This window comes from Grampus griseus, assembly GCF_964374135.1.
Source record: "Grampus griseus genome assembly, chromosome: 10".
Classification (NCBI taxonomy): domain Eukaryota; kingdom Metazoa; phylum Chordata; class Mammalia; order Artiodactyla; family Delphinidae; genus Grampus; species Grampus griseus.
The window spans coordinates 85453336-85525128 of record NC_139004.1 but is presented as its reverse complement, the minus strand read 5'-3'; the positions used below and the strand labels follow the sequence as shown (position 1 = coordinate 85525128).

General features: G+C 44.2%; 1 protein-coding gene across 3 annotated transcripts; it reads left to right on the top strand.

Annotated features, from left to right (window-relative positions):
- Window positions 1-14723: 14723 nt before the first annotated feature.
- Window positions 14724-56983, top strand: EIF4E3 (eukaryotic translation initiation factor 4E family member 3; the record flags this gene model as incomplete). 3 transcript variants are annotated; one of them, XM_082663475.1, is made up of 7 exons in its annotated part: window positions 14724-14834; window positions 32694-32766; window positions 41948-42042; window positions 43655-43715; window positions 46322-46388; window positions 50113-50268; window positions 54628-56982. In XM_082663475.1, the coding sequence occupies 5 exons, from the start codon at window positions 42017-42019 to the stop codon at window positions 54672-54674; spliced, it is 357 nt and encodes a 118-aa protein (XP_082519601.1). In that variant the 3' UTR covers window positions 54675-56982. The 3 variants fall into 3 exon arrangements, with proteins under 3 accessions (XP_082519601.1, XP_082519599.1, XP_082519600.1); XM_082663473.1 differs by lacking the exon at window positions 14724-14834 and adding an exon at window positions 17884-18062 and having other exon boundaries at window positions 54628-56983; XM_082663474.1 differs by lacking the exon at window positions 14724-14834 and adding an exon at window positions 28119-28160.
- Between the last annotated feature and the right edge of the window lie 14810 nt (window positions 56984-71793).

Here is a 71793-nt window from a genome sequence, read left to right as displayed (position 1 = left end):
CTGAAAGCCTGAATTCTTAATAAGTACACGTACAGGGCTGCGTTGACTAATACATAATTGAGGGGAAAAAAAACCTATCAACATCTTATAAATAAATACTAAACTGAAGGTTGTATTACTTGGTACAGAATTGAGAAAAACCATTATGCTATAGGCGGTATTTTAATTGTTTGAAAATGAACACTTCTAACATTTAGAAGAAACAAAAATATACACTTGTCACCACTTAAAATCTCATTTTTGATATTTTGGTAGTATATTTTTTTCAAAGAGTTATAGCCATGGCTGCAAGTGAGAAAAAAGCCTTTGATGTGGCCCCTCTCTTTTCTATTATATGATGTTTAATAGCCGCTTCAACTCCCTCTAGGGTTAAATCATGTTGTGATCCTAAATTTTGCTTTCGAAAGGTGGAATGCAACTATCAGGACAAGGGTGCTACTGTGAGTGCCAAAGATGATAGGATCAAACCTGTTGCTTAAACGTCCTCTTCCTGTGTGTGGAATCATGATATAATTAGTAGATATCAGAGCTACTACTTCTATAATCCTCTCCTCCCCCTCCTCTCTTATTTACTCAAAAATCAAATCGTGCATTGATTGTTGTTATTTTCTATTCTAGAGAATTATAGAGACTATAATTTTTAAGATACAGATTTTTGGAGTACATCCTTATCTAATGGTCTAAGCTATGGTACTGAGGCCCATAAGACACACCTTTAGGGATGTACCTACTCTTCCTTGATTTTCTGTTTTACCAGTTATCCAATAACTTTCTTGTAATGAAAAATGAATGTTTAACTCTTTAAAATACCCACCCTCTATACACATTCGCATCCACACACATAAATTCTTCCTCCGCCCGCCCCAAGCTTTGCACTGGGTTTTGATTTAGATGAAGTATAGAATCTTTCACTGGCCAGAATTCTTACCACTGTTAGGGAGAGTATCTGCAAAAATAAAAGGGGCTTACCTCGGAGACAAGGCAGACCGATCTTGATGGTGAAACAAGCCACATAAAAATTTGGCACATTTCTCCTTAGACTTCCGTGTGATTTTAGGAAGGTCTGATTTCAGTGTCACAGACATTATGAGTTAACAGCTGCATTTCTCAGAGCCACCCCACCCCCTGCTGCCACCCTTCTGCCACTCTCCTAACAGGCATAGAACTCTAATGAATACAAGTTAGTTAGAGTCAACTTGGCATCAGTGAGCTGTGGAATTGTAAAATTCCATCCTGTGTAGTGTAGTTCACAGCTGAATCATACATGATAACTACATTTTGTGAATTGTACACCTTTTTTGTTTTCCTTAGAGCTAATGATTGTGGTTTTTCCTCCCTGTAAAGTAATGTGTGCCTGTAACCCACTCAATTTTTTTTTTTTTTGCGGTAGGCGGGCCTCTCATTGTTGTGGCCTCTCCTGTTGCAGAGCAACAGGCTCCGGATGCGCAGGCTGAGCGGCCATGGCTCACGGGCGCAGCCGCTCCGCGGCATGTGGGATCTTACCGGACCGGGGCACGAACCCGTGTCCCCTGCATCGGCAGGCGGACTCTCAACCACTGCGCCACCAGGGAAACCCCCACTCAAACTTTTTGACAGAACCATATAGTTTCACTCACTACAGCCAAACTCATCATCCAATCAGGTGGTTGTATTTTTGTCCTTGGAGACATCTCTCCTGGAACCTTCATTCTCTTCAATCTGATCTGAACAGCCGTCTGCACGACTGTTGCCCTGGCACTTCCCTTCAACGTCATGTTTGTCTCTTCACTACCTTCCTATGTCAGAGCTCCTGTTTCCTGTAGCCCACATCTTTTTCTTCTTCTTTCCTTCTCTTTCTTTCTTTTTTCATTTCTTTATTTATAAATTTATTTATTTTTTGGCTGTGTTGCGTCTTTGTTGCTGTGCGAGGGCTTTCTCCAGTTGCGGCGAGCGGGGGCCACTCTTCATCGCGGCGCGCGGGCCTCTCACTGTCGTGGCCTCTCTTGTTGCGGAGCACAGGCTCCAGACGCACAGGCTCAGTAGCTGTGGCTCACGGGCCCAGCTGCTCCGTGGCATGTGGGATCCTCCCAGACCAGGGCTTGAACCCGTGTCCCCCGCATTGGCAGGCAGATTCTCAACCACTGCACCACCAGGGAAGCCCTTTTTTCATTTATTTTTATGTGGTGTATATATCTCAGTAAGATTTTACATATCTGAAACCGCACTTTTTTTACCTTCATACTTGATTGATAGTTTGGCTGGGAATAGAGTTCTCCTAGGTTGGAAATAATGGCTAATGATGTTGAGCATCTTCTCATGTGCTTATCTGCCATCTCTGTATCTTCTTTGCCGATAAATCTGTTCAATTTTTTGCCCTTTTTTCATGATACCATTTGTATATATTTTTATTATTGAGTTTTGAAAGTTTTAAGAATATATTCTGGAGTCAAGTTCTTTTTCAGATATATGATTCACAAATATTTTCTCTTGGTCTGTGGCTTCTCTTTTTATTCTTTTAATAGTGTCTTTTGACAAGCACAAGATTTTGATTTTCACCAAGTCCAGTTTATCATTTCGAATTATTTTATGAATCTGATTTTGCTGTCATATCTAAGACATCTTTGCCGAAGTCAGGGTCACAAAGATTTTCTTCTAGAGGTTTTATTTTCTTAAAATTTTATGTTTCATATTAAGCTAAGTCTTATAAACGGTATGAGGTATGGGAGGTATGGATTGAAGTTCTTTTTTTTTTGCATATGGATAGCCAATTGTTCCATCCCTCTCTTGAAAAACTACTATTGTTCACACAATTGCCTTTGCATTTTTGTCAAAAATCTATTGTTCATATATATGTGTGTTTGTTTCTGGACTCGCTATTCTGTTCAGTTTATCTACATCTATCTTGAGGGCAATACTACACTGTATTGATTTTTGTGGCTTTTCAATAAGCTTTTAAAATCAGGGAGTGTTATTTCTCCAAATTTGTTCTTCTTTTTCAGAATGTTTTGGCTATTCTGAGTTATTAGCATTTATATATAGATCTTAGAATCAGTTTGTCAAATTCTACAAAAAAGCCTGTTGGGATTTTAATTGGGATTGTGTATAGATCAATTTGGGGAGAATTGAAATCTTAACAATACTCCATCTTCCTATACGTGATCAAGGTATATTTCTCCATTTATTTAGGTCTTTAATTTCTTTCAGCAATATTTTGTAGTTATCAGTGTACAGTTTTTACACATCTTTCATCACATTTATCCATAAGTATTTCATATTTTTGATACTATTATAAATGGTATTTTTTAAAACTTCCATTTCTCATTCTTCAATCCTAGTATATAAACATATTATTGAGTTTTGTATTGATCTTGTATCCTGAGATTTTATTAAACTCACTTATTAATTCTAGTAGCTTTTTGGGGTAAATTCCATGAGGTTTTGTACATAGATGATTGTGTTGTCTGTGAATAAGGACAGTTTTACTTTTTCTTTTCCAATGCTTTTTATTTCTTTTTCTTGCCTTATTGCACTGGCAATAAGTACAATGTTAAATAGAAGTGATGAGAATGGACCTCATTAGTCTCTTCCCCCATATTAGAGGAAAAGCATTCAGTTTTTCACCATTAAGCATGATATTAGCTGTGGGTTTTTGTAGATACCTGTAGATGAGGAAGTTCCCTTCTATCTGTACTTCCCTGAGAGTTTTTTTTTTTTAATCAGGAATGAATGTTGGATTGGCAAATGCTTTTTCTGCATCTTTTGAGATGATTTACTATTTCACTTTGTTAAATGACGAATTATATTAATTGACTCCCAAGTGTTAAACTAATGTGCATTCCTGTGAGAACCTCTAGTTAGTCATGATGTATTATCCTTTTTATGTTTTCTTATATTCTACTTGCTAAGATTTTGTTTGAGATTTTTGCATCTATATTCATGAAGGTTATTGGTTTCTAATTTTCTCCTCTTGTACTGGTTTGTCTGTTTTTTGCTTCAGAGTGGGGCTGGCCTAATAGAATGAGTTGGAAAGTATTCTCTCCTTTCCAGTTTTTTTTTGTGTGTGTGTGTTTGTAGTTTGTGTAGAAAAAGAATTTATGTAGTTGGTATTATTTTTTCCTTAAATATTTGGTAGAATTCACGAGTGAAGCCATTTGAGCCTTGAATTTCCTCTGTGGGAAGGTATTTAACTACGTATTACATTTCTTTTATAGATATATGGCTATTCAAGTTAGTATCTATTTCTTGAGTAAACTTTGGTAGTTTGTGTCTTTCAAGGAATTTTTCCATCTCCAGTGTTAATTCATTTTCAGAGACTTATTAATCAGCCCTTTGTTTTCTTTAGAATTCCCTTGCTATCTGTAGAGTCTGCTTGATATCATCTATCTCATTCCTGATTTTGGTAGTTTGTTTCTTCTCAATTTTTTCCTGAACAGTCTAACTAGAGGTTTGTCAATTTTTTTTAATCTCAAAGAACTATATTTTGGTTTCATTAATTTTCTCTGTTGTTTTTCTGTTTTCCACTTTATTGGTTTCTACTCTGATCTTTATTATTTCCTTTCTTTTACTTAATTTGAGTCCAGTTTTCTCTTTCCAGTTTCTTAACATGAAGCTGAGTTCATTGATTTGAGACCACTATTCTAAGTATTCTTATTATAAAATTTTCCCTCAGTACTATTTTAGCAGCCTCCCACAAATTTGATGTATGTGTTTTCATACTTATTCATTTGAAAATACTTTCTAATTTCCCTTTTGATTGCTTTTTTGAACCATGGGTTATATAGACGTGTGTTATTAACCTATATATATTTGGAGATTCCCAGGGATATTGCTGTTATTAATTTTTAATTTAATTCCATTGTATCAGAGAACATACGCATGTGACTTGAATTCTATTAAATTTATTGTGATTTGTTTTATGGCCCAGAATATGGTCTGTCTTACTTAAATGCTCCTTGTGTACTTGAAAAGAATGTGTATTGTGTGGTTGTTAAATAGAATGTTCTATAAATGTCCAGCCAAGTCAGTCGATAATGTTGTTGAAATATTTTATACTCTTAGTGATTTTCCGTCTACTTGTTCTATCAGTTATTGAGAGAGGGGTGTTGAAATCTCAGACTATAATTATGGATTTTCATATTTCTCTTAGCACTTCTAACGGTTTTTTCTTCATGTATTTTAGAGTTCTGTTATCATCAGGAGCAACATGTTTAGAATTGCTGTGTCCTCTTGATGAAGTAACTCCTTTATATTATTAATTGACCTGGTAATATTCTTTGCTCTGAAATTTAATTAGTGTGATAATAATATAGCCACTCCAGTTTTCTTTTGATTAGAAGTGGCACAGTATATCTTTTATCTACTCTTATTTTTTTATTTAAAAAATTATTTCATGGTAGGATATGCTCATAAAATCAAGCTAAGGATCAATGTAATGTCTAATTTTGCTTAACAGGCTATGCCTGGGACTTCAGGATGTCTGCTTGTATGTGTGTGTTTACGTGTGTACATGGGTGTGTGGTTTCGAATGAATTCTTGAAGTTCTTTTATTTTCTTAACAGTTTTTCTCATATAGTCTTGGTTCATGGGAGGTGGTCAGTAAATATTTGTTAAATTGAAAGTTTTTGTGTATTACCTGCAGAAAGAAAAATAGACTTTCTATCCTTTTTACTTTTAACCTGCTTCTGTCCTGTTGCCTTTCTGCTCTTTTATTTGTTGTTGTTAAGGTTTGTTTTATGTCCAGGATGTAATCTATATTAGTGAACATTCTAGAGCATTTGAAAAAAATGTGTATTCTGCTAAAGTGCGGTCTATCTCAGTGAGGTATTGTTGACTGATTTTGTTGTTCATTTCTTCTTTACCCGTGCTGATGTTCTGTCTCATAGTTCTATCAATTGCTGAGAGTGGAGTGTTTAAGTCTTCAACTATAATTGTGGATGGTCTTTCTCCTGTCCGCTCTTTCAGGGTCTGCTTTGTGTATTTTGAGGCTCTTTTGTTTGGTGCACACGTATTTGGAGTCATTATGTCTTCCTGGTGGGTTGATCCTTTCATCCTTAGGTAACGTCGTTTGTCTCTAGTAAACTTTGCTCTGAAATCTATTTTATCTGATATTAGGAGAGCCGCTCTTACTTCTTTGTTTTAGATTCATATTTACATGGTATATCTTTTTCCATCCTTCTCCTTTCCATTTAACCATGTTGTATTTGAAGTGAGTTTTTTGTATATAGGGTATTGTAGGATCACGGGGGTTTTGCTCGTGTCATTGTTTGTTTGTTGGATCCACTCTGCCTGGTGAAGGTAGAAGCCTAAGCTCCCCTCCTGGCCTTGCTGGCTTGGGTAGAGGTAGGGTCACAGTCTTTCCCATGGTGTTTGGTTGGTGTAGAGTAGTTCTTGTCTAAAAGTTTTTATCTTGCTTGGCTACTCCTTTCCGTGTCCTTTGGTTAGGGAGAAAGGCTTTTGTTGGGGCTTTTCTTGTCTGTACCCATCGTCATTTCCAGGTTGTCAGCTTTTCCAGCTCCAAATCTGGGATATACGTGGCCAAAAAAAAAAAAAAAAAAAAAAGAAGAAAAAAAATCCCAAGGAACTCACCATCATGTCATTCCTTGGGTCCCAAGGTCCCTAGCTGGTGTGCCACCCTCTTTAAACCTTCTGTTTGTTTCGTATATAATGTTTAGGAGTTTTCACTGTACTCTGTGAGAAAAACTGAGGAAAGCATTTCTACTCCATCTCGCTGGAAGCATATTTCTTCTCCATTGTCTCTGAAAAGATGTGTTACTGGACACAGAATTCTAAGATGACATTTTTTAAATTTCAGCACTTTGAAGAGATTGCTCCACTATCCTCTTGCTTGTATTATTTCCCATGAAAACTCTTCTCTAATCCTTATTTTTGTTTCTCTGTTCATAGCGTATCTTTTTCCTGGTATCGAACAATTGGATTATGCTCTGCTTTGGTGTGATTTTCTTCATGTTTTTGGTGTTTGGAGTTCATTGAGATTCTTGGATCTGTTGGTTTATATCTCTTAAACAGTCCCTCTCTGGAAGCAGATGGTTCGACCAAATTTACAGCCAGTGCTAAAACAGCTGTTAGTTTGTAGTTGAACTCTGATGTTTACTAGTCCTGTATTGTTTATTTAATAAGCATCTATAGTCTTTGTACACTTTTTCCACAGTGTTCTGTTTTTAGCATTTGGGAGCATAATTCGAATCCTTCCCTAAGTCAAAGGCCGAGCTCATTTTTCATATGACAGAGAGACGTCTTCAGGGAGGGGAAACTTGTCCTCAAGAGAAGAGTTTGTACATGTTAGGAGCACAGGCTTGGAACCAGACTGACTTGGGTTTCAACTCTGTACGTCTTGCTGTGTAATTGTGGGAATGTTCTTTAACCATTTTGAGCCTCCAGTGTGTAAAACGGGGATGATAATTGTATCTGCCTCATAGGGTTGATATGTGGAATAGCTGAGATAAGTAAATGTGGAACATAGTTAAGCAGTCGTGAAATTGTAGCTATTATTGCTGTTGGTATTTTTTTTTAAGTAGTCTGTATTTTTTAGTGCAGCTTTAGGTTGACAGTAAAATTGAGCAGAAGGTACAGAGACTTCCGTTACTCCTATTACCCCTACATATGCACTTCCTCCCCTACTGTCAAAATCCCACCCAGAGAGGTCCATTTGTTACAATCCATGAACCTACATTGACACATCATTGTCATCCAAAGTCTGTCGTTTACATTAGGATTCAGTCTTGGTGCTGTACATTCACTGGGTTTGGGCAAATGTATAAGGACATGTATCTGCGATTAGAGTACCGTACAGAGTAGTTTCACTGCCCTCTTTTCTTTGTCTATTCCTCCCTCCCTCCCCGCTAACTCCTGGCAAATACTGATCCTTTTACCGTCTCCATGTTTTTCCGTTTTCCAGAGTGTCATATAGTCAGAATCATATAGTACGTAGCCTTTTCAGATTGACTTCTGTCACTTAGTAATATGCACTTAAGCTTCCTCATGTCTTTTCATGGCTTGATAGTTCATTTCTTTTTATCCTTGAATAATATTCCAGTTAATCGTTGTGCCATAGTTTATTTATCCATTCACCTGCTGAAGGACATCTTGGGTGCTTCCAGGTTTTGGCAATTATGAATCAAGTTGCTATAAACATTTATCTGCAGATTTTTGTGTGAACATATTTTCAACTACAGTACTTTGGCTAAATATCAAATAATACGATGGCTGGATCGTATGGTAAGAGTATGTTTAGGTTTGTAAGAAATCGCCACTGTCTTCCAAAATGGCTGTACCATTTGCATTACCACCAGCCATGAAAGAGAGTTCCTGTTGCTCCAAGTCTTCATCAGCATTTGGTGTTGTCAGTGTTTTGGATTTTGGCCATTCTAATCAGTGTGTACTCACATCTTGTTGTTTTGATTCGTAATTCCCTAATGACACGTGATGTTGAGCATATTTTCATATGCTCATTTGCCATCTGTATATCTTCTTTGGTAAGTTGTCTGTTCAGGTCTTTGCCCATTTTTAAATCAGGTTGTTCATTTTCTTATTGTTGAGTTTTAAGAGTTCTTTGTATATTTTGGAACTGTTGGCATTTTAATTTGAATGATCATTGTCTTAAGTGCTTGGACAAAGGCTTTGTTGAGACCTCAGCATTGCAGCCTGCAAAACCTGAAAAATCTTTTTTTTCATCTTTTGGAAGGAGGTAGAGAAATTATCTTCACCTGAAAAATATTACAGGATGTTCCCAAAGGAACATCTTGATCAAAAAGAATTTCCAGCTACCTCTTAGATGTATTGTGACTTCATGGGCCTTCCATGCTGTGAATCTTTCCCCACAAAATTAGCTTGTACCATGTGTTTCTTGATGATTGCCTTAGTAAGTAGTGGGAAATGACTGCTCATCACAGCCTTGCCTTTCTTCTGTGTCTTTCTTACATGCATGTCAGTTAACAAGGGCCTGTGCTGTAATCAGCAGCAGTGACAGTACACCTGTTAACAAATCACCCCAACTTCCAGAGAACTGGCCTAGATCATTCTGTAAAACATAGTCACTAATGCTATAGAAGAAAAATATGTCCTATTGTTAATGAAGGTGGTATTATATTGTCTGATTTCCATCCTTCACCCCTTCACTGTGCGTCAGTAGATTTATATCATGGGATTCATTTTCATTTTATGCCTTTTATTTAGGCCCCAGTTCTTTTGCAAGTAGTTTTAATTCTCCCTTTTATGAGAGTGAGGCTCTGTGTCTTTGTAGTTCTATATAAAATAAAGGGAGTGATTGTTTTTAAGGCAGATTTGAAAGAAATATAATGGATTTCAGCTACAACAATTTCTCCCCATTTAGAGGAGATGAACACCTAGTTAGATGAAGAACGTCATTCCTAGTATAATTTGAATACATCCTGTTTCCATGACAACTTGTACTTACCAGCTTGCCTGCAAGAGAAGTGTTTACACTGGGGTTCCATTTCTTTTAATTTCAATAATTTCATTCCAGTTTGGGGCTATTTTTTTTTTTTTTTTTGACATGGGCTGCTTCTGAGGGAAAGAAACCTAAAGACCATTTTGGAGGTAACTTCACCTTCAGAATAAAAGGAGGGGATGCACAGGGCAAATGTTAATGAGCATGGGAAATGAAGATATTTTTGCAGGTCATACTCATTTTCTCCTATCTTCCAGTTAAATTAAATCAACAGAGATGATGCAACAACTTATTAAGATGCTATTTGATTGGACAGAGAATGATTCAGTTATTCATTTCCATCTGGACATTATACTCATTAGGCTTGTTTCCTTACTGCTAATATATGTCTTGCCTTTATGGACGGTTTGTGCCCTCTTACTGCTAAATTTCGATTCTTGCGAAGAGTATGGTCTAATTAATGGTTTTCCCTCAGAATGAAAGATAGGAGATTATTTGCATCATTGACTATGCTTTTGCAACATATGAAAGAAATGATACTGTATTTTCTTGACAAGATTATGTTTCATACAATATAAAAGATGACCCTTGGGTATTTAGGAATGATAGAGCATCAACTCAAAGTTAGGATAATTCAGAGTTTAGTTCTGAGGGATCTAGAAGGTTTTGAAAGGACAAAAATGATTCTTAATTATCTCCAAGATCATTGTCAACATAGTAAATATTTATGACACATGCAAGGTGATCTGTGGGCTACCATGTTGCTCATAACTCCCACTAGGGACCACATTTTGTAACACACTTTGTGTAAGTAATATGTGCATATCCTTCACTTGCCAGAAAAAGACACCATCTTACCATAAAAACCAAGAAACTGTTAAAGAAATACCGTAACGTGCAAATTAACATTATCTACAGAATATGTAACAAATGAAAATCAACAGGAAAGAAGTAAAAAACTGACAATATCTTTCTTTATTGGGAGCATGCAGTTCCTGCTGATGGTAAGAGATTGACCGTGTAAGGTTTCATTGGCCTAAAATGCTGTTTGAAAGCATCTTCGTGATTCCTAATGTAGCACTTTGCACACAGCAGTTATTGTTCTAAGAATTTTATGTGATTACAGGTTTTTGGGGTTTTTTAGAAAACAAGTAATGTGGTTTCATTTCAAAAATTGCTTATTTTCCTTTTCTAATCACCCATCAGTTGATAATAGCTTCTCAAATTTTAGACTACTCAGCTCTTAAGAAATACATGACTTATAAAACATTTCATGAATGTTTTAATCACACAGGGATTCATCATCCCGATATTTATTGAGTATACGCTACACGAGCCATCTGTTCTGTGGAGACCACAAAGGTAGGCTTCCCACCCTCAAGGAACTTAGGCTAATATGGAAAATAAGGTACAGGTGGTCATTGCGTAACATGGCTCATCACTTCCTAATAGTTTGCTGAGGAAGTTGATATTTTCTATATCAGGATTTCTTAAGCCATAGAATGATGTGATTATTTAAGTTTAAACATAAAGCTATAGAAAGCACGATGCCCTTCCTCAGAATACTGGCTTGCAGAATGCTCCCCTTAGTGATATCTGAGCCATAATTGACAGCTCAAAACGAAATCTTATCCGTAAAGCAGTGAGCTTCTTAGCCATGAAGAAGTGACCAGCTGGTTGCTGGTCACTCTACCAGCAATACACTCCCACTATGCCAGCAATTTTCAGCCGCTCTGGGGACTGGAGGCCTCCATGATGGACGTGGCAAGCCACGTGCAACAGCCCGTGCTCCGTGGACGTGCCCCTAGCAAGACCAACCGCCCCGGTTTGCCGAGGACCAAGGAGGGGTTTTCCAGGACTTTCCGTGCCCCAGTCCCAGGCAAACCAGGACAGTCGGTTGCTCTACACATTCTTCTCTAACTCTCCAGAGTGCAAAGGAGAACACCTGTGTTCAAACAAGCACAGGAAGTGTGCGGCTCTCCCCGCCAGGAACGGGCATCAGGAAACAGTGCCCAGCACTCGCGGGGCACTTTAAGGGCTCACGCAGACCCTCGCCTCCAGGCAGCACCGCGAGGCAGGGACTAGCGGGGCACTCACTGTTCAAGTGAGAAAAAAGGAGATGCAGAGAGCTTGACTCAGTTTTCCAAAATTACCCAGCTGTTAAGTGTGGGCAGCTCACCTTGCCTCTCTACTGTGCATCTTTTCCTCTCCTTTAAAAACTTCCAAAGACCATGTGGAAGCCTGCTGGCCTTCCTCTTCAGGTCCCGTTTCTCATCTGAGTCATCCTCACCTCTCTGGCTGATTGATGGGCCTGGGGGAGCATTAATGACTAGTCTTCGATAAGGAGTCCGTGGTTTGCAGAGTATATTTATTGCAGGGAGGAGAGGGCACATAGTGGACACAAACCTTGGTAACAAATTAAATGCCCAACAGTAGGAGTTGCTTTTTAGGAAAACTAATGTGCTATCCCCAGAGAGGATACACTGACCGGGGAGAAAGTCTAGAAACTGGGAGATGAATGCACAGACTGTTCCTTTCAAGCAGTAGCTGTTGTATACCCAGTTCATTTACTGAACAGCTCCTGGCGATGTGTCATATATATGGCCGGCCGTGGGCACACAGCAGAGCAGAACAGGGGCCTGGCCCTCTGGGACCGGATGTTCTGGTGTGGGATGTGCTAGGTCAGTGCGGCTGGGACACATGCTGGGAAGGAAAGGATCAGGGGTGGAGGCGACTTGCTGTAGAGGGGGAGGCTGGGGAAGAGGCTGCCCGGGAGGCCTGCATGGGAGAAGGGACAGCTGTGCAGAACGGAGGGGCTGGAGGTTCAGGAGAGGAACCAACAGGGGCCGATGCCTCAACGCTGCCACGGACTTGGAAAGGCAGGAAGGATCCAGAAGGTGGTGAGCCCTGGTGCCCACCGGAAGGAGTCTGAGCTTTCTCCCAAGAGCTGTAAGAAGCCAGTGGAAAACTTCAGACATGCTCAAACGGGCGTTTGGGGACAATTGCTCAGGCTGCTGTCCCACAGCGGGTGGGAGGGAGGCTGGTGCCGGAAGCAGGGAGACTAATGTGCTTGGCTGGACCTCAGCAGGTGAGGCCCGGGGGCGGGTGCCACCCCTGGGAATAAAGAGGAAGAGCAGTGCAAGGGCAGGAAGACAGGACAAGGACTCTGGGGCTGATGGGTGGGCAGGGAGGTGGAAGGTGGGACAACCGAACCTCAGTGCCACAATTTCCAAGCCCAGTGACTGGGAGGACCGCCGTCTCCTCATCACAAGGGCTTTAATAAGTGCTCTTTCCCTTAGCCCTCTCTCTTCCACTTGCAACCCTGAACCAGACCTTCAGGGGTCTTTTAGATTCTGTAACATTGCTTGAGCTTTTTCGATGTACAGCTTGCAGGGTGCCTTAGACATGTTTTCTCATGCATGCCTCAAAGCAGCAACAAGAGGGAGCTCTTGTTATTACCTCTTTGTTCCACAGGAGAAATCTGGAGCTCAGCAAGGTGAATAAAACTTCCCCGGGTCACACAGCTTACCTGGGGCAAGGTCTTGGTGAAGGCAGGATTCAGTCTCACTAAAGCAATCACTCTCACACCACAGTACAGTCTCCCCTTACACCCCCAGTGTCCCAGAGGCGTTTCTAGTCTCCCCCACTCCTCCTAGCCTTGCCCTGGGACGGACCAACCGCAGCCCTTGCCTTTGCTGGAAGTGTCTGTCACAGTCTGTGCCCCTGGCCTGTGCCTCCAGGCCCAGTATCTGGGGAGACAGGTCTGCCATCTAGTGGCCACTGCCTTCCTTTTTCCTCCGAGCTTTTAAAAGAAAGGAAAACGTCGAGAGTTTCCACATACAAGACAGGCCTGCATATTTATAGCATCACACCCTGTAAACAGGAAACTTTTCAGTCTTAGAGAAGGAGCCCAGTAACATAAACATAGCATATTGCCAATGAGTTTCTCCACCCATTCAACAAACAAATAGATATATGTATTGTGTGTGTGTGTGTGTGTATATCAAATATTCATTCCACTGCAAAGTGTGCTTCCTGAAATAGGGATTTCTTTTGTCTGTATTGCTCGCTAATGAATCTCAAGACCCTAGAACAGTGGCATTTACATAGCAGACATGCCACAAATATTTACTGAAAGTGGAATAAATGACTGCTTAATATTTACTGCATCTTTACTGTATACCAGGCGCTTGATGTGTACGTTTTCTCATTTAATCCTAATGACATCTCGAGAGGTAGGGACTATCAGGATACCCATTTCTTAGATGTGGAGACAGAGGTGCAGAGGGATAAGAAGCTTTCCAGGTTTGGGGAGAACTGGCTTTTGACTCAGATGTTCTGACTTTAGAGACCCTGTGTTTCATACTGTGCGGAGTGCCCCTTGTGTGCCAGGCCTCGTGTGCAGAATTGCCACCGTTTAGACGAGCAGTAGAAATACCTCCTGGGGACCACTTGCCATTCCCCTGCCACGTTTTGTCTTTACTGAGTGAAGCTTCCCTTTCCACAGTGCTGTGACAGCAGTAAACAGAGTGAATTCAGGAAAGGCTGGCTATCCAACGAGTCCCTGTCACTAGCTAGCTCTGTGGCTGTGTCACCTTGTACAGTGGCCCTGAACCTCAGTCAAAGGAGGAGACTGAGTTCGGATCCCTGCCTTCCCTTCCAGCTCCAACATTCAACTGTTCCTGTGACTCCCAGGGAGCCAGATGTGAGTGGAAGACAGAGGACCACTTGTTACTAGGCAACCAGTACCCACCTCACCCATGTTGCCATGGTGATGATGAAAGTCTGGCCGATGGGATTACCAGCTCCTGTTAATTGCATATGAAAGCTGAAGGTCTCCGTCTCTTTCTTGCTTGCTCTCTCCATCTTACTTTCTTGTTCTAGGAACTGTGGAGAGATCTCCTCTCCTCCATCTGCAATGTCCCTGAGGCAGCCATAGTGCAATGGAAAGCAACTAGAAATGGAGACTGGCTGTGCCTCTGAGTAGCTGTGTGACCTTGGGCAGGTTACTCGGCTTCTCTGGGCCTCTATTTACCCATTTGGAAAATGAAGGTGTTGGAGTAGTGGTCCCTGTCTAAGGCTCTTTCCGGCTCTCAAATCCTTTTTGATGCCTAGGGAGCATGTCAGGGGAGCAGACCACACTGTTACTAGGCAACCAGCAGGCACCCTGCCCAAGTTGCCTTGGTGACTGGATGCTGGAAGGGAGGGGAGTAGCTGCTGCAGCTCACTGCTTAATTATTTATGAGTGCCTCAAGTCTTTTTTGTTGCTTTCATTGCTAGGGGCTGTGGGGTCACCTTCTCTTCCTCCCTCCTGCCGCCCCAAGCTGTCTGAGTTGCGTGTTACGCAGTGGGAGAGCACATTGGCCTGGATCTCAAGCTACCCACGTTCTAGTCCTGCCTGTGTTATTTCCTAGAGCTGTGGCCTCGGGTAAGTCACCTCACCTCTCTGGGCCTCAGTTTCTCCATTTGTAATATGATGGGTGTGCGTAGGTAATCTCCAAGTTCCCTTTCTACCCTGAAATTATTGGAATTCCTGCTGCCCAGTTGCAAAGTGGGAAAGATGAGGGGAATTTTCCTCATTTATTATCTTCTAAGGGTGATTCTGAAGAGTGATAACAAGAGTTAAGTCTCTTACACATTTCAGACAGGAAGGGAACGAAAGTAATGCCCATTGTTCCCTCCTTGCTTCTCACCGTAGTCATGTTGCCTGACTTCTTTTATTAATCTTAAGGTGATTTAAATTTTATATTTTTTGTATATCACCTGCTTCCAAAATAGATTTGAGGGGTTCACGGTATAAGATGCACACGTGCAACTGGATCATTAACATAAAATAGGAATATATTAACATAAAAATAGGGATGCTTTTTCATTGGTTAATATTGATGTTGTGATGGAACAGCAGCTGTAATTTCGAGCATCCTGGAAGCCAAAGCAAAAAGAGAGGGAGGTACATAATTGATATTCAATGAAGACAAATTGCGTGACTGTTCCTAGTTCTAAATTCTGAAAGTAATTTATCAGGTGGTGCATACTGTCTTTTAGAAACTGCAGATAAAACTTTTAAAATATTCCTTTCTTGCTGAGAGTATTGTCACAGAACATAAGGGAGAAGCTAAACTTGACAGTTTGACTAGTTCTAATCAATAGAAAGCAAAAACTCCCTTTCTACCAATGCCTTAGAATTTTATATAAAGATTAAAGATGTCACTAAGTAAATATAAAATTTCAGAATCAGCCATTATTTATAAATCAATTATATATAAATGCATGTAACCATTTGCATGGTAATTTAGCAATGTAATTTAGCAATTTTAGACACAGGCAAAAATTCTTCTTCTCCAAACTTATTCTGAAATAAACTTGTGCAGTTGAGGAAAGACATTAAATATAAAAATGCTTATGGTAGCATTATTTATCAAAGAAAATGACTGCAAACCAAATAAATCTTGAGCGCTAGTGAATTAAATTACATTACTTCTTTAGAATGGATTACTTTGCAGTCCTTAAAAAGAAGTAGATTTATATGTTTTGATATGAAAGTCTTCAAATGTATAATGTCAGTTAAGATAAGGAGGTGCGGCAGTGGTATAAAATGCTTCTATTTCTTTATAAAAGATATAGGTAGTAGGTATACAATTTATATTTGTAGATATATGCCTTTACAGGCATACTTGCATTTTTCCGGAAGGCAACTGTTAACAGTGGTTTCCTCTGGGCAAGAAGACTGATAGCCTTGGGAGGGAAGGAGACTTACTATTCATTTTCTTATTTTTACTATGTGGACCTGTTAGTTTTCCAGCTAGAGAGGCAGTAGAGACTGGCAGTTACAAGCCTAGACTCTGGAGCCTGAATACGTATGTTCCAATCCTGGCTCTCTCACTAACTGGGTGACCTTGGGGTTAATTTAACTTCTCCACTTCTCATCTATTAAATGTGCTAATAATAGTATCTTCCTCATTGGATTTTGTGAGGATTAAATGAGTTAATAAGGATAAAGTGCTCAGAATAGCTTAAACACTGCCATATATGCATTTTCTGGAAAAAATAAAAGGAGAAATTAACCAACCCCAAAAATGCATCTAACCGAAAGCGCCCCTTGTATCTCAGAGGTGCAAGGGCTTTTAAACATGTCACTGCTTGCAGCATCATACGTCGTATAAAAATTATGTTCGAAGCAGGGATAGCAAAGCAGCGGTTTTGTTTTCATTGTGGTCATTTTAGCAGAACTTGAATACCTTTTAGGGAAGGCACCTACCCTGGGACTCATAACAGGTGTTTACAATGCCTGTGAAACCCCCGAACCCATCTAGTTTTGTAGCTCCTCTTCTAGTCCATCCCAGAGTTGCTCAGGTTATGAGCGGAATGTATGCTAGGCCACGGAGAAAATCTTTGAGGAGACAGAACTCTACATCCACAGCTGGTAAAGGCCAGAGAGGCACTATCCAGAAATTCAAGCTTAAGGAGGGTGTCCATGTCCACGCCAGTTATGACATGTGTGTTCACATGCCCTCATGCGTCTCCTTTTCTTTTGAAAGAGAGAATGATAGACACTTGCCAAGGGGCGGTGCTAGGAGGCTCGGGAATCTTAATGGCCATAGGGGCTTCCTCCGCGGAGGGCTGGGTTCCTGATGCTCAGTTTCCTCCTCCTTCCTTGTGGGTGCTTTGGGGCAAGTGTGGAGACCTTGGGCTGATTTGGGGCACCCTCATTTAAAGTTGGTCACACTCTGGGCACCTGGTGGCCCCTTCAAATCAGCTGAGTTAGGAAACATGCAAAACTGACCTGTAACAACTTCATCCCCCGGTCAGTGGTCCTGGTTCTGTCTGTCTGACCATTTCTTTCTGCACTCTTGGGCACTCCAGTCTCTATTCATTTGGCCAGCGGTTCCCCGGGCATCTGTCTCTCACATCCAACTGTGCTTCCATCTGCCCTTCCATCCCTCCACCCCTCCTCCTACCATCTGCCAGCTTTCCCACCCATCCTTCAGACTGCTGGTATGTCTGTCCACCCCTCCTCCCCTCCCACCATGTGGGTCTGAGACTCCATCCACTGGACCATCCATCCCTCCATCCCTCCATCTTTCTGTAGCCCACCCATACGTCTTGCTCACCGCCTGTCTGGCTGCAGAACCCACCGCTTGACCCTTCCTCTGTTCCTCCCACCCCTGTAGCCTGGAATCCGTCCCCGCCGCTGCTCTGCCCTCCCCCAGACCCGCGAGTCCGTCAGTCCCCGCACGCTGGGTCGGTGCCTGCGCCGAATCGGCCCCCCACTCGCGTGGGCAGTGCTTTTGTTCGGCGGCCCCGGGCGGCCCGGCGGCGCGGCTCCAAGGCCGGGCGGGCGAAGGGCCGGGCCAGGGCGGGGCGCGCGCGGGGCGGGGCGGGGCGGCCGCGGCGGGGCGGGCGGGGGCCTGGGTGACTCAGCCGCTGCTCGCCCCGCGGTCCGTGCGTCCGCCGGTCTCGCAGGCGGGGCGGAGAACATGGCGTTGCCCCCGGCCGCCGCGCCCCCCTCCGGGGCCCGGGCACCGCCGGGGCCCCGCGCCGCCGCCGCCGCCGCCACCGCCACCGCGCCGCCGCTGGGCCTGCAGCAGCTCTCGGAGCTGCGGCCCGAGCCGGGTGGGATCCCGCTGCACTCGCCCTGGACCTTCTGGCTCGACAGGTGAGTGGGTCGCGGGGCTCGCCACCGCCGCCGTGCGCCCGCCGGGCCTGCGCCGCCGCTTTGTCTCGGGGCCCACCTCCCCCGCCCCGCGCCGGGTGAGCTCGGGCGGCCCGGCCCCCAGCCCCGGGCCCCGGGCGCCGGCCCCGCCGCGCGAGCTCGCGCAGAGCCGGCTCGGAAGCCGAGGGTTTTGGGCCGACGCGAGCGGCTGTCGGGCGGCCTCGCCTCACGGCCGGGAGAGAAAACACGCAGTCGCCAAAGTTTCGGCAGCACTTTTCCTCTTTCTTTCCTTCCGTAGAAGAAACGCCGGCGGGCGGGTATCCTGGCTGGGCAGTGGGAGATGCTGGGCCTGGCGGGGGTGATCGGTCCTCGCTGTAAAGTGAAGCGAGTGATGCTGTCCTGGTCACCCCCACGGGGCTCTTGGGGAACTCGGGACACGACCCTCGCCGTGACAGCGCTCGGGAAAGTCGACCAGCCCCCTGGGAACTGTGCGGAGGTGGTATTACTGTGGCACAGCGGGCGCCTACCCCCGTCCACCGATGCAGCCTTTGAATTCTTTCTCATCCACTGGGCGGCTGTTTCTTGAGCACTTACTGTGGACCCACACGCCTGCTAGGCGCTGGGGATTCAGTGGTGAGCCATGCCTCACCTTGTTGGTAAAGTGGGGCCAATTATAGCTTTCTCAGGGGACAGCTCAGGTACCTTCTCAGAAATGCCTACATGACTGCCGCATCTAAGTTAGCAGCCCTCCTCCCTCCCTTCACTCATGTCCTCCCTGTTTTTCTTCATAAAGTTCATAATGCTACTGAGTTGTGCTGTGTAGGAAACTGTTTATTTTTCCATCTGTCTCAATCCCTCAACATTTCCCTCTCTGTTATGGGCCAGTGAGCAGGAACTTGTGTTTGGCACCTAGTAGGAGTGCAAGAAATTTTTGACAGATGAATAAATGGATGAATTGCAAAGTCCCTTCGTAGTATCTGTCACCCAGCCGGTGCCCAAGGATGACACTTCAAGGTTGTCCCAAGAGCTTATGGAACTTTTGATGACACTGTAACTCAATGGTTAATTGTTAGGGAGGCATGGGTGTGTCCGTTTGCTGTGAAATTTACTCAGTAGATGCAAATCTGTTTTTTGTTTGTTTGTTTTGGGGGTTTTTTTTGGTTTTTTGTGTTTTTTTTTTTTTTTTGCCTTACACGGGCTTCTCACTGTTGTGGCCTCTGCCGTTGCGGAGCACAGGCTCCGGACGCACAGGCTCAGCGGCCATGGCGCACGGGCCCAGCCGCTCCGCGGCATGTGGGATCCTCCTGGACCGGGGCACGAACCTGTGTTCCCTGCATCGGCAGGCGGACTCTCAACCACTGCGCCACCAGGGAAGCCCGCAAATCTGGTTTTTAAAAGCCTTGTGTAAAATACCTGCAAGAATTTTAAAAAGTGATATTCATCTTTTCTTAGGGAGACAAGCTCATTCCTTTCTTCCTGTTGGAATTAGCACCCATCTACAAGAACTGACACTTGGAGTCATTGTCTTTTCTGGGGGCACAGAGAAGTTGGGGGTGGGTAAGATACAGTGAGTCTGTTGGGTTTTTTTTATTTTTAATATTTTCACTTTCGTTATGAGATGCTAAGAGCGTTTTAGTGTCAAAACAAGAATGGTTTTGGCAAATTGTAGCAGAATGAAATCATGTGTGTCTTTGTTTTCAAAGGTGTGTTGTAATTGCTATTACCTGGTATCTGTTTTCAAGGTGTTAAATCTGGACCTCTGGACCATTGGATACTGGTGGGCTGCTGGAAACAGTATCAACAGAATGTGTTTATAAACAGGTCAAAAATTAGTCTCCTTACAGGCACAACATTTTTAAGAATGGTCTAAGATACTAATACTATATAGCAACACAACTTTTAAAGACTATCTGGTATCTTTTTTTTTGGAATCATAGTTGATGTACAATATTATGTAAGTTACACAGTGTACAATATAGTGATTCATAATTTTTAAAGGTTATACTCCATTTATAGTTATTATAAAATCTTGACTCTATTCCCTGTGTTGTAAATATATCTTAACACAACTTTTAAAGAATATCTAATATCTTTTAAGTTAAAACCACGGTAACTCCAGTGAAGACAGACTATAGCCTTCCTACTGTGTGTTTGCACATTTTTGTTCTCTGAAAGCCAGTAATCAAATGAAACATGTTACTGCCACCATGTCCAAATCTTCAACAGAAGTGGCTGTATTAATTTAGAAATAATATTTAGCTCCAGCATTGCACGTATGAATTCATTTTGCCTGATCCGTCATCCCATAGCTGCTATTGAACTTCTCCACTTCTCTGGAGATGCAGGGTGCCCCTCTTTCCCTCGGAGTTGTGAGCACATTGTGTTCTAGAGGTTCCCCTGTATCTTTTTTCCCCCCCAGAGAAACAAGATTGTAGAGAGGGTGGTAAGGCTCTCAGGAGAGCCCTCCAAGGGCAGCCTTCACCTCAGGTAGCTGCTGTCTGCCGCCGATGACGTCAGTCTTGAGAACCACACCATCCAAAGGTCTCCTGCTACTTGAAAGTCTTTGGCACCTGCCTCTTGGCCTGTCCTACCTTCCAGCCTACTCTGTGACGGTGAACAAATGTTCTAGCCTCACTAGGCCTCACTTGCATGGTTTGTGAAATGGGAATAAATAATCATAGGATATTCTTAGGGCTACATGAGCGCTATGAATGTAAAATACCAACAAGTGTCCTAGCATAGAATACGTGTAAATGCTAACTACTAAAATTATTATCCAGTGCTCCCTAATTACCACCCGTTCACCCATCAGTGGTTCCCCAGAGCAACTTGTCTGAATTCAGTGTGAGGAAGCCAGCATCCTAATTTATTTCCGTCATGGATGAATTTGAGAGTCCCCCCAGTAGAGTTATTTGCAGTTTCAGTAGTAAACTCCAGTAAGTCTTTATTTGTTGTTTTGTTTTTTAATTAGACTTTATGGCTAAGGATTCAAACATTTGGGGGATAATTTTGGCGGGGGGTGTAGGAGGAAGAGTTTTCCTCCCTTTTCTGGCTCTGTAAAACTCGGACCTGTCTTGATTCTTGGAGGCCACTCTTGTTTGTGTGCCTCTGACTGCTTTGTTTTCATCTCATGATGACCCTCCCCTGTCCTCTTAAGTTTTATCCATGGGCTCAGTGCTCAGGCCTCTTCTCTTGTTCCCAGACACACCAGTGATCTCATCCAGTCACAAGGCTTTCAGCTGCGTCTGTACACTGGTGATTCCCAAAACCTTGCACTCACGCATCCAGCTCCTCCTCTCCGTCTCCATGTGGATGTCTAATACACATCCTTACTCAACACGTGCCAAACCACTTCCTCGGCTGCCCTCCCCACCTTGTCTCCTTCGTCTGTGTCATCTCAGACCAGAGCAGTTTACAGCCACCCCATCCTTCCAGTTGTTCATCGCCCCCCCCCAAATCTTGGAGTCATCTGTGATTCTCTTCCTCTTCCTCCTTACCTCCCCCCCCTTTTCTATCCCCTTCCCCATCCTTCTTCCTCCTGGTACATCCGTTAACAACAAATGCTATTGATTCTATGCTCAAAATGCATCTAGCATCCAATGTATTCTCACCACCTGCATCCCAGACCCTGGACCACACCACATCTGTCACCTGGATGAAGGCAAGAGCATCCTAACTGCTCTCCCTGCTTCTGCTCTTGCCCCATACAGTTCATTCCCATCACAGCAGCCAGAGCGGTCCCTTGAAATACCACAGTTCAAACATGTCACTTCTCTGCTCCCGGGTCCTCTGCGAGCAAAAGCCAGAGTGCTTATCGTGGCCCGTGAGACTCTGCAGCATGTCCTGCCCCCGCCTGGTACACCTTTCTCCTGCTGTCTCTCTGTCACTCTCCCTACTGCACATGCCCTTCTGGCTTGCTGGACCCCTTGCTCTTTCTCCATCATCCTAAGCATGGGCCTTTGCCACTGGGGGTCCTTCCTCCTGGGATGCTCTTCCCTCAGTCATCTGCTAGGTCTGCGCTTCCCTTACTTCCAGTCTCTGCTTGAATGTCATCGTCTCAGCGAGACCTTCCCTGACCATTGATAGAAAATGACCCGCATCTCCTGACACATTCCCCGAGGCCCTGCTCCTGCTTTGTTGTCTCTGTAGGGTTAGCACTGTTCGTCTGTCTTCTCTCACCAGAATGTACACTTCCCAGGGTTCTTTTCCCCGCCACTCTGTCCTCAGCTCCTAGATCAGAGCCTAGGACAGCTCAGCCCACACTAAATATTTAGGGGGCTCTTGAATTCTACCCACAGTGACTTTCCCTTCTGTGGCGGCTGATTTTACTCTAATTATCAGTTGCAAATCTGCATCCTAGCCCTGACCCCTCTCCTGAGTTCTGGACACACATCACCTACCCTGTTACGGTCAACACCACCACCATCCTACCTGGAGTCCCCTTCTGTCTCACGTACCCTTCCCCGTCCAGCTCTGTACTTGACGTTGCTCCAAGGCTAAGCCGTCCCGTCCTCTCCGTGTCCCTCCCTCTGCACATCCTGGGCCCCTCCAGCTCCTGTCACACTCTCTAGCGTCCTGCTCCCAAGCTTGTCTCTCCCCAGGCCTCCCCGACCTGGGCTCACAGCTTAGCCTTCTACACTACGCCTGGTCTCGTCGTTCCGAAACTCCCCTGCCCCTCTCCTCTGCCACGGCAGTGCATTCTTTTGACTCTGTCTCTCACCACCTAAGGGTGCCTCTGTTGTGGGGTTGTGTGCTCCAGCCAGGTGGAATTGTGGGTCTGCACCCCTACCTTTACCAGCAGCTCTGACTGACTTTTGTGGTAGAAACTTCTGTATTGCTCTTTTTAATCTGAAACCCCCCTCCTTTTCAGCTTCATCACCTGTGCCTCCCCAACTCCATTATGCCGCTCAGTTGGCCCATTCTCTCTGGTAACAGCAGCAAATGCCTGGCCCTTCTGTTGGATAAACCATGGACTTGCCAGCCTCTGAGATTTGTCTTGTGAAGTTCCTTCTGCTCGGGTTGCCCTCCTCCCCTTCGTCTACCTGAAAAGCTGCCACACATCCTTCGAGGCCTTCTTGAGTTGCCACGTCTATAATTGTCCTTCAAAGCGCTTGGCCCAGGCATGATTAAGCCCACCTCCTTTGTGGTCCTACCGCGTCTTTATAGCCTGTATTTGTATTAAGGATCGTTAATTCCTCCTCCCTCGCTCATGACCACGAGACACGTAACTGCCTCGTGTCTGCTCCCGGAGTGCGCCTTGGTGTGCAGAGGAGGTACCTAGTGAGTGTTTGTGCTCTCGTGTTTTGAATCGCAAAGGTGGGCCCTCACTACATCGCCCACCGACCCCACCCCATCAGGACTTAGCTCCGCCCAGTCAGCGTTAAAAAATACAGGCTCCTGTCCCTGCCCCAGACCTGCTCCATCAGATCTCTGGGGTACAATGTGCATTTGTAACAAATGCCTCAGGTGCCAAAACTTCTCAGTTACTGCTCTGCTTGTTGGTGAGATTAACGGAACATATTAGTTGCCAGTCACTGTTGTAGGTGCTGAGAGTGCAAAGATGACAACATGGGCCTGGGCCTCCCAGGAGGTTACACACCATCTGCTTCAGTGGCATCAGTGAAGAGTTCAGCCAGGTACTGAATTCTAGAGGGACCCGCCTTCCAGGGTGGAGTACGTTCAAGTGTGTTCCAATGGTGTCTCCATAAGAACGCGTCTCATGGAGGCAGGGTGGGACCAGGCTTGACAAAGAGGATCCGCAAGTCATCCTTGTTCATCTCAGAGCGACCTGCTGGGTCTAGGTGAGGGCAGAGGGCTGCATGGAAGGCCGTAAGTGACAGGGAGAAAGTGGCTGGAGTTTCGACTTTTCCTATCCTTTTTCCCCATTCTTGCCTTTCTGAACCCACAAGCTCTCTTAATGGCCAGGATTTTATTTTTTGTAAGAGGCAAAGGGGTTCTGGCTACTTCAGGCAGGGAAAGGCCCTGACCTAGGGGATCACAGCCTGTCCAACTGTGGGTCAGTAGCTGCCTCCTACAGACAGGCCTAAGGTCCTAAACGTCCTCACTCAGAAAGCTTCCTAGTCCTTACCTGGCACTAGCTTCTCGAAAATACATTTTCCTGCTTTCAGGATTACAGAGGCCATTTCCTTATTTCCAAACCTAAGACAGCTGGCAAGACTTCAGTGACCTGGCCCTTCTTAGTTCCGTTGTCAGCTCTGGAACACTGTTAACACTTCTCTTTCACCCAGCCTCCGTGTACTAAAGGATTAATTAGATATCGAGATGAAAAGAGTCCCAGTTGCTACCGGCAAGGAGCTCACAGGCCAGGAGTGACAATAGACAAGAGAAGGGAAAAAATTCAAAATCAAATAAACCTGCAAAAATAAAGCATTTAGACAGTTTCAATAGACGCACTATTAAACGTTATGAATAGGCCCTGGCCCGTTTTTGCAGGTGAGCCTTTCTCAAACAGGAAGCTGGTGTAGCCACAAGCCGCAGATCTATTTAGAAGTGATTAAAATGAAATCATCTTTAATGGAGTGACTGATATACAAGGCACCCCCTTCGTCCAGTATCTGGGCTTGTGCAGATTTTCTCTGTGGCAGCTGAGCCTGATGTTAGTAAATTCAAGAAGACGACGGGCTTTTAGGAGACGTATCCCTGGCTTTAAAATTTTCCCCGTTTAGATTATTCTCTTGGCTGAAATGAACTGATCTCTCATATAAGGTGAAGTCATCATTCGTTTTTTCACCAAACGTTTATTGTGTGCATGTGCCCTGGACATGTCTATCCATAACTTGGCTATCCTGTAACATATGTAACGTTTTAAACATTTTTTTTTTCACTTTAACCTATTAGTGTTCACAGCTGTTTACTTCAGTGCACCGGGCACTAGACTGGAGCTGTACATAATTACCCACAGAATCCTCACAGTACTGAAGTAGGCCGCACCAGCAACATTTTACACATGGGACAGCTGAGGCGCGGACAGGTAACTTGCCTGAGGTCACACAGCTAACATAGAACAGAAACGGGATTTGGAGTAAGGACTGTGTGACCCCAAAAAGCACTGGCATCCCTCACCCCAGTGAACACTGCTTCCCCGTGCATATGAACAGTGAATGGGACACAGTTCTCCCGTATTTCATATCCTCAAATATGGGAGCTGGGCAGGACTTGAGAGGTCATCTGGACCTGCCATTGAATTTCTCAAATAAGGAAACTAGGGGCCAGTGTCACAGGAGGTAATTAAGCCAAATTGGCAGAGAAAAAGAGAGCCCCGCCTAAAACCCATGTTCAAGTGCCTTTATAGGATTGTCCTGCACATTTAATGATAACCCCGTCTAATCATCTCTTTGGGTGATGAAAAAAATGCATCTGTGAAAATGATGATTTTTTTTACATTTTTCTGATGATGCTGTCTATATTCCATTAGCTCTTATTTCCCATTTCTTATGGTGATTTGCTTTACATGATATAAATCAACAAACCTCAAACTTTAATGTATAGACAAATCACCTGGGATTCAGCAGGTGTCAGGCGCGGCCTGGAGACGCTGCAGCTCTAACAAGCTCCCAGGTAATGCTGCTGGTTGGTGGAATATAAGTGGCAGGGATGTGGGCAGGGTTTGGGGAAACCTTTTCAGCTTCTTTCCTTTGTAGGAAGCATCTCCAGAAATCCAGGTCCCTGGTAAGTGTTGCTGTGGTCTGCTAAGGAATGGTTAAGATAATTTCTGAGGTACCGACAAAGGCGTCTGTCCCCAGGAATTTTATTCCTGAGCTTAGCCTGCAGCACCCAGGTGAGGTTTAATGGAGAAGGCACGTTTGGACTGCTGGGAAGTCAGGGTTGAGGGTTGCAAGGTGCAGGCGAGCTGAGAATGTATTTGGGGCCGCGTTGTGTCCGCAGCACCAAGCAGGGTAGGGCGTCCTGCTGGAAGTGGTTAGTTCAGGCTCCTGACAAAGAGCCAGGCTGCCAGGGACCCTTGGTTCAAGTACCAACTCTCCTGTTAGCCAACTGTGAGCCTTTGGGCAAGTCGCCACCCTGAGACTTAGTTTGCTTATCTGCAGAGTGGGGTTGCAACCGTTATTTACCTCACGGTGTTTGATTAACGATGCATGCATGTAGCACACGCTGTGTGATCTTTTCACCTACTGGGAGCACAGTAAGTATCTCTTGAATAAGAGAGAGGATAAAAATGCTTTGAAGCGTCTCAGACTCAAATTGAGCTAAATGAGTTCTGTCTTGGCAAGATTCTCAGGAACCTGCTTTAATGAATAGATAAAGATGATTTGTAAACAACACATTGAATTATTGCATGCAAATGGTGGTTGCGTGCCAGGAAACCGTTTAAGTTGAATAGTTGGTCCAACTTACTGAACTTCCTGCCTTCTCGTAATTCCCCAAATGAAAAGGGATTTTAACCAGTTTTGCATAGAGAATCTTAAGATGCATTTGCTCTAATTCCGTGATTAAGTTGAAGACACACAGGGGCACTATAAAGCTGAACTTGGGGATTTTGTAACATTAAGAGTTCCCCTGACATCTTACACTAATCATCTACTTGGCAGACCTCGGAGGATCCCTCCCCACTCCTGCCTTAACCATAACAGCTTCTGGATTCGCCAGGTCCAAGTGGAAGCAGCTCCTGGAAGCTGTGGCCTTAAGCCCAGAGAGACTGGCGCCGGATGGGCTTTCTTTCCTGAGGATGGACCCAGGGGTTTCTCAGCTCTGTGTCACTCTCACAGACTTCTTGGGATTTTTGCCCTGGGTCCCACAGATTAGAAAATGTGCTTGGTGTCTCTTAGTTGTGATGGCTTCCCCCTCTGTTCCTCTTGTGCTCTTGCTGCTGCCGCTGGTGACGACAGCCACTGTTGCTTGTTAGATGCCAGTTGCTGTGTAAATACTTTATGCGCCTTAGCTCTTGCAGTCTAAGTAGGGATAGAGACCATTCTCAGAAAGGGGAAGCGAGGGTCAGGAGAGTCAGGCTTGTCACACAGTGGGTGGCTGGCAGAGCTGGAACTCAGTTCTGTCGATTTCAAAGACCATCCTCTCAAGCCCTCTGCTCTCCTGCCTTCCTGCCACAGCCCAGCTTGGCTTTTGTTTGGTAAATTATCTTCCTCTCATGTCCAGCCTCAGAAAATGATGACCTGTAAATGCGTTCTTCCCGAATTGTGTTCCTTGTATCACGTTTTGGGGTATCGTTATTGCCAAGGGTTCTGGTGGCGTCTAACCCTGTCCCGCGTCTCTGCTTCTCCCCCCCAGCCCCTGCCCGCCCCAGGCAGTGTGGCTCAATGGGTGGTGGTGGTGGAGGAGAGAGTGAGTGGCAAGGGCAGTGGGTGGGCCCAAGGATGGAGTAGATAACCTAAGAAGCGCTGAGAGGGGGATTTGGCGGAAGATGTGCTACCTGTGACCACCCATGCTCACAGTGACTGCTTGGTGTTTTACTGAGAAGCGTCCTCATCCAAGAGGAAGATCGTGGGCATCAGAGCCAGAGAGACCAAGGAAAGAACCCAGATCTGCTCCTCAAAAACACGCTCACTGAGTTTGGTTCCTAGTCTGTAAATGGAGATAATGATACCAACCTGGCAAGCTTGCTGTAAGGATTAGAGATCTATATGCAAACCCCTCTCATATAGTACGTGCTCAGTAGAAGGAAGCCATTACTATATTACTATCATTAAATCAGAGGGGAAACTCCTAGTGGAACAATTCAAACTCCTCAACCTGATCCACCAGGAGGCGTTTCTTGTTCCACTGCTGTGTTCCCAGCTCCAGCTGTGTCCTGTGAGAGGGTGACATAGTATTCAAAGAATGTGAAAGTAGGTCCTGATTCCTTGGTTCTGTGATTGTCCACAGCTTTGGCCGTATAGCCTTCCAGGAGTGGACACATTCAATGTTATATTACTCGTATATTCCTCCCTCAACTTTCTCTCACACTTCCTGCCTCCCAGGCCAACAAAGAGGAACCTAAACATTGTTTCTTTGCCTTCAGGAATCTGGGAAATTCAGAGAGGCAGGGGTGCCAGTTCTAGAGCATACGCTTCATGAGGACAAGGGCTTCGTCTCGAATGAACACTGCTGTCTCCTCGTCAGCTAAAAGAGGTGTGCGATGGATCTTTGGTGGTTAAATAGACGATAGGTCTTCTTAGGCTGTTTGTTGCACGTATACGGCAGGGTGTCTCAGCATGGACTCTTGCCATTTTGGACCTGATCACCCTCTGTTGCGGGTGCTATCCTGTCCAGCCCTGGCTTCTGCCCACTCGATGCCAGCAGCACCCCTCAAGTGGTGATAACCAGAAATGTCTCTGGATATTGCCAGATGTCTTCTCCTCAGAGGCCCCATCACCTCTACCTAGATGAGCACCCTTGGTCTGCAGAGAGAGGTTTGGTTAGGGTTCCGTTGGGAGGTTTGGGTGTGTAACATGAAGGAAGTCAAAAGATTTTTTTTTAAAGATGTGAGAATGTACTGTATGTATGATACCAGTAAAAAAAAAAAAAAAAAAGTCTCTTTCCTTGAAATCCACTGCACACACTTCCCTCCCAGTTGCTGCAAGTATCTGTTAGAGGAACAGGGAAGAGAGGGTTGCCGGCCACCTGCTTCCCGGGGCTGCAGCTTTGCCAGCAGCTGCCCACACTGCTACTTTAAGAAACAGTAACTGTAGATGGTACAGTTCGCTGTTGAATCAGCAAGTCCAGTACAGACTGACCTGTTTACAAGGCAGATCACTTACGAATCTCGGCTTGTTTTCCCTTTTAAAATCGATTTTGTGGATATGGCCCAGTTCTGTTTGCTAAGGATGGCTGCGGTTCAGGCACGAGGTATAGGCTTTTTAGTGTTTTCTAGTGACTGTCTGGATCACATTTGGCTTGCAGGAGAATGGCTTTCCTTGCGCTGGCCAAGCCAGCCAACGATTCACTACTGTCAGAAGTTCCGACAGTATTTTTCTTATTTTGACACCTGGATATACATAAAACTGTCCAGCATCTGGAAGGAACCTTGAAAATTAGAGAATCCAACCTCCTTCATTAAGAAATGAGGCAACTCATGGCACAGGGAGATCACCTTGGTGCTTTGCGACCACCTAGAGGAGTGGGCTAAGGAGGGTGGGAGGGAGGGAGATGCAAGAGGGAGGAGATATGGGGACATATGTATATGTATAGCTGATTTACTTTGTTATGCAGCAGAAACTAACACAACACTGTAAAGCAATTATACTCCAATAAAGATGTTAAAAAAAAAAAGAAATTAGGCAAGTCATTTTCCATAGAATCTGACACATTTCCTTTCAAACACCAATACATCAGCATCCTAAGATGTTAAGCAGAATAGAACTATTGTTGAGCGTGATCCTGTTGGTTTTAGTGAGGACCTTCTCTGCCTTGATCTGATGGAAAGACTATTCGAAGAACAGAACGTGGACACAATCTTGTATTAAAAGTAGGATTCAGCAAAAACGGCCGCCTTGATGAGAACACACCAAGAGTCAATTATAAAACTCCATTAAAAAATGTAAGTGTGTAGGGGCTTCCCTGGTGGCGCAGTGGTTAAGAATCCGCCTGCCAACGCAAGGGACATGGGTTCGAGCCCTGGTCCGGGAAGATCCCACATGCCGCAGAGCAACTAAGCCCGTGCGTCACAACTACTGAGCCTGCGCTCTAGAGCCAGCAAGCCACAACTACTGAAGCCTGTGCGCCTAGAGCCTGCGCTGTGCAACAAGAGAAGCCACCGCAATGAGAAGCCCACACACTGCAATGAAGAGTAACTCCCTGCTCGCCGCAACTAGAGAAAGCCTGCGTGCAGCAACAAAGACCCAACGCAGCCAAAAATAAATGAATAAATAAATAAATTTATTTTTTTTAAAAAGTGTGTATATGGCTTGACTGGACAGTTTAGCAGTGAGGGGTAAAGAGCAGGAAGTCTCAGGTCACCTGTCTGCAAATCAGGTTTTTGTGTCCTGAGGCCACACCTTATCAAACCTCTTTAGGCACTGGGCTGCTTGGCTGTAAAATGGTAAGAAGTAATAATGACATCTGAATACGCAGGCTTGCGAGGATTCAGTGCTGTGATGAAGGTGACTTGCTGAGCACACAAGCAAGAATTCAGTCGATGCACGTCAGCCCCTGGCAATGTTGTCCTACGAAGCGCTGCCTCCTTGTTTCATGCTAGAACCCTTCTTGGACTCTGGAGACTACAGAGGTTTCTTCAGAAACCTAGAGCAGTGAAACTGAACAGACCTAAATGACTTTGTATAATTGTCTGCTGCACTAGAATATGAGTAAAAGACCAGAACGTGGAGACAGAGGCATTTAAAAAGAGGCATATAAAGCAAAGGTTTATCAGTGATATTTTTTTCTGGGTGAAATAGTGGTATTCTCATGTTTTATTTGCTTAAATTGACATGTTGTATGAGGTGAACACAAATTATACTCATGCTAAACCGTCATAAATTGAATGGTAGCCTTAAAAATTAGTAAAAATTCGGGCTTCCATGGTGGCACAGTGGTTGAGAGTCCGCCTGCCGGTGCGGGGGACGTGGGTTTGTGCCCCGGTCTGGGGGGATCCCACATGCCGCGGACCGGCTGGGCCCGTGAGCCATGGCCGCTGAGCCTATGCGTCCGGAGCCTGTGCTCCGCAACGGGAGAGGCCACAACAGTGAGAGGCCCGCGTACCGCAAAAAAAACAATTAGTAAAAATTCAAAATACACAGTTTTAAAAATGAAAAAGTGCAACGGACATTTCCTACCTTTGGATCCTTATACCACCCTGTCCCCCAACCCCATTAGGGAAAGAACCCTGTCTGTATTCTGCTATATGCTTTGGGCAGCCAGCGGTATATCTTCTGGGCATATTTGGTGGAGAGTCAGCTAACCTCTTCAAAGGAAGAAAAGTCGGTATTAGAATAAATGCCAGTAGATTTTCACATAAAGGCAATAGACTGTTCATGTGAAAACCTACTCAGAAAAGGTTAAGGTTTGGGGTTTTTTTGTTTAGTTTTTTTCCCCAATCCTTTTGTAATTTAAACCCCCCAGACAGCATAAAACCTGTATCAAATAGCAAATTAGTATTTATGTAAGTCAATACTGTAGTTCCCGGGGCAGTCCAGAGAGAGCGACGGATGCATCGTGGGTCAGACGCCACCGTCGCAGGTGCTGACCCAGCGCCTCGCTCTTCATCACGTTCTGCATCGTAGCTACTTGAGGCTTCGGGTCTGGCGGCAGAATGCGGTCCTGGTGGTTATTGTGGGTTTGCGTTTGTCAGACAACGTCCGGCACACTCATAATAACTAGAAAAGAGTTGTAAACCTGGTGCTTTGGGGAAGATTGATTTATCAGACTCCACCTGCTCGACAGGGTCCCTTGTTTGCCTCCACACTAGTCCGTAATTACGCCTCCTTGTGACCTCCAGGCTAGGGAGCGGTGTTCAGAAATGGGTTTTTTATATCAGGTTCAACACCCAGGTCCATAATTCCGGGACTGTAGTCTGCAGAGCTCTGCCCCTGGTGTCTGACGCTTGCCCCACACCTGGGCCTAGCCCTCTGCGCTGCCATCCCCTCCACCTCTGAGCTGGCTCAGTTTTGTGCACATCTCTTGCCAGGAAGCTCACCATCTTGAGGTCCCCTGGGGACTGTGTCTCGGAGGGTCAGTGGCTGGTAGAGAGCATTCCTTTTACAGATTCCAGGCCCTGGTGGGTCAGCTGTGAGCTGGTGCTTGCCGCTCACCGCCAGCCTCTTAGTCCTTACAGCCAGACGTGGGGCTGTCAAGCATTACTTGAGTTTTTCAACCTGAGGCCTGAGGTAGCTGGACCCCAACCTTCCTGAGCAAGACCTGCTAATTCAGTATAGGGAGAAAGGAAAGGTAGCAAGGATGGGGAGGCCTCACTTCTGCAGATTGAAGACACCACGTCCTGTTACCCCCAAACCCAGGACATGGTGCTGGGTGAAGCCATTCTCAGTGGATGGCGCTTCTGGTGAATGAGCTGGTAGTATGTTGCCATCTAGTGGAACATATGGCAAACTAAAGATTAATATACTCTGACCGCAGAGTTCAGCAGAGCTAATTAAATCAGCCCGAGAAAATAACTGAAAGTATTTTCTCAAGGCAGGTGATTTGGAAACACGTGCAAATTCAAGTGAGGCGAAGGGTGACTTTTAGTAATCATGTTTTCTTAAAGTTGGCAAAAGGTCACCCAAGAGTTCTTGAATATTTACCACCAAGGAAGTAACAAATTTTTCAGACATATAACCAGGTCAAGACCCTGCATTGTCATTGTCATCTATACAACATGCCCAGTTTCCTATCCAGGGTCCTAGGCCCAAAAGGCTTGGCTATCACATGGTTATTTTTATATTTTTTAAAATGTGATTTTAAGGTTTCCAGTGTCTTTCTTACATTTCCAGTTTTCCTGTTAAACTTCCACAGGATAAATATGCTTATTTTTAGGAGACGCGAGCACCTGACTTGACAAAGTAGGAGTTTCCCGTTTTAAATTCTAACTAGCATCCCAGCAGTGTCCGCTTCTGTGGTTTCAGACCTGACTTGTGTGAAGACCTGCAGACTTACATTACACTGTGAAATGTTTCACGAACACTGAAACATTTTCCTTGTTTCTTTGCTCTTTTGCTTCTGTTTGCTTAGATCCCTCCCTGGTGCCACAGCAGCTGAGTGCGCGTCAAATCTGAAGAAAATCTACACAGTACAAACGGTACAGGTAAGATCAAGAAACCTGCTGTTCGTGGGACGGTTAATCATCCAACCTGAGACCTGTGCTGTGCTGGCAGCGCCCACCCGGGGCTGTGCCCTGACCTCAGCTCACATGCCCACTCTGGCAGAGCAGCCCTCAGCCACATCTACCCCAAAGGCCAGCTGAGCACACGCCCGAGTGGCCTGCTCTTCTCTTGGTGACGTGTGGAACCTTATCGTCTCCCAGACCCTCGTGACTCTGGTGTGGTTTTGACGATATCACTGTGTGTCCTCATTTAAGCACCAGCTTGGCCGCTCCCTCTCTGGGCTCTGTTTGCCATCGGTGAGAAGCCCTGGTACCACCTGCAAGCTTACTGAAAGTCACAGGGCAGGATAGTGTTGAGCCTGAAAGTGGAAGGTCTCGGACCCATGTCCTGCTCCACGTTCTCGGACCCATGTCCTGCTCCACGTTCAAATTCCATCATCCTAAGCTGGGCAGGGATCAGCCCTTTAATTTGTGTAAGACTGGTGTGATGGTAGCACCTGCCTCCATGGGTGGGTCTGAGGACCGAACGAGATGATGTCTTTATCAGGCTTAGCAGGAGACCTGATACATGGTAGGTTGTCAGCAAATGTAAGCTCTTAGATCTCTTAGTTCTTTCTCTACCCAACTCTTAGGATGAACGTTAAAAAAACAAAACAAAACAAAACAAAACCTGGTTTATTTAGTTGATCACATTACTGTTTTCTTCCAAAGCAAATTCTACCAAGTTCTCCCCTCCGTCGTTGTACACTCGATAAGCCTGTTAAGGCTGCTTCATACTTGCATTGACTGTGTGTCCTGAATTTTCCAGAAGGGCCAGTTTTAAATTGTGTGTTCTGCCCTTGAGTCTTTTAATGTGTTAGAAATTCCAACAGATCGGTGTCTCTTCGGCAGCCTCTCACTTGCACAGGAGTTGCGCAGAGATCTTCGTTCAGACACTTCTCCCAGTATCTGGTTCAGGAAATTTAGTACTCATGGTTATGCAGCCCCAGGAATCTGATTGTAAAGTGCCTCGTGTGGCCACAGAGGGCCCTAAGCCGGGTGTAAAGACGCGGTCCCTACCACAGGCTGTCTCTGAACTATTTGAGAAAATGACCTAAGCGTGTGGAGAGCAGAATAACAGTGCTGTTGTAAATAAGCAGTCAGTGCCAAGTACAAGCAGTGTCACAAGACAGCACGTGGGCCACCGTCCAGAGGGACAGATGCTCTCAGAGTCCAGGAATGGGTCCCCTTCACTTCTCCCCGTGGTGACATTATGGACCTTTTTACCTCTTCCCAGCATTGCTGTGTAAACCTCAGAGCACTTGATTCTAAAGCCTGTCCTCATGTAGAAGTTCTTAGAGCCCACTGATTTTTTTTTTTTTTTGAGGTCCTCATTAGACTTTTCCCATGCTATTGTGACATTGGATCCACATCACAACTGTGCCTGGGTTTCCAGGAAGACGTTGGTAAAGTTACACCGAGGGATTAGTTTGTTTCCCTGCCCCTGTGTGATGACAACAGAGCATTGGTTGAGCCTTGGTATCTGGCAGCAAGTGACATAGGGTCTTCAGGGACCAATTTAAAGTACCCAGGCCGGCACATACTAGGAAATGCCTTCTTAAAAACTTCATTGGGATATAATTTTTTCAGTAAATGCAGGTCTCCTTAAGTGTAGAAGTTTGATAAATTTTGACAAAGATACACAAACGTGTAACTATCACCCGATCAAGATTTTAAAATTCCATCCTGTCAGGAAGGTTTTCTTCATGCCCTTTTCCTACCAGTCCCTTACCGGAAGCAACCACTATTCACATTTCTGTCACCGTGCATTGGCTTTGTCTTTTATTGAACCTCATATAAATGGAGTACTGTATTGTGCCTGGTTCCTTTCACTCCATAAATACTGAAGGATCAAATGCATGAATGAGAAATTAATAAATGAACCACTTTTCTGTCACAGCAGACTGCTCACATAATGATCTGTTAAGCTGTAACCACACATTCTCAATGGCGGCAAAAATTGATTCTTGGTGTGGCCAAAAAGAATCATGCTGTTTTTATGTAGAAAGCACAGATAGGCATACGGTACGTAAATAGATATACAGTCTCTTGGTGGTATTAAAGTTTCACAAGAGAGTGAGTAGGAAAAGGGCTCCTTCAACATAGGGGGGTGATGATGAAACACTGCCCCAAGGGGTCAGGAAGTTCTGTCGTATCTCCGATGAGTCTGTCCTCCTCCGTTTCTTCATCTGTAAAACAGATAGTAGCAGTTCCTCCTCCCTAGGGTTGAGCGAGGGTTAAATGAGATCGCATAGTCCTTAGCAGCGCTTGGTACTTAGTAAGCCCTCAGCTGTTGGCAGCTTTTACAGAAGGTTGCATTCCACACTTCAGCTTCATCGGTTGACTGGGGAGGATGTGGGCCTGGGTGTAGGGTGGTCACACCGCCTGGGTTGGTGTCTCACATCTGCTACTTAGTAGCTCAGGCAAGTTGCTTAACTTCTGTGTTCTGTTTGCTCATCTCTAAGATGGGAGTAATTGTGATACCAACTGCATCGTGAGGCTGTGAGAGTGAAATGGCACAAGGACGTAAAAAGCACCCAGTAAGTGCTGGAGAATAATAATGAATGCGTCTGCCGTTACTTGCCTACTTCTACTGGAACATCTTCTTGTACATTTCCTCAATCATGGTTTAAATCACAAAACTGTGTACCACTACTTCTAGATGATTTATTTCAAGCAGTTATTCCCCAGATTATACCACTGTGAATACCTCTACTTAGGAAAATGTATTTAACTTGTCGATGAGTTTGGGGATTTCAGGCTGTGTCCTTAATATCTGTGAACAGTCCTTAGTATTTGAGAACTAGCCTGCGTGCTGATTTTAAAGTCATTTGAGGATATGCCTTTGCCCCACTGTCTTTTCATTTTGTGGTTATATGTGGATTCTTGAACTCTCGCTCCGTCAGCACTAAAAAATTACGTCCCTGATCGTGTCTGTTTTTCCCTCATCTGTGTTTAGATGCAGTGTAGTTATCATGTGGTATTAATGATTGTTTTCCATAAGGACATATTGAATAATATGTCTTTTTGTACTTTGAGGCCCTCAGCAAATCAGAGATGCTGGTGGGGGTGGCAGAGGAATTGTTATCCCCATTTATTAGCTGGAGGGGCTGAGGCTGGGAGGTAAGTGGCCCGAAAAGTGGCAGAAACAGCCAGTCGCGCTGTGCTCTGGGACCGGAACTCCCTCCTTTTCTAGGTCCATCCTCTTGCTTTTGGTCCACCCTGACTGAAGAGTGAGGGAGGCCTGTGTCTCCAGCCGGCCCACTGACCCCTGCTGAGGACAGTCTCATCACAGCCACCAGTAATGCCCTCTGGTTGGAGTTAAATTTGTTCCCTACTTACCTGCCTTTCTTGGAAGATTCCATGTTTCATCTAGATGTGTTTTCCAGGCACTTACTGATTCCTTTTACTCTTTTGTAAACATTTCAAAGTTTTCCACATTTCTTCTGTGTTTTTATGTCCTAAATGCATGCAGCGCGGAATAGAACACAGCTTCTGACCAAGCCTGATTTTACCTGTGGCAGAAGGGAGTTACCGGCCAGGTAACGATTTGCAGGGGATCCTCCCTTGCTACCACAAGACCAAAATTCCAGCCCTGACAACTCATTCCTGTGTGGCATTCTAACCCACCTCAGGTATCACGTTCAAGCTTTTGCCACACTGTGTCCTGTTGCTCTGTGTCCCATGCAGTGGTCCCATAAATTGACCGACTTTCTACTTACATTTACGGAAGGCAGAGGCTTCATATTTCTTCTGTAAATGGCTATCCAGCATCATTTATCATAAACAGAAGGTCTTCAGAGAAATATAGATACAGTCTCTTAAAATGAAGAGAATCTTCCTTCTATACTTGTGTATGGCGGGTGATATCAAGGCATCATCCCTTATCAGAAGGTTGTGGAGCTCCTGTGCTCTTGCAGGTCATTAAGGTAGGGCAGCAGATTGCTTTGCAAATCATTGGGAAAGGAGGGCTGTCCCTTTTGGGAGGAGAGGTTTTATAGGTCAGGACCGATAATGGAGAATGATAGAAAGATTGATTCAAGGTCGTCACTGCCCTGGACCACAGCAGGGCAGCCCACGGTGGGTGGCATCCTGCAATAGAATGACCTGCAGTGAACCATTTGGGTGAAGGGACAGGGTCGAGGGAAGAAAGAGAGAAACTCCCTCCTGAAAAAAGAGAGGGAAAGCCCTGCAGGCAGGTCTACTTCATAGTTCTGTTCAGTGAAGGTTAGTATCGAGAAGAACAGGATTATGTAGCTGTCATTTAATTTATTCATGGGGTACGTGATGGGATCATCATCGTAGTCACAGCCCAGTTGTGCAGAAACAGAACTGAAGTCCGAGTACCTGGATCCCGTCTGCTGGCGTGTTGGCAGCGGAAGCCGCTGTGCAGGTGCGGTGGGAGATTAAATCTTGTGAAGTGAAAGTGATTCAGTCACTTCAGATGTAAAACTTGGTCTCTCAAGGGGGATCAGAATATGCCACCCCAAAAACGGCACTTGAGCTTAAGAATTACTTTGAACTGAAGGCAGTTGAAAAACAGCAGAGCCAGGAGGAGCTCTCTGACCTCCTCTATCTGCCTGAAGTCAGGGCATAAATTACCCTTTTAAAGGTGACATAAGTTTACATTTGTAAAGGTATCCCTTTTTCTTACCCCTTGAGTCTGCATAACAAACCTACTAAGCAAATACTAAGCTGTATTTCCTCAGCACAGTCACACCATATACCACCTCTAGGGGCCCCAGACCCTCTTTCCTTTGTCTGGTCACTCTCCACAATTTATCATCCTTTGTTAAAATGGTGTATAAGCTTCTGAGTCCAATCACGTCTTTGGGTTTTCACCAAAGTGAAAGCCCTGTGCACTGAAAAATATTAACATCAATAAACATATACCTATGGGCCTTACCCAGGAAGCCAAATACACACTGATCTGCTGTTTCCCCCAGCTTCTCTCCTGTTCTCTCAATGTGTGAACCCCACTTAGCTCCCTGACTCAGACTTTGTTTTTCATTCATTGACTTAACTGCGTGGTGAGAAATTGCCCACTCCCCTATCAGTCCTCCAAACTTTGGTTCTCACTTTAAGACCTTTGGAATGCAAAGCAAAACCCATTTCTCTCTCCACTACCTGGCTCTCCCAGGTCAGAAACACTTTGCTTTCAGCCTGTTGTATCTGCTGTGAATTTTAAAACGTCCATTAAGCTCTTCAGTTGCCTTTCTTCTGGGCTCTGCCCTTCCCATAAACCATTGATTTACTTGGTGGGATGCAAGCCCCAGCCAATTAGAAATACCTAAGGAATGAAAATGTTTGTTTAAAATTTCAAAAATACTTTCAAAGATTTATATGCTGTGACCTGCGGAAGAAATGCTGGATTTGTTGGGTTTTTTGGAGGTGTATTTGCTGCATGTTTTTCTTTTCTTTCTTTCTTTCTTTTTTCTTTTTTTTTTTTAACACCATGTTGTCTGTCACCACATGGCATCTTTTCTTCTCAAGTATTTTCAAGTATATTCTTTTTTTTTTTCCTTCAAAGCATTTAGTAAAAAATGAGGAAATTTGCCAGTTTTCCTGGTAATGATTGATTATCTATTTGGCAAAGGACTGTTGGGAGGAGCATAATTGCTTCAGTCAGGACTAGTAGGTTGGGGATTTGTTAAGTGGACACCATTGTCTAGTGAATCTAAGCACACCTGGGACTCACCACCGCGCCCTGCCCTCCTTGGTGTCCACACATGTTGACTGAATAAGTGATGCCTGACTTCCCTCCCTCTCCTCGGGTTGTCATTAAGGCTTTTGAAAAAAACACTTCATTATTATTAATAAACATTGTGCTTAGCTTTACTGCAATCTACTGTTTGCACACCACTTAGAATTAATTATAAGTCTAAGGGCTTTTGAAATCTATTTGCAAGGTTCTATCTGTAGTAAAATTTAGATGATTTAACAAACATAAAAGTATGTTACAGAGAATATGACCAAGAATTATCAAGTTTCCAGTGAAACAGCACTTTCGCTTCCACAGGGGAGGAAGAAGGTCTAAGGAGCTGTGTGATGCCGGGTTCCTTCCTTCAGCTCTTTTGCCATCATACATGCTTGACGAGTATTCTACACACTGCGTGAGGTTTGCAATATGGAAACAGACCGACTTAGTGCCACGGACTTTAATGGGGGTCTTTTCCATGAGGTCACCGCATATTTCACTCTCATTTTGTGTTCATGCAGAAACGTGCAGATATGCACTTGAATGAGTACATTAGGTCAGGGTGAAGTCTCTCACTGTATCTTCTTGGGCTGTAATCTCCTCCTCTCGCATTTGCCAAGACTAACAAAATCAGTTGTCTGTGTTTTCAAGAGAAGCTTCTAAAGCCACACACTGTAGCACGATCCTTAGTGTGATGTTCTCACCTTTGGAACGGGAGAAGCATTTTGTTGTGTTTTCCAAGGTGCTTCAAACACTGGGTGAAAAGTTAGGATTTGAGAACTTTGGCAAGGGTGTGAGGGCAGGTGCTCTGGCCTTTTAGGAGACTTGAAGTTTGCTGGCATCAGAGTCCTCTTGGTGGAAGCAGGGATGTATATTCTAGCATAAGTGTGTCCATAAATTCTGCACAGGTCATTGCCACATCATTGCAGAAGTCCTAGGCTAGAGCTAAGGCAGTGGCATAGTCAGTGTGATGAAGGGCACGTGCTGGTGGGAAAACATCTTCAACAGGTGCACCTCACTCTGTGACCTCGTCCATGACCTCGTGACCTGGTCCATGGCTTCTAGGACTGGAGAAAGATGTGCCTAAAATATGTAGTAATATCTGCAGAGGAAATAGCTTAGTGGTTAAAGGTACAGGCTTTGGAATCCAACTGCCTGGCCTCAGATTCCAACTCTGCCTATTCACACCCATACCACAGGCTATAACTGAAATATTGGAGTAATCTTATTATTTGCACTGATAGCAAACCATTTATAAGGCGGGTATCTCCACAAAGACAGATGTCTGAGCATCTACTGTTACTACAGAGCTATTTTCAGTTACTTCCTACATTAGCACCGTTTTAGTATAAGGGACCCCAGGTATTCTTTTTGTTTGTTTATTTTTTTTTTTCCTAGCATTTAAAAAATTTTTTTCTCCTCATATCCTTTTTTTAAATAACTTTTATTGGAGTATAGTTGATTTACAAAGTGTTAGTTTCAGGTGTACAGCAAAGTGAATCAGTTATACATATATCCACTTTTGTTTTTTATATCCACTTTTTTTTTTTTAAGATTCTTTTCCCGTGTAGGCCATTACAGAGTATTGAGTAGAGTTCCCCGTACTATGTGGCAGGTTCTTATAAGGTATTCTTAATAAATCTATTGTCAGGTGGTTTTTGGTTTTTTTTCTGCCTTCAGTTTCATCTTATCATTCCCTGTTGCTGGCCTTGCAGTTAATTTGGCTCCAGTTTTTATGCAACGTGGGCTCAAACAACCCATAAGGATTCTCATTCGACATCGATAAAATTTCATTCCACCTATGCCACTCTGTTCATGATGCCCTTGGATTCATGTTTCTAATTGTCCTATTGCTTGTTCTGTTCTCCTCAGATCTACTAGGAGACCCAGACAACCACCCTTGACTTACTTCACCACACAGAGTGATATTTTTCATTTGTATAGTAATTCTGTGCATAGAGTTGGTAGCGTAGAGATTCCTGGTACCGTTCCAAACAAGCTGGGAAGGGTTTTCTTCTTTGTAAAAACTCACTTCTTGTCCTAATCCTCGTGGTCATAGCACACAGTGATGCTTGGGAGGATTAGTCTGTGTGCCTCAGTTTCCTTATCTATAAAACAAGAATAATAATTGTACCTCTTAGTTAGGTTGTCATTAAGATAAATTACATAAACATGTAAAAGTCAGAGACCAGGGCTTCCCTGGTGGCGCGATGGTTGAGAGTCCGCCTGCCGATGCAGGGGACGCGGGTTCGTGCCCCGGTCTGGGAAGATCCCACATGCTGCGGAGCGGCTGGGCCCGTGAGCCACGGCTGCTGAGTCTGCGCGTCCGGAGCCTGTGCTCCACAACGGGTCACAACAGTGAGAGGCCCGCGTACCACAAAAAAAAAAAAAAAAAGAGACCAAATCCTGGCCCTATTACTGTTGCTGCTGTTACTCTCATTGTTACTATTACTCTACTATTTTTATGTAATCTGTTTCTGACTACCAGCCACCCTGTGTCTTAGTTCCAGCTGTTGTAACAGAATACCATAGACTGGGTGGCTTCAGCAACAAACATTGATGTCTCACAGTTCTGCAGGCTGCAAGTTCAAGATCAGGGGTGCCAGAATGGTCAAGTCCTGGTGAAGGCAGTCTTCCTGGGCTTATAGGCAGATAGGCGTCTTCTCATTATATCCACACATGGTGGACAGAGAGGGCTAACTCTCTTCCTTTTCTTATTGGGACACTAATCCCATCACTGGGCGGGGGGGTTCCATCCTTATGGCCTAATTATGCCCGAAGACCCCACCTCCTAATTCCATCCTATTGGGGGCTTGGGTTTCACTATATGAGTTTGGAGAACACACAATCATGGAATTCCTAACACTGTGCATCTTGGGCAACTTGTGGCTTTGGCAGCTGAGCTATTTCCTTTTCCTCCTGGGAGAGGAAAGGAAGGGGGACAGAGCACATGAGGTGATTCCTCTTTGCCTCCTCTATACCCCATCCCCCAATCCAAAGTGTAACAGATTCTTTCTAGGCTTAGAAAGAAGACAGAGTTAGTGTCATGAGGAAATATGGTTCAGTACACGTATTCAGCACTACAGGTTTTTATTAGATGCCATATACCTGTCAGAAAAATCATTAGCAAGATCCTTACCCTGTTTTATGTGGAGACACACTGCATAGGAATGTTTGCTAAACCATAGCTTCCTGAAGCATACAACTTAGCCTGACTTCAGAAAAGAAATTCTTTAATGTTATGTTACATTTTCTAGCAGAAAATTAGGAAGAATACTAAGAAAAATCTAGTTTGAATGGGTAGGACTTAATGAGATCTGATTTTTTTTTCTTTAATGCATGAATTTTATAAGCTTTAATGCATTAATTTTATAAGCACAGTAAGTCAATACTGGGTGTATTAAACAAAGTGTTTTTCTTTTAAAGATATTCTGGAGTGTGTACAATAATATTCCTCCTGTGACTAGCCTGCCTTTGAGATGTAGTTATCATTTAATGAGAGGAGAGAGGCGGCCACTTTGGTAAGTGTCTTCTGTATAGTTTGAGGTTAAGGTGGGAGGGAAATGGTTGTGAACTTAATAAAATAACTTCATGCCAAATTGGAATGCCAAAGTAATTTTCTCCTGGTGGTGTCGCAAAGTCATTTTAGCCATGATTTAATTTTGAAATAGACCCCTTCCCTCGACCCCTTTCCCCTTGTGCTCCAGAGTGATGAGCAGGTGTCTCAGCATCCGCCCACAGAGGACCCCATTGCAGTCTCACAATACATAGGTCCTCATTAGCTCGCTGAAGGTGCCGTGCAGGTCTTTGTATCGGGGTGTGGCATCATTTGGGTTTGTTCTTTCACTTGTTCAATAATGACCTGGACAGTGGAGTGAAAAAGCTTATAGGCTGGAGGGGAGATGAGGGAACAGATGTGGTACCCACATCTATTATATGAACAAAGATCATATAACCTCAGACATACCTCATGTGGACCACATAGAAAGTGTATGATACTGATCACGGCCCAGGGTTGAGGGGAAGGTGTCTTTCTTCTTTAATAGCTGGAGTAGTGTTGAGGGTGGAGGACAGTAAGTCAGTTTGCCTAGGCTGGAGTCCCAACTAGTAGTAAATCCTTGCATCATGTCCCTCAACTGATCTAAGCCATTTACTCATTAATAAAATGGGAATATATCTTAGCTCTTTGGTAGCAAATGGCAGAAACGTAAACTGAGCCAAAAAAAAAACAACAAAAAGGAATCTTTTGGCTTCTGTAACTAAACAGTCTACCGGTAGGGCTGATTTCAGGCAGATCTGGGTGCTCAATTCTTCTTAGGAATCTGACACTCTCCGTCAGACTTGCTTTGCTTTTCTCTGCCTTGGCTTAATTTTCAGGCAGGTTTTCCCATTTGTGACAAAATGGCTTTTATAAGCTCCAGTCTTAAGCCCTACAAGTTTGTCAGTGTCAGCATTCACCAGCTCCAGTAACATGCCAGGGCAGGCTCTCATCGGCCCAGCGTGGGTTGCCTTTCCATCCCTGGCCAATCATAAAGACTACGAAGTCATAAGTGTCTGGGTCATAAGCCCACCTTTAAAGCTAGGATATGGAATCAGCCATATCAGAAAGGGTCTGGCATAAGAGTAGGGGACAAGTAGCTCCTTAAAGGGAAATTGGGGTGCTCTTGCCCGAAGAGGGAGCAGTTACTACACAGGGAGACAGCAGATGTCCTCTACCGGGGCTGAGTCCCCTATTAGGCTTATGACACAAGACTGAAATGCGAATCAGATGAGGCGATGTCAAGAGCATGACATTGAAATGTAAAGGCCTTCTCACATGTGAAGCACTTGTATTAGTTTGTCCACCCCAGGGGGTCTAGGGAACCTCTCCTCACCAGCTCCTTGAGGATGAGAACCTGGTATCCCATCACCTTCCCTACCCTTTTGGCCACTGAATCCCACCTTCTTCCCTCCCCATCTCCATCCCCTTCCTTTTTCTTTCATCTGCTTCTGTTTCTAGTAAAACGAACCGGGGAGAGTTTATTGCAGAATGCTCCGTTGTTTATTGTTTTTAATGTCATCCATTGTTGAACTAGATGTATGTAGAGCTACTTAATCCATGAGTGTAACTGTGAACATTGGTCTTTGATCCAGGGAAGAGGAGAGTAATGCAAAGGGTGGCGTATGGAAGATGAAAGTTCCCAAGGACAGCACGGTAGGTTCGCTCTCATCCTTTTCTAGAAGCTAAGTTCGGGGTTGTTGACAGCTTATGATGAACCTCTTGTGCGTTCTAGACAGTCCGCCTGGTAGACTCAGAATGGGACTGGGGGTGAGAAGTTCTATTCTGACCTTGGGGGTTTTCTGCCTCACACTGTCACCTTGAAAATGCATTGTGAGTCTCTGTAGAAATGGTGTAAGAGTGTGACTGTATCATATAGTTCTGAACAGCTACATGCCTATAAACTTTACAGAAAAGCTGATTAGGGCTGTCATGTCCTCCACAGCCATGACTGACATGTGGAAGTGGGTCTACGTAGTGAGAAGCAGGATCCTTCCCAGCAAAGGCTCGTCCCTTCCCCACTGGGGCGACAAGCACTTCTGAGAATGACCCTGGCACAGAGAGTGGGGATGTGTGGGAGGCCTTGCATCTCACCGCCCTTTGGGGTTTCATGCGAGGCTGTGTCCAGTCTCCCGCTGGGGCTGATGAAACCCTGGTTAATGGCACAGCCTGCTTGGCCGCTGGTTGGCAGTGGTCAAGCCTCAGAAACCTGGGTTTCCCGGGAGTGGGCTCTAATTCATTGTACCGACTGAAAAGAGCATTCAAATCTATTCTTAAGCCGCCTTTGAAAATGGATGAAAGGACACATGCTCCCCAGTCTCACCTTTTCATGGTTTCTTTCACGTGGACGAGCTCAAAGGATTGAAACATCTCCAGGGACCCATAGGCTTGACCTTGCATTGTTTCCCGATGAGCACACACCGAAAGATATGACCCAACTTGTTTGTTAAAGGTGCAAACTATCGTTAAGATGCATAGCTACGAGATTTGGCTAGTATTTGGCATACATAATTTTTAAAACGTCAGGGGAGCAAACAAAAAAACAAGCAAGGCCTGTGAAGCTCTTCCTGCCCCCCTGAAAGGAGAGAAAGTTGTTTTGAATTTCCATAAGGACACCTTTTCCTTGCCATGTTCTTTATTTACTTGCAGTAGACATTGACTTCTGGTAGAAACAATCATGACGTCAGCATTGGATGAAAGGTAGCTGAAAGACAAGTTTGTCCTCCCTCCTTGTCAGCTCACTTGACCACATTCAGTCGCAAATAATAACGCTTTCACATCTGCACAAGTGCCCTCATCCCAAGCAGCTCAGCCCTCTCTTTGTTGCTGACCGGTGGGAATCCGGTGGGTCAGCCTCCTCTGAATTCACAACAGGAGCGGGAACATCCCCTCCCCCTAACTTCCTCTCAACACCCTCATCTTTGTTCCTAATAGCGTAAGAGACTGCAGATGAGACAGATAAAAAACAGAAGCGATGGTTTGTAGGTGGGAGACAGGTAGACCAGACGGAGGGTCTAGGAAAGAGAAAAGAAAACCCTCCTTGAGAGTGAAAAGCCATGATGGTTGACTGCTGTGGTCTTGGTTAAAAATTCAGTGAGGCTGCTTTCAGCTCATTAGAACATGATAATACGTACTCTCATTATAGTTAATACATTAGTGGGCGCCTGGTCCAGAGCAAACACGCAGCTGTTTATGGAATGGATCTTAAATCTCCAGTGCTGTTGTTGCAATCACAGCGCTGAGCCCGTCGAACGCAACATTTGTTGACTAATTTCATGGTCACAACAGCCCTGGGAGGTCGGTCCTATTATTATTCCCTGTTCACTGAAGGAAACTGTTGCTCAGAGAGGCTAATAAGCCTGCCCAGGGTACAGCTCAAAGCCGGCTGTCAGGAATCAAACCTGGTTCTGGTGGAGTTCAGGGCCTGTGAACCAAGACAAGGAAGAGATACGGAACCAAGAACTTTTTGAGGAAGAGGAACTGGAAAGAACTTGGAGACCTCCAGTTACCTGTGCGTGGATGCTGACTGTTGATTGGATGGCATTAGGGGGTCTTCAGCAGAAGAGGCTCCAGGTTTTCTCGTAGGGAAGAGGTGGACTAGAGCGTGCACTGATTCTTCCAGGGAAATGCACATGTGCGCGCACACGCACGCGCACACACACCACAGTTCAGTCACTTAGCAGAAACAAAATGCCTTCAAGTGAATGGAGATCTGCAAGTCTCTGGTAGTCAGTAAACCAGAAATTTCCTTAAGTGTTCTTCACTTGTGTAACCTTGGAAGTACCTTATAAACTGCTGGAAAAGCAGGAAAGGGTTTTGAAGAGAAGGATGGTCCTAATAGCATTCACTTATAACCAGCTGATACATTTTGAATCAGTGAGAGGCAAAGAAATTGGAAAAGTGTAGGTCGTTTGAGTGCATTTTCCCCACGTTGCTCTCAACTTCATCAGAGGTGGCACTAGAGATTAGCTCTGTAGCTTCGGACCCCACAGTTTTGTGGACACAGAGTTTGTGACTTGGGATCCCTTGTATCTCTCTGTGCAAAGCGATGTGTAAAACAGTACAAACATACGCCACCACGTGGGTGTTTACGCCTGTGATTCAGCGATGCCTGCGGGCTCCAGATACGGGCGTGGAAAGGGCGTGAGAGGTTAAAGAAACTGTGACTTGGGTAGCTCCTGAAGATAATTGTTTAAAAATGTATATGTGTTCCTTTTCTTTGGTTTTCTTTTGCTTTGCTTTTTGTTCTTTTCCCACACCAGTCCACAGTCTGGAAAGAGTTGTTGTTAGCGACTATCGGGGAACAGTTCACAGACTGTGCCGTCGCAGGTAATGAGACCCTCAGCTCTGGCGTCCCCGCTCGCGCGTGCTTGGCTTCTGCTTGTTCCTTGCTGAGCCTTGTTTCTGTGTGTTCGCCTTTTTTACATATTTTGGAGTTGCTTCTTTTGTAACTATGAAGTTACTTAGCTTTTTCCCATGTGCTCGTGGCGTTTTCATGTTACATGTGTATGTGCATATGTATACTTACATATGTGTATATTACGTGGATATACATATGTGTATACGCCTATATATTTTTTTGCACTTATAGCTCATCTTCATAGTGTCCGTGACCATCTGTCTAAAATAAATAGGCAGAAAAAAAGGAAAACTGTTTTTTTTTAATTGAAGGGTAATTGACATACAGCCTTATACATGTTCCAGAAGAAAATGAAATTTGACATTGGGCTCCTAACACCACTGGTGGTGGGCTTCCTTCACCAGTTCCAGTTCTTCCAGAAGAGCCCAGTGGCTTAGTTGTCACCTGAAGTTTGTAGTTAGGTCGGCACAGTCCTTTCTGCCCCTCTCAGTTACTCGCCCCTTCCTCCTGTCCCTCTCTTGGTCCCTTCTACTCAGAGTGAGAGATAAAGGGGAGGTGGGGATGAATCGCCATTAGCGTCTGTGATCTGACAGCTGGGGCTGAAATGTAAAGTCTTCAGGACTTGACTTTGAAGACTTCACTTGAAGACTCACTCAGTTTTCAAATACTGAGTGCGTTTCTGAGAGCCCTGTGAATACATTTTTATTTTGCTTTTTTTGTTTGTTTGTTTAATTAAAGCATAGCTGATGGACAAAACCCATACGTTACAGGTACACAACATAAAGAGTCACAATTTTCAAAGATTACACTCCATCTGTAGTCATTACGAAATATTGACTCTGTTCCCCAGGCTGCGCGACACATCCCCGTAGCTTATTTTATGCCTAATAGTTGGTACCTGTTAATCCCTTAGCCCATTTTTATTTCGCTTTGTTTTTGTCGTGAAACCACTGAGAGAGGAAAATTGAATTGCTCGTTTAAAGTTTTGTTTTTTCTTCTTGGGTAGTTCCTTCTGAATGCTTCTGAGGTAACATTTAGAATCACATTTTTCCTGTTCAGCTTTCATTTTTTTTTAACTCTTTGGTATTGACTGATTTGCCCTCAGGCGTCTTAACTGGTTCTGTCTTTGGGAACCCTTATAGGCCTAGCCGGTGCCAAGCAGGTTTCAGATTTACCTCACTAACAGTTTCAATCATTCTCCTTTTGTTTTCCTTAATTCTTACACGTCTTTTTATTCACTGAAGACAGAACCTGGGTTAAGATGAAATTATCTTAAAAGTACAGATCCCTTCCGTTTAAATAGGGGGTAGGTAGCAACTTTACAATATGTAGTCAAAAATGCATCTTCGGTATAATTATAAACAAGTAAATCCCCGGGAGAGGAAGTTTTCTGTATGAATTATTCCTGTTTCCAGAACCAGGGAAAATAGTCTAAGTAATAATAAATAGGCAGGATTGAGCAAAGAAGACCTATTGTTCCGTGCTTGACTTTGGAACGAGAGCACCATTAAGTATTAACTGTTCGCTCTTAATTAACCCAGCTCCACCACTACAGCAGGTCAGCTCATCTCTCTGGTCCTCACTTCCCCCATCTTCAAACAGTGGCTCCTCCTAGCTCTGACGTCTTGTGCTGCCAGTACCCTAAAATCATCAGCGTTTTTGCCGGTTGATTCTGCTTATGAATATTACATGTTTGCTGATGGATCTCCTTTTGCATACGGGCTGCAGCCTTTTTACCATGCCCTTTCTGAAAGTGCTGTGCTAGGAGGTTACACGTAGGAACCAAAAGCCAGACGAGACTGAAATATTGACAGTTCAGCATTTTCAGCACCCGTAAAGCTACAGTACCCTCTGCCCAATAGTGTAGAAATGGGCAAAACAAAAAGACTGGAAAATGCTGCTCTTTTCCTGAAAGGCTGAGCTAGTGTCTTCACGACTGTTCTTGAAAGTGGTGAATGCCAAAGCTTCCCTCTTCACTTGATGATTTTTTGTTCACATAGAATTTAACATTGAGCTCTAGCAAATATACTTTGAAGATAAATGAGAAAACAAGAAACACGTACATAAGACACATTTCTTGAGGGGATAATAAGTTTCTGTGGGTAGCCGTGATCAGGTACTGTTTACTCTTTTGGAAATTTTTGTTTAAATGTGACATGTATACAGAAAAGGACACAAACTGTTATGTGTGTACCTTAATATTCTCAAAGTAAACAGATCCCTGTAACTGGCACCCAGATCAAGGAACAGAATGTTACTGGCCTCCAGAATCTCTCCACACCCTCCCTTCCCCCAGAGGTGGCCACAAGCCCAACTTCTGACACCTTCGACTGATTTTGTCTGCTTCCAAACACTTCTATACGTGGAATTATTTAGTGTCACGTCATACACATTTAGCCAGAGTCAAGTTTATTTACAAAGGAAAGAAGGGAGAGAGGGAAAAAGGGAATGAAGGAGAGAAGGGAAGGATGGAGGAAAGAAAGGAATTATTTTACTGAAGATGAACTCCTTTAGTAATTGGACAGGTCCTCATTTAAATTGTATCTAAGTGCTGGAACGTTTTAACCTCCAGAAGACACACGGGAAAACTGATAGCAGAAATATTGAGATGTACAGATTTATAGTAAATAAGGAAAATTAGGCAAAACATATTAACTAAAGCAAAATTTCCTAACTTTGATAATGCTCATCTTCCACATTTCACTCGTTGATGCTGAGTGTGCAAGGGCACAGGGGTGACCCTACTTCAGTAATATGCTGCAAACATGTATACCAGGAGTCAAGTCTTTACTCCTGTCATTTTGCTGCAAATGACTGTACACAAAGTGGCCCCAGAGGACAGTACACAATCCTACTTATCCAGCCACCATTCTCGAATGCCTACAGAGCAGCCCCCAATCCAGAATTTAGTTAAGAAAAAAAAAAAAAAGACCTACATTAATCAAAGTAGATAAATGCTTTCCTGCCCATTTGCCGAAGTGCTCTAAGGACATGGCCACACTTAGAAGATACTTACTTTATACACAGAGCTAACAGATGGTCATTGATTCTCTAGCCTACAGTTAAAATGCCCAAACCAGAAGGGGGATGGCTAGGGAGAAACAGGCAAGAGCAGGGATGATTAATAGGAAAGGAGCAGACAAGCAAAACCGCAGAAGCAGAATGAGCAACTCGGAACACACAGTCTGGGTCCAGTTAGTGTTGGGGCCTGGAGCACTAACCACCCCGAGATCTCTGAATGGTTGGCGGGAAGTCGGGAGAAATACTTGCTGTTCTTCACAAAGACAGCCAAGCATCGAGGAAAAAGTTCATGTGAGTTCAGTTGGCTTTCGGGGGGCCGATCATTATGCAACTTGAAGAAGTCTTATCAAAACAGAGTAAGAAATAGTCCAAAACTTCGGTAACATGTTAAGAAGGGTAACTCACTTGTCTGGAAAATTTGTTTGGCCGGGACATTCTGTTTACCTGAGTCGCCGGATAAATGTGATGTGACTGCTGCAGCTTTTGCCCACTAACTTGCTTTTTGTCCAACGATCCCCCTTAGAAACAGTATTCATCACGGGTTCTCTCGTGCCACCTTGTCTTGATCATCTTCTCTACAACTTACAGATAAAATGATAAGTGCTAAAAAACCGGCTCCCAGCGGACTTGAAATTATCACTCATTTCTTTCTTCCCCCTTCCTTCCGCTCAGATGACGAAGTAATAGGAGTTAGTGTCAGTGTCCGGGACCGGGAAGACGTCGTCCAAGTCTGGAATGTAAATGCCGCCGTAGTGGGGGAAGCCACCGTTTTAGAAAAGATCTATGAACTCCTGCCCCACATATCTTTTAAAGCCGTATTTTATAAACGTAAGTGCTTCATTTCCAGTTACTACTTTCTAGCTTATTCTATCATACTTTTAAAGACAGAAACCGTGTTGCCAATGAGGTGCAGGGAGAATCGCTTGAAATTCTATAATCCAATAAGTAATTCAATAAAATACATTTTAAGGGTGTTTTAAAAAAACTGTAGCCTCAGAAATTGAAGTGAGATTTCAGTTGTCGCCTAAACACACGGATCAGAAAAGGAGATACTTACTGTTTTTATTTCAAAAATTCAAACCTGATCTCAAACTTGTCATTCTCAGAAAAAATTACCTTCTATTCGAAGCAACAGTAACAAAAAAAGTTATTATATGAGCTGGCAGGTAGATTTTCAATCATCCCTTCATAAACAGGGATTTATAATGTATAACATCTGTATCCGTGGAGGAACTCGTTCTGCGCACAGGCAAGATTGAATGTTCTACTGAAATGCTAATACGTCCTCATTACGGATGACTGTGACACAGAAGAGAATGCACGCATAGTGGTGAAATGTTAACAGTATGAATAGGTGTGTGGACCCATTGTTTCCATCATGATTCATGTTCATTGCTTTTGTGTGCTCTTTTGAAAAAGTCATCTTTTTCATAATGAAAACAGCTTAGTGCTATTAAACCAATGTTTGGTAGATCAAACTGCGGGTTACAGTTTTAACAGTGAGTTAGAGCAAAACATTGACAGCCCTACACGTATATGGTGAATTTCCTATTCCCCAGACTGTTCCAAGAGTCAGTAACCCAATTTTTTTAAACCACGGTATTTCATTGACTCTAAGATGCTCTTGATGATAAGTATTATTTTAGTATTTTACTAAGAAAGAAACATACAAGGCTCCTAATTGACCCATGGCACGTTCTTGATTCCGGGGTCTTCATATGTGCAGTGGGGAGGCGGAGTGGGGAGTGCATCTTAGCATTGGTGAAATATACTCTATTACCGTTTCACTTTTCCCAACCCCTCGTCAAAAAGGAGAAGAAAAAAAGTCAGATTTTGCTTTGTGATTGTCTTACTGTGATATGAAGACTAAGCCTCCCTCTAGGCACTCATATAGTCACAGGCCCAGTGCTTTAGATTTTAAGCAGTGGGACAGATCTGCTGCTGCAGATACTCAGGAGATGCTTAGCGTCTGAATTTTAAATGAAAGTTTCAGTAAAAGAGACAGAGGATGGCACTGCAGAAGGCGCTTATTGATTGTGCCGTGCGGAAGTCGCACATTTGTAGATGCAGTTTTGCCTCCATAGGGAGCATTAATTGTATTTTCAGCCCAGATATTCATTGAAAGTTCACCGAGGGTCTTTTTTTTTTGTACTCCACGAGACTCACTCCAGCAGAAACTCTCCAAAAGGAAGTATGTTTCGCCGCCATTTATGAACGGGGCGAACACGTTCTTTACCTCCTTAGGACCTTCTCCACATTTGACTCCAAAGAGTAGAGAAGCGATTTGGAATGGTCAAGTCAGGCAGTCTGGACTTTTGTCCCACTTCAACACTGTGACCTCGAGCAAGTCGCGGTGTCTCCTCCTTCCACTTCCCCATCTGACTATTGAGAAGGTTGGTCTTAAATGATCTCCAAGGTCCCTTCTGCTTCAAAATTCTAACACGTAGGGTAGCAGCAGGCTCAACACATGATAGGAGTGTTTAGGCCACAGAGATAATCGGGCCATTGAGTGGTTAGGCTAGTTTTTAGGCCAGTGGCAATAATGAGGTAAGACTAAGCAAGGATGAGTCATCACTTCGTTGTTGTGATGGCTGGGGTTGGGGGAGGGTGGGGGGAGAAAAAAGCCAGACAGAGGAGGGGACATTGCAGCTCCCCAGATCAGGCGCCCTTTAGGGCGTCTACGTTTATGTGGAGGCCACGGTGACATTCGTGAGTCAGGCAGAACTGGCTGCGGGTCTTAGTAGAAATGCATATTTTAAGGGCATAAATTGACATTTAAAAATTCAAAGATTATTCAAATAAAAATTGGAATTGGAAAAAACAAGCAATTGTCTTTATTTTAAATAAAGCAGGCAGTCCTTTACTCAGTAGGGTTATACACCACGTGCTGCAGAATTGATTTGGAAAAATGAGGTTTTGGGCAGAAATGTTACTCACAGCTTGATAAAGAACAGGCAGGGTGGTAGGTAGGTAGGTGAAGAACAGGCAGGGTGGTAGGGTGAACTAGGTCAGAAATGGCCAACTCCACGCTCTTCCTCAGTCTTGTTACAGGAACCACGTGACAGGGGAGATTTTCCCGCATAGAAAGAGCCCTGATGAATTTGGGCAGGGCCTCCAGGCGGGTGGCTGAGGGTCAGGCTGTTGATAAGTTATCTGTGGGTTAGATACAGTTTGGTTACTTGACTGAGAAACTTAAATGAATGGAGACCCCCTCCCCCCGCCAAATTCTGTTGGGCTCTTCGGAGCAGCTGAATGACAAATGTCTTCTGATGTGAGAATTGTTTAGAGCAGAGTTTGGCAAACTACACTGTCCAGCCAAATCTGCCCCCTTCCCACCTGTTTTTGTATGGGCTGCAGCTAAGAATGGCTTTCACATTTTTCAATGGTTGGAAAAAAATCAAAAGAAGAACTACGTTTTGTAACATATGAACATTGTATGAAATCCAAATTCCAGTATTTATATATAAAGCGTATTGGTACCTAGCAATGCCTGTTTGGGTATATCTCATCTGTGGCTGCTTTAACGTAACAAGGGTAGGGTTAATAGTTGAGACAGAGACCCTGTGACCCACAGAGCCTAAGATGTTTATCCTCTGCCCCTTTCCAGAAAAAAGTTTGCTGACTCCTGGCTTTGACCTTCTCTATATTCCCTTTCAACCAAGGCTAACCCAAGGCCCACAGAACTTTTCCCTGTTCCCCAGAACTCTCCCGATTCTGAATGTTCTGTTCCCATCTCCATGACCCATCAGGACTGCACTGTCTTAACTATGTCTGCCCCGAACTGTCCCTCCCACTGAGAAGTAATAAAAATCCATGGACAGTGCCTCTCTCTTGATTTATCTTTTGGGGTCCAGCATCGCTAAGAGGTCTGTGCCCCACCCCCCACTTGACCCAGTAGCAATGCTATACTTCATTGAAGAGCAGGCCATGTTTTGTTTGATGTCTGTCCTAAAAATCTTTCTTAAAAAGAAAAAAAAAAACATACAAAGTGAAATATTTATTAAGTTCTACATGTGAGAAATGTTCAATTAAGTCAGCTTGGAGTCCTGGCCACCCTTGGGAATTGGGCCAACCTGCGGTAACCCCGGGAGCTGCAAAGTCTGCTTCTCTCAATGTTTTATCCAAGTGAAGAGCAGGTTTGGGTGAATAACCATGATGATCCTAAAGGGCAAATGGTCCTGTTCCCCGCCTCACCCCTACCACACACTAGTCTGAAGAATTTAGTCCATCTTAAAAATACAGACTTAGGAGGGGCTTAGGAGGTGAGATGGGCCAGCCCATGTCTGCCCTCCTAGGACATCCTTCCTAGGGGGGAGGGGGGATGGACAAAGCATGGGGGATCCTGAGTGGCCTTTGGCTTTTTCAGCCCCAAGTCAGTAACTTTTCCATTTGAGAGAAGAGGATCTGCCCTTGCTTCATGATGATGTTTTAACCAAGTCCAGGAAGTGGATTTTCAAACTGGGCCTTTCGCCTTGGAGGAAATATTTTATATTTCACAGGTCTCCCAATTCCCACCTCCACTTTATAAAAATTTAAGTCTTTGGAAAATATTTTTCACAGCATCATTTTTTTATTCTGAAGTTCCTAATTTTAATTAGTCATTTTGCAAGCCAGACAGTAGGGCTGGAAAAAAAGAAGAAAGAAAAAAAAAAAAAAAACGTGATTGGGAAAAATAAAAGACCCATCCATTTAATGAAACTTCATTTCCCCCAGAGGGTGTTTAAAGGTAGGGGAGGACCTAAGAGAATTGCTGTCCTCCTGGTGGTGTTCTCAGTTCTGTTTTACTTTTGTTTTGTTTTATTTTTGAAGATAAGCTTGTGAATGGCCCTGTCTTGGTTCTGTGAGGCCCCTCCCCAGCACTGCATTCTGCGGGGCGCATTTCCCTACAGAATTTGCTGGCAGCCCAGTGTATCCTCTTCATCAGCTTGCTGGGATTACTCATCCTCTCCGGCACAGCAAGAAGGAACAGGCAGCATGCCCATTGCTTGTTTATTCCTTGTTTTAATTTTCATTATTACGTTTCTCAGGAAATGCACGCCTTAGCTAACAGTTACTGGCACACAAAGGTATTTGAGTTCTTGCCAACATTTGGGGAAACTGAATGAGATGCCTTAGAGGAGGGTTGCCCCATCCTTTGCTTAAAGTTTTCTTTCCTTTTTTTCTTTTTTGTTTTTTTCTGTCCTTTAGCCCATGAAGAGCATCATGCTTTTGAAGGTGGACGTGGAAAACACTAATTGCACTCTGTAAAGAATTCTTTGTCCTTTGCTGATTGGTTTTGGAAACGGTCTTAACAGGAGGGAGAGTGAAGAGAAGACTTGCCGAAGCCCGATGCTGGTCCATTTAGAGTGGGTTTCTGCCCTTGCAGATTGAGCAATTAGGATTCAAAGTGGCAGGTGGGGTGGAGGGAGATTGTGTGGGTTTTTACCGTCACATTACTTGCTTTTTTTTTTGCTTTCTGAATTCTCTGTTCTTTTCACTCCATTTTTTTTTTTTTTTTGCCCTTTTAAACTCCTCATTCAGTCTAATTATTGTTTTCTATACTCCCCTTTCATTGAGGCACAAGAAATTGGTTTCCCTTTAAGTAGCTCTGCTGTACCTAGTTAATGAGAATATGCATAATCGTGACAATACTGCTTTTGAAAACCACACTGTCCTCGGAGGAATACTAGCTGGGTGAAACCTGTCTTTTGATTATTTGTTGTGACACATTCCTACATACTGTGCACTGGGCATTGTTTTTTCTGTCCCAGGGAAAAGAAAAACCTTACTTAATCTGATTTTTCACTGAGAGCACACACATCTTTTATTTTTCCTTTTTAAGAATTTTTTTTTTTCCGAGATGAAAGGAAAGGAATAGTTGGGTTGCCAAACATGAAAACTATAACCACAGTTGAGTATCAGGATATAAATCAAACTGTAGATCTTTGGACCCTCGGTGGAAATACTTTCCAACCAGAATTTCAATTTGGCCTTTTCAAAGGGAGGCGCTTGGAGTGGTAGCAAGGGGTTTGTCTCAATAGGAAACCTTATAATTTCTGATCTAAAGAGGAGGTGATATTTTAAGTGTTTGAATTAAGCTGCTTCTAAATTTTGGGTGTGTGTACCCACTTAGGGCTTTCCAAATGAATTCAGACACATTTTGTTAAATGATCCCCTTTTACCGTTCACATTGTGTGTCGTTTCCAATAATCAATCATTCTCCGGTGTGGGCAGCTTTCCCCTGCCTCTTTCATTTAGGAGCAGAAGTTAAATCTCATTTCCAGGATGAATGTGAACATTCACAAAGTTGAACTCTGAATGCATTCTGTTCACATTAATTTTTAGAATTGTTGAGATACATCGTATTACGTTACCAAATAAATACCGGTTTTAGTAGAAGGAAATGACCACCCTCTGGAACACTCAGAATGTTCTGATTTCCCTCCGTCGACTCTGCCAAGCCTCCTACTGCGTCTACCTGAAAAAGGCAGGGCCATTTGGAGACGCTTCCTCCTGCTGGCTTTTCTTTCTGGACTCAGGGGAGCTAAGGCATGCTTATACTTTTCACAAAAGGGCGGTGCATCCCAACTTCATTGCACCCAGGACTTTTAATTCCTCTTGCAGTACTGACCAGCAGAGAGAGGTGGGGCTCCTTGCAGCCCGCAACCTGTGTTTGTAAATAAAATCCTCCATTCAAACATTTTAAAGGATTTGAAACAATATCTTTTTACAAAAGTCGTGCCCTTCACTTGCATCGCTAACCACATCAACCATAATAACAATGATCATGGCTTTTCTTTTTTTTTTTTTAATGCTTTGTTTCTAAACTTGAGTTTCTCCAGTGATTTCAAAATGAGGTATAAGGATATCAGACCCATTTTTCAAAAGCCTGGAACTTTTATTTTTTTAAACATTGTACTAACATCCAACTTGTTTTTAAATTATTGATCAAGGATTTAAAAAAAATATTCTGGGCATGAATTTAAATTCTTTTTTATAATATAAGTACTTTTCTGATAGAGTAGAACAAAGGATATAATTGACTTATCTTCATTATAATTGTCATATATATTTCCACAAGTAAATGGATGTTGAAGTATTTTTATTTTTGAACTTTATTTAAAGCATTGTGATGACATGTTCAACTTTTGCATGTATGTAGCTTTTGAAGTAAAAAAATAAAAGGAATAGGCATGTTAGGCTCCCATTAATGTTTTCTAGTTTCTATTGTTTATGATCACGAAACATGGTTTAACACACAAAGTAGGTTTTTTTGTCCCAGAGAACTTGTGCCACTCTTTCTGACCCTGTGGAAAATACCAGCTGTGAGAAGGGTTTAATTTGCCCAAGTTAAAAACCTATCATCTAAATTACCCTAAGAGAGGATTTTGTCAGATTTTGCTTTGGAAATTGTTTTAATTGACTATTTAGTTCTTAAGAGACAGTGTATGAACTAAGCTGATGTAATCAGTTTAAAAACCTCTCATTACCTTTTTGGATTAAAGAAGCTAATACTCTGGAGATACAAGGAAATGTTTTGTGGGGCACGTGACTTTAGTGTTAGGGTGGCGTCCCCCCCTCGGCCATTGCTGGGTAAAGGGGGTACTTGCAGTAGAATCCGGGTGTCTTTCAGTGAAGTTTTGCACGTGTAGCCTGGACTCTCTGCATAGAGCCATCCAGAAGCCAGAGAGCTTGCTCTCTGGTCTTTGTCATTCCTATTAAATAAGGACAGATGGTACTCATTGAAAGTAACTTGTCTGTATTTCGGTTCTCTTTTGTACGCGCTTTCTGAATGCCAGCTCACTCCGTTTTAATATTCCTCCCACCCACAATGTTTCTGCATTTCTGAAGTGAGGGTGTAGTTTACATAGGACACGTCCATTTAATATGACATGCCTGTTAAATTGAGGGATACAGTTGATGGAGAAAAAACATGGAAAGGAAAACACAATTCTGGTAAACTTTGAGTTTAACTTGACTCTGACCTTCTCCACTTTCTTGAATTTAGCCGATGTCTAGATCATACATATAGTCACAAGGCTTTGTACTTGAAAGAAATTTTGAACATAATTGGGCCCACTAGACATAGTGTATAATCTACCCACAGAGAGATTGTCCTTTGTGAAAGGACAGGGGACTAGCCAGCGTGATAGAGCTGGGCATTGAAGTCTGCAGGCTACACCGCAGTCCAGGCTTCCTTAAACAGGGAACACTCCAAGTCTGTCCCCCTAACGCCAAAACATGTTACCCCGATCACGCACTAAATACCTGATCCAACCTGGCCATCGATACACCGATACATAATCAGATACCCTTGTTATAAGCAGCTCTCGTTCTCTGCCTGTCACACTCAGTGACCGAAGCAGTGTCACGGTGTGGTGTTAGAAAGTAACCTTATTATCCCAGGAGGCGGGCATTTTGCTACATGATGCCCAACTCTGAGAGGATCCCAACTTTTGTATTTACACAAAGCTGACAACGTTTGGAGCGACCACATGGTGGCGCTGCTTTCCCGCCAGCGGTTCTGCCTCAGCAGCATCGTGTATCCAGCTCTGTTTGTATAATCGTTTTAAGGTTCCACTGCCTGTTGCTCTTTGTGGTTTTATAAAAATTTGATGAGGTACTACCAGTAGAAGTTTAGCTCTCCTACACCTAGTAAAAATGTGTCAAAGACAGAGCACTCCGGATGTGCTTTAAAAAAAAATCTCAAATCTTAGGCTCTCATTGAGCCTATAAGCAGTTAGGAAGAGAAGGAATGAAATAAACTAACATATAGGAAATACCAGAAATATTTCATCAAAGTGGGCAAATCTTGTGCCCAAAGGGAGAAGTAAAGTTAGAGTTTGATTCTTTTTTCTTTTTAAATATGAAAGTCCCCTTTAAAAATGTAAGTCTGCTGTTCACCTTTCCTAGATTGATGTTTCTGTCACGTTTCGCTCGTTACAAATGCAAGTAGAGGACTGCCTGTAGACAGTTTATTTCTTAAAAGAGGATATTCAGACCGATGACAAGTTACTTAAGAGTTTGGTGAGTCACGATGGTCAATGCCTGGAGAACTAACTGCTGCAACAGCAGAGAGGGGTCAGAAGGTGAGCAGGAAAAGGATAGGAATGGAAGTGCAGTGAAAGCCCCCTTGGGGTCTCTTCTCCTATGCAGCAGTTAGAGTGGGCTTTTCCTCTCCATCTCCCATGAGGACAAAAGCCCAGATAGATGCCTCACACATCTGATGATACTGTTCTGTTTTTGTTTTCTGCTTTTACATATGCATCGAAATCTAACAGCACTTCTTATTTAGGTTAACCCATTCAGGCTCCGAGTCACTGTCTTATCGATCTGGCTGATACAACTCTACTCCTAAAACTCACAGACTCTTAGAATTTTAGAGTGGAAGGGACCTTTGAGATCATCTACCAGGGCTTCTCATCCCTTAGCATGCAGAGGAATTTACTGGGGTGCTTCCTTTCTCGACCCCGAACCTAGAGTTTCTGATTCAGATACCTGCCTTTTTAGCAAGCGCCCCAGGGGTTCTAATGTGGATGGTCTTCAGACCCTCACTTTGCAAACCCCTGATTATATCCAACCCCTTGATGTTTCAAATGGGGAGAGCCTCACAGCCACCGCCGCACCCCCCACCCCACCCCACCCCACCCCCGCAAGCTCTCTCAGGTGACCTGATTTGTGTGTACAATACCAACAACCTTCTGAAGGCTGGAGAAAGCCATTAGTACTTAGACTTGAGAAGGTGATGTTCGTAAATAAGAACTTTATGGCTAGGACCACAAGCAGTAATAGGTAGCCCACCTCCGGAAGTCCATAATATAAAACCTTTAATACAGAATGGTGGCTTTTCTCTTTTCTAGATACCATTTCAGCCTGTTAAGAGAAAAGAAATTAATGTTCAGAAAAAGTAGGTACCCCATATGTGCAGTAACTCCTTTTCCATAATGTCTTATGGCATCTGGGGTTCAGCATCATTGAACGAGATTAAATGAACGTTACAGAGCTATAAAATTGCATGTAAAATAACTCAAAAGTGTTCAAATGACTATCAGAGTAGTCTGGGAGTGAATTTCCACTCAAATTAATTGTCACTCCTAGATGTGGCTTAGCAAAGCTGTTACTAAATTGGAAGGATCCTTTGATACGTGGAAGTATCCAAAAAAATCAAAGTATTCCCTAAACCACGTGAATGATAAGCAAAAGTCATTGTGAAGTCAGTATTATTTTGTTCATCGTTGCTACTAAAATTGAGAGTCCCATTGTATATGTGTGTGTTGAATGTACCTTACTAGAATATCCAATACAACAGCCTTTTGGATATTCTATGCTCTTGTGTCCTTCGGAAATCGCAAGGTTGAAGAAACCTGTCTTAAATGGCTTTGTTTTGATTGCTGCCTGAGAAAAGTGATCAACTCACTTAATGTAACGCACGATCTCTTTATGACAGTTTCAACTTAGGTTGAAGTGAGAGAATTTTTCTGAAACTTTTATCTGGGAACAAGTGTTTGAGATTTATTAACCTGGCAACTTTGCATGAGAGAAACAAACGAAGTAAATAGTAGCATTTCTGAGTTCTCTATAGAACTTTTTTTTTTTTTTACAAACAAGCGACTTTTGATGAAGGTTTAGGAGGTGAAAATTTTAATTTTAGCAGTTTACATAAGTGATGAATGGGGAATATTAAAGGACTTCGAGCATTTTAATTAAGTTACAGTGTTTCTAGTTTCAGTTAGAGCTGTTAGCTTCGTGAGTATACATTAAATCACCACCCCCCCAAAGAAAAATTTCTCAGCCCTCAATCAGGTAATGTGGCTGACAGCCACTGTATGGTTTTTCAAAAAGTCTTAACTATCTTCTCAGTAATTGGGTAATAACAAGTCACCATCCGTTTGCATGTCCCCCCACCGAGATTTCAGTTTCATTGACATTGTTACACAAAAGGATTTCTGAGCTTAAACTAGTGGGCACACTTGACCTTGGCACCGCCAGTACCCTTTGTCCCAAATGTAAAATCTTATCACTGGCATTCACAGTTATTCATTCTTTTGAACCGTGTTACCTGTGTAACTTGAAGCCGGTTTATTTGCCTGATGTTTTGGATCTGCCTGTGCCCCCTCCTCCCCGTGGTATACCATCTGTGCCCTGTGCGTTGGGGGCCCTTTCACATATGGCTACAAGCTGGTGTAATGCCCTTCCTTTTGATCTGGCTTCATCTCGTGATTTGCTCAGTATTTTTAAGGTCAGACTGAAAAGTTTTCTGTTCTAGTTATTTTTGATTTTATATTGTGTGTTGTGTTTGATGTTCAGATACATGTGAAAGTTGCTTCTCTAAGTCAGTAATTTTTATTCCAGCCTTTGGCAGCCATCAGGTAAGACTAGACTGTACTTTTCTTACTTGAAAAAACAGTGATTTATGTGTTTAGTTCACATGTTTGGACTTTTCATGCAAAAGTTCTTGCCGTTTTCTGATTCGGGACTGTATTGCTGTGAATTGGTGCTCCTTCCTTTTCTTAAGTTAGAACTTCGTGGGGTTTGTTTAGGTGTTCATTAATCTGTAGAGCTTTATGTCGAGATCTTTCCTAATCTGTTGCCGTGGATTCTCACGCTGTAACTGGGTTCTATAGTATAGAAATGTCGTTCTACTCCCTCAGGTTTAGAATTTCATGCAATGTTAGAAACCACACTGCTTCATCTTAATAAGGTTCCAGGTATGTATATGTGTGGTGATTGTCAAACCCTGTTTATTCCGGCACCTACTGAAACTTTCTGTCCACCTGTTTGGATGCGTGTGAAGCTCCTAGCATGGTGTCTGACACCTAGTAGGTTGCCATGTGTCCTCCGGCAGGAAGCAGCTATTTCTGTTTCTTCTACTCCCGTCTTTTTTTTTTTTTGCGGTACGCGGGCCTCTCACTGTCAAGGCCTCTCCCGTTGCGGAGCACAGGCTCCGGACGCGCAGGCTCAGTAGCCACGGCTTACGGGCCCAGCCGCTCCACGGCATGTGGGATCTCCCCGGACCGAGGCACGAACCCGTGTCCCCCGCATCAGCAGGCAGACTCTCAACTACTGCGCCACCAGGGAAGCCCTCTTCTGCTCCCTTCTTGAATGTATTTGGTGATAGGGCTCACGTTGGTGTCTTAGAAAACACATTTTATTTTCATTCTTTTTCTTTACCCGTTACTAAGAATGGTTTCATTTTAGAGTAAGCCAATCATGCTTGTTTCTCTTTTGTCCCCCAATTTGCCTGTAAGATTCAGTTGCCCCTTAGGTAGCCACATAAAGTCGATTTACTCTTGCTTTCTAGCTAACATATGCCTTTAAAAACAAGCAAAATGCCAGCACTCTTATTTCTCCCATTCATCTGTAGACTCTTCCTAACTCTCCCTGTAAAAGCAAGCAGTTCAGGATTGTGTATATGATGCTCAATTAATTTTAACACAGTGAATTAAATGAAATTAATTAATTAAATGAGGAGCAGGGCATAACAGTGTGAAGGCTCTAAGATTTCCTAATATCTCCTCCACCCATTTGAGTCTGATGACTGCAGCCGTGTATTCGGTGTGTCCTTTATCACCTAGAGGTTATCCGTGCGCTTTTGGAATGTGTTCTTGGTGGTTTTATAAGCATAGGCTCTGCCTCCCCACCTCAAATCCAGTTTTTTCGAGGCCAACCGGTGACTCTTTTAGTGTAGTAACCGCTGTTAGAGAACTTTTCACTGCTTTCACTAATGAATGTATTTTTTAAAACTCTCTGGAATTCTACAGGAAGTTAGGTCTTTTGTTATAAAAAGAAAACAGTAGCACTTACAAGGCTCAGCAAGCCTTAAAATGTGTATCATTGAAATATGTATCTATTTCCCATCATCTGGCTCGGCCATGGTGCTGACTAGCGTATTTCTTGCCAGAGAAAATAAGTTTAAATCATAAGCATATTTAACTAGCGAGCATAAATCATAAGCCTTTCCAGTCATAAGCACGCTGAACTCTGGTACCGTTTGTACAGATGGTATGGTTAGTGCGTGTGCTCCACCCAGCCTCAAAGATGTGGACAAGTTTTTACTCCCCGATTTCCTCTTTCACTGGGGAAACTTAAATCATTTGTTTTCGGTGCACATAGAATTCTGGAGAGCACAGACCTAGAGGAGGTTTCAGGTCCTAGGAAAGTTTTGGGTTTTGTGACTTACTGGAGAATGAAGGAAGTGAAGGTTCAATACTAAAGCAATAATGCCCCCTTTTAAGGCAAACATAATTGGTGTTTTGTGAAGATAGTCAAGTTCTGAAGGGCAGGACTTTGATTTTCAGAGTGTATCTTTAAAAAAAAAAATCACGGACTCAGAAATAAAATTTTAACAGAAGTCCCTTGGCTTTCAAAGAGTGTTCCCCAGGTGGCTGGTTCTACAGAAATACTTCGGGATACTGCAAACAAAGCTCCTATTGTAAAATATATTTTTAAAAGTCTAGTAAAACGATAGCACATCCATACTGACGTGCGTTGCGTGGCAAAACGTTAACATTTTGGAAGCCAGTAAGCGTAATTTACGTGCTCATTGATTTTGTTTTATGAAACAACACTTTTAAGACCTTTTTATTATAAAATAAAACCAAGATATAGAAAAACCACCCAAAACAAACGTGTAGCTTAGTGAATTGTTACACGGGGAAGATTCTTAGAACCAGGTCGAGGACTGGTGCCCACTACCCCAGGAGCTGTGCCCACTACCCCAGGAGCCCCGTTCATGATTCCCCTCCTGGTCACAGCCCCACCTTCCCCATTAAAATAACCTTTATCCTAACTTAACAGTAAGCACTTCCTTGCATTTCCTTTTGGTTTTATCACTCGAGTGATAAACCTCACTTTTATCTTTTTCTGTAGAAGCTCCTCTACTTATGAAAGTTGAGGTCAGAAAAATCATTTATGAGCCCTTTCAATGATAAGTGCAGAGTGACCGTCTATAAACAGTTGCTATCCCCCCAAGTCAACATCTGGACAGGCTCTGATGTGCTTCTGCTGGGGGTTGCTGCTCTGGTCACAGCTATATTATTAACAGTAATAGCTAATGTGTATGGAGTTCCATGCCCTCTAAGCACGTGGAATAATTAATGTACTTCTCTCCAAAGCTCTAGGAGGTAGATCCTCTCATTGTTGTCCCCACTTTCTGTGTGTGCAAACTGAGGTTCAGAGAGGTGGAATAACGTGTCCGAGGTCACACAGTCAGTCTGTCTCAGAGCCAAGTTATATCCAAGGTAATGGCTCCAGCCCGTTCTCCCAATGCTATGCTGCCTTGATGGAAGTTGAAGATTCCGAAGCACAAGGATTTTGAGATTCCATATAAGAGTTTACTTCTAAAGGAGAGGATCTACAGCTTTAAGAAACGGATGGAAAAATTGCTGTCCTAGATCACCTTTTTTCCTTTTACAGATGAAAAAATGACCCAGAGAATATAAAGAATCTGTCTAAAGTCACACAAACAGTTGGTGGCAAAGTTACAGACAGATCCCCAAACCTTCCAGCTGTTAAAATCAATGATCTTTCCTTCATTCCATACCTTATGTGGAAAAAAAGACATTTTCTATTCTGCTTTTTTGCATCATTTCCACAGGGCAGAGTTGACTTGAAACCAGTTTATAACTAGGCCGCACCACCCACTTGCTTATTTTCTCAAGGTTTTAACTGGGAATTAAAAAATTGGTATTTGAAGTCTGCTTCCCCGCGGCACTGACTGAGTGCCCAGTCTGTGGATGCACGTGCCTCACTTCTTCTCCAAAGAATGTACAAGAATAACACATTTGACTGTGGTGGATGGCAGGTGGAAAAGAGTCCCTGGTATAGTGTAGGCCCTTCAGCACATTGACGGCCAATTCTGGATTATCCCAGCACAGATGGATTGTGCAAAATCCCTCTTCTGCTTCTTACTGGTGACCTTTAACTATTTGTGTTTGCAAATGCTTCTACCAGAGATTGCAAAGGAGAAGAGCAGAGAAGACGGAATTTGATTCCATGACCAGAAGGTTAGGCATCCTGGTAAAAGGTTGGGAGGTTTTGGTGGCAGACTGTGGGATCCTGTCTGGGTTGAACCTCTCTGGGATGCCCGACTTGGCCTTGCGTGCAAACCTTCAGAAGGGAGGCAAACTGGGCATCATGCACGGAGCTTAGTTTGAAATTTGTGTTACTGCGTGGAAATCCTGTTCGCTTGTGCCTTGAGCAAATCACCCATCTTCTCTGAGCCCCGGTTTCCTCATCTTTAGAAGGGAAGAAGGTGGAGCTGCTTCAAGGCAAACAGCATACGTAGGCACCCAGCTCGGTACTTTGCTCATGCAAAGCGTTAGTAAATGGTACTTCCACTGGTTGACTGTATCCGTGAGGTAGGTCCGGTAAAGAGAATGAGCCGATCCAGTGAAACTCTGGCACTTTCCTCGTGAGGGATTGGCCCAGCTTCAGCTGTTTGAAGTCCTGCAAGTTGTTGGTGGCAACACTGGCCAAACCCGCTAGTCTCCTAACTGCTTGTTTACCGGTCTTTCTGCCTCATCACACCATATTGGGGAAAACAAAGCTACCTGCTTCACCTGTGCTCTATGTACCTGGCTTCTGAGTCCATTTGCCACAAACCAGTTTAAAACCTGAATGAACCTTCCAGTTAATTATTTTTTAAGGACATGACTGCCATCATTACTCAGGAATATGTATTAAGAAGGAAGTTTGGGGGCTTCCCTGGTGGCGCAGTGGTTGAGAGTCCGCCTACTGATGCAGGGGACACGGGTTCGTGCCCCGGTCCGGGAAGATCCCACGTGCCGCGGAGCGGCTGGGCCCGTGAGCCATGGCCGCTGAGCCTGTGCGTCCGGAGCCTGTGCTCCGCCACGGGAGAGGCCACAGCAGTGAGAGGCCCGCGTACCGCAAAAAAAAAAAAAAAGGAAGTTTGGTAGATGAAAATATTTCCAGGCCGAGCAAATTAGTATTGAAGCATGAGTCCCGTGTTGTGCAACATGGATTGCAGGCACGTAAACATGACACTGGACGAAGACTGTAGCAGGCTCCCAAGAATTGCCTGAGTTATAGGCATATTCTTTGAATCCTGGGTACCTTAAAGGAACGTTGATAGGCATTAATATAGCTGAGATAAGGATTATATGGGATACTGACTCATTCAGCAAGTATGTATTGAATCTTAGTTAAAGTAAGTATTGCATCCTAGTTAAGATGTGCCGGGCACTGGCACATATAAACAAGACATCATCCCTTCTTCGTGTAGCTTACGATTCAGGGGATTGGTAAATACCATAGAACTTCTGAACTACTCCACGGTAAGAAAGACGGGAAGTAGATCTTAAACATCTCTGAGTTCCAAATGCCTACACATACTGCAGTCTCAATGCAGGTTTGAATGAAGGAATGTTTGCATGTTACCCTAAGCAGAGGTGGTTTTTTTAATCAAAATATCCTTAGATTTCTAAAGCTGAGTGTTTTCACTAATCTCAGTATTGTTTTAGAATTGTCTGGTAATAGTTTTGACAATGAATTCAGTAACCACAAAGGCTGTTTATAATTTGTTGGTGCTTTTCAAACATCTTTCAAAGGCAAGCGAGCCCCTGACTTTTGCTCAGTAATTCACTCTGTCTTTCTGTCTCTACCTGAGGGGTAACCGTCATAAAACGGCCTGTGCACCAACATGTTAAGTATGGGCATTCTTACACTGTGGAATGTCTAAAGATTGCTTACTCTGTCATTTTTAAAAGCCCTGTAATTCCTTATAAAGCATATATAGCATCTGAACAAGAAATATGACACTAAGTCTAGGATTAAATAATATCTTGGAGCTGCTACCTTATGCATTTTCAGCAGTTTGGGAACTCCACTAAGTGCAGGTTAACAAGACCAGAGCATCATAAATGAGCATCTGTCCCATGACCCAGCTGGAGACCCCTCCGATTATTCATTCCAGAAGCACGTGCTGACACCGAGTTCAGCCCTCTCAGCTCTCCCACTCTTAGTGGTCTTTTAAGATTGGCAGGAGGTCAAATCCTTCCAGCCCCACGCTTTGTGGCATGGCTAAATGTTCTCTGGGTGTTGCATTGTAGCCCTGATGACTCAATTTTCAAAATTAAAGTAAACAAAAGGAGACCCTGGCCAGGGAGCAATCCAACCCTGAACGTTTACGTGGAAAAGGCTGTGTGTGTGTGTGTGTTTTAAGTGTTTTAAATGAGAACAGGCAGCTCTGCGGAGAAGAACGTGTTCGATTGGGCACCACTGCTGTTTTGCCCGCTGACCCGGGCTTTCCGCAAGCCCAAGTTCATCCTTCCACTTCAAAGGCCTGGCTCTGAGCGGATCACACATTTTCCTTGATGACAAATTAATCAAACTTGGTTTCTTGTAGGAGATGGATACAAAAGAACGACAACTCCCCAAGGCCCGAAAGTCAATAAAGCCCTTCTGGCTCTGATTAGAGTAACAAAAGGATATCTGAGAGGCATCTTCCTCCTGCTGGAGGCTGTGGGACGGGGCTGAAAGCAAGCCGGGCTTGTAAAGGAGAAAGGCCTTATTAAAACACGTTTCAGCTGCGACTGAGTGCATGGCGAGCCCTCCTGACAGAGAAAATTACTTCTTAGTAGATGCTCACCTTTACTCAAGAGCAAAGTTTCCGCTTAGAAGGACTGAGAGGAAGTAGTATATTATGAATCTGAAATGTTTATAGATCTCTCCTTTTATGTTTCTGCTGTGAAGATGAAGTTAGAAAAAAAGAAAAAGAAAAATCGCTCTGTGATATCTGGCAAGCGTTAGAGATAGCCCTGAGTTTGGATAAGGAAATTGACTTCTACCTGGCTAAAAAGGGAATTCCCCGAGTGCAGGGGATTTACCTGTGAAGGCAGGCCTAGCACAAGGTGAAGGAATGGGCTTCCAAATGCAATTGCTGTGGGTCTGCGCCGACAGCGCACTCAAAGGAGAGAGTGAGAGAAGCCTTCTGCTAAATCGGGGAGCACAGGATTGCAGCGCAGAACCCTCTTAGCAGCTCTGTCATCTGCCGGTTCTGTGGGGCATCCGAGGACAGTTTGCATCCTTGTGATGGCTCTGCCTTCTAAATTGAGAAGAATTGCTGGTGCATGAAATATGGTCCCCTAACTGTCCTGGGCCAGCTTTACGCTTTTCCCAAAACGCCTTCACAAAAGGAATGGTTCATACCTTGAGATCACAATTTTGGAAAGAAGTCCCGGAAGGTTTTTTTCTTCCCCTTTAATAATGTAGGCAAAACACGCACGACTACACACTGTGGGGTCCGCTTCCGTAATTTTGTAGGGTCCGCTTGCCCAGAGCCCCTCCCGCCCCCCGACGACTGGTGGCTGGTAAACGTGGGTGGAGGGAAGTGGGGTCACAGGGGTCCATCTCTCACGGCTGACACTTGGTTTGAAGATCCCTCCTCCAAGTATCTTTCTGACCCTGACAGGTAGGTTTCAAAACGTCTGTGGCATTCCAGGACCCTTAATAATTTAAAGCTGTCGTTTAGATTCCAGCAACGGGCAAACTATACTGAGGGTTCTGCCGCCCCCCGTGAGCTGGAGCCGTCCTCAGCCCTGCTCTCTGACATGCAGGCTCCAAGCTGCCAAACCCTCCGCCCCCACCCCTCCCTGCTCACCCCTTTCTGGTGCTCTGGGGGTGAGCCCAGGCCCCCTCCCCCATCGAGCCTGTTCCGAGCTTTCCCGCTTGAGCGGAGCCCTCCTCTCTCGGAATCTAGGAGACACCTGAGCCTCTTTAACTCCGCACACACCGCCCCCCGCCGCCCCCCCCCCCCGCCCCCCGTGGCCCTCGGTTCATCCTGGTGTGCGTGTTCGTTTGTCAGGCGTTCCCGGGCCTTGCCACACTCCACCTCACCTGGGTCACAGGAAGGATGAACGCCCCCATCATTGGGTGGGAAGAGTAAATGAGAAAATTATGCATGAAGGCCCACTACCAACTGTTAAGCGTTGTTCTTGTGTAGGTTTTGCTGTTAATGCCTCATGGTACTGCAGTGTTTTGGTCAAGGTAGGCCTGGGTTTTTTGTTTTGTTTGGGGGTTTTATTTTGTTTTGGTTTTTAGGTATTTGGCTAATTGTTTTAAAATCACATTCTAAAGTAGAGTCCAGAAACCCTTTATTTTTATGAAAATTCATGTTTTTAGGATAAAAGTAGTACATGCTCATTTAAGCAAACGCGAACAATAATAATAGTAGCTGGCCGCCTCCCCATCACCTTTTTTATTCCTGAATGATTAGTAGGAAGTAACAGTGTTTATGAATATTTGAAGATATGCAAGAAAATTGGGCTGCTTCAGGCCAGGGTTGGGGCGAGGGGAGAATGCAGGTGTAAAGAAAGTAAGGGATACTGAGTAGGAAAAAGGAGGGGCCAAAGGAATGCGGTGAGCCTGGTGAAGAGGCACCGCCTTACCTCAGGTGGTACAAGAAAGAAAGTTATTAGTAACACCTGTCTCTTCCCCGTGTTTAAGAACGTCATTAAAGGAAGCCTAGCTCCACCTCTTAACTCCGTTCCCGGAGGGGAGGTTTGAAGGCACAGAGAACCTGCGAGAGCCCCCTTGCACTTTCAAGGGTTTGGAAGGCCCCCGAATTAGGAATTAAGTCATCACTCCCACTGATCGACAAATACGCATCATCTTGACACCAGGAGGCAGAAATTTGGGGCCCTGCAGAAACTTCCGTGGAGGTTTGTGGTCTTTAATTCTTTTTCTTGTCAGTGTTGTATCTCGTCTTTAAGAATGGCTTGTGCCCCTTGCGTTTATGTTGCTGAATTCTAGTCCCCATGACATGAGTTGTGCGCTGTAAATGGTTTCTGCTGGACGGTTGGTTAGAGTTGGAGAGTGTGTCAGATTCTAAGAGGATGAAAATGGGAGTTACTTTGGTCTTCTTGTTTGGTTTGCCTCAGTGGGTTGTTACGTCTCTTTGCCCGTATGGAGCCCCCAGACAGATCAGCCCTGGAATGCCATTCAGGTGAGGTGGCAGAGGCTGCAGTGGTGTGAGGACTTTGCCAGGACGGCATGTTTGTGTGTGTCTTTGTGCCTTGGGAGCTGAGAAGATGCCTTCTGCCTGTGGAAAGGCATCAGTGACTCCTGGTTATAACATACTCTTGTTCTGACAAAGCTCAGTAGCCATTTCACATATCTGTTTCATTTTGTATATTTCATTTTTTTTACAAAATTTTAAATCTTGTCTTGGAGACAGAAACACCTAATGAGTTCCTAGATTGAGCTGTTGGAGGACCAAATGTGTTTACCTGGGACAGAACACAGGTTTTGAAAGCAATTTGCGTTCAGAGTCTGTTACAGTGACTGGCTTCTTTATCTCCAGTTCTTAGGGATACTTTCTTCATTGAATGAAGTTCAAAATAGATCAAAAGTATCTTTTTGTTTGTTTGTTTGTTTGTTTGTTTTTGCGGTGCGCGGGCCTCTCACTGTCGCGGCCTCTCCCGTTGCGGAGCACAGGCTCCGGACGCGCAGGCTCAGCGGCCATGGCTCACGGGCCCAGCCGCTCTGCGGCATGTGGGATCTTCCCGGACCGGGGCACGAACCCGTGTCCCCTGCATCAGTAGGCGGACTCTCAACCGCTGCGCCACCAGGGAGGCCCAAAAGTATCTATTTTTATAAAGCTGCAGAAATTCTAAGGTTAATTTTTAGCCGAATAGGTAAACAAAGCACTCAGCTCATCAGATGGTTTCCAATTCACTACCCGTGTGTAACCCGCCAGCGTCAACCTTGATAAACTAACCAGTGTGGTTTTCCTGAGATCCTTGCGAGATTCCTCCCAATTAGCTAGAGGGAGTCATCAAGAGACAACGAAGACCAGCTGTGCCTTGGAAACTCGTGGTGAGGGTTCGTTCTAGAGAGATTCCACTGTGGTGGAAGGTGAGCCCAGGAAAGTCATCTCTCTCCGTCGGTTAGGTGGTAAGTGTGGTCTCCTGCGCCCAGTAGGACTCAGGCAGGTTGGAGACCCTCTCCCAGGGTTGCCATTGCAGATTTCCAAGATCCAGTACGTTAGGTCCTCCGGGGTTGTCGGTTACATAATCCCACCTCTGTGAGCTCAAGCACAATGAGGAACCTTTCTCAGCTGCACCTGCCAGACACAGGTGTGGACCTTGTTGGAAGGAAGATAAGCTGCCGTTTACCTTTGGATATGAATGGGCTTCCTGAATCCATGCTGGTCATCCTTTGATGATTCAAGAGTAGTCACTGACCTGAATCAGGGTCCCATCTAGTGACACTCCCTTCTTTCAGATGAGGGTGCTGAAACTTAGAGCAGAACGGTCCCTTGTCCAAGGTCACAGAGCTAGTGAGCCTCAGAGCAGGATCTGGACCTCACTCCCCATATTCCACACACAGTTTCCTTTTCTCTAGGTGACTATAATTTTGTAGTTGTTTAAATCACACATCCCTGTTGTCTATTCTGCCTTTATTTTCTGAATTCTGTCCATTCCAAGCCTGAAGTTTTTCACTGAGGAAAATACATGTTTTAAAAGTAAGAATTAGGGGGCTTCCCTGGTGGCGCAGTGGTTGGGAGTCCGCCTGCCGATGCAGGGGACGCGGGTTCGTGCCCCGGTCCGGGAAAATCCCACGTGCCGCGGAGTGGCTGGGCCCGTGAGCCATGGCCGCTGAGCCTGCGCGTCCGGAGCCTGTGCTCTGCAACGGGAGAGGCCACAGCAGTGAGAGGCCCGCGTACCACCAAAAAAAAAAAAAGTAAGAATTAAGCAAAACACCAAATTAACTTCAGTAGTTTAAAACATTAGGGTACAATGAGAGAGGGTCACCATAATCACCATTGCATTAGGGCTACTGGATTCCAAGTGACAGAAAAACCAACCGAGACTGTCTTAAAGAAAAAAAAAAATTATGAATGACATAACTGAAAAGTTGTGGAGGAATGGCTTTAGGCAGAGTCTGATCCGGAGACCTGTTGTCTTGGTTCTTAGTTTTCTTTTGTCTTCATCTTCCAGGTCTAAACCTATATCCCCCCAGTTTTAAGTGCAAAAATACAGATTTTTTTTTTCTCCTTCTCTCTCCGGAGTCCTAGTAAGTTCCAAGGTTGTGTACCATTGACTCTAACTAGTTCTCATTCTTATTCCTGAGACAGTGACTGTGGACAGGGCACAGCCATGCGGTGACAGGGCAGGCTTAAGTCACATACCCATCCCTAATGCAGGAGTGAAGTCATGGTGGTGGTCCGCGGACAAGGGGGTATTGATACTGGGTGACAGAACTGGCGCACAGCAGGTGTTCAAAGGATCTTTGGAATGTAAAACAACCAGGGGTGAGCCCTAGGCCAGCCGATGGGGCACCTCCCAGGTGAAGACCTGGTTGGTCCTGAGGCTTTGCTGCCCGGTGGATGAGGGGGTTTCGTGCTGACCTGTA